Source organism: Crassostrea angulata, chromosome 1 (assembly GCF_025612915.1).
Source record: "Crassostrea angulata isolate pt1a10 chromosome 1, ASM2561291v2, whole genome shotgun sequence".
NCBI classification, from domain to species: Eukaryota; Metazoa; Mollusca; class Bivalvia; order Ostreida; family Ostreidae; genus Magallana; species Magallana angulata.
The window spans coordinates 57,017,832-57,089,920 of NC_069111.1; the positions used below are offsets into that span (position 1 = coordinate 57,017,832).

Below are 72,089 nucleotides of genomic sequence, written 5' to 3' on the forward strand. Positions count from 1 at the left end.
GGCAAAGCCAACCGTTTTTATTGGACCAAATTCCCGTAAAAGCATCGATTCCAAAACATTTTACATTCCAGTATCTTGGATAGAACAGCTTTAATTTATGATTACTGTCACTAGCAAACTAATCAACTTCAAAGGGTCCCCACAAACTGTTCATATACTCAAAAATAAGACACTCTCCAATCATTTGCATCATTTAAATTACTAATAAAATCTGCCTTCTCATTTTGAGATCTTGGTATCCATTCTATATCTAACAAAATACCATTAATCAGACAAAACTTATAAACACCCAATGCTATGTTTTGTAAATCCTCCTTCATACTTCCTTTATTTAAAATGCTAACAACATTTTTATTATCCGTAAACCACTTTACTCTCTTCCCCGCAAGTTCATGACTTAACGACAACAAAACTCTCAATACTGCAACTAACTTTTTCCAAGTTGAACTTCTACAAGACTCTTCTGAATTCCACGCTCCGTGAGCTACACCATGTTTGCTTTCAACACAATATCCTCCAAATCCATGTCCGCTAGCGTCTGAATAAACTAATTTATCACAAGAAGGCTGCATAAATAAATTTCTAACATTAATACTATTAATGTTATCAATTCAAAATTGAATTTGTTTGATACTCTCATCCGACAATCGAATATATGCATTCCAGGAGTAAGCATTCAGTATATCTATACTATTATACATCTTGTCATAAGTTGACAAAATGATCCTATAAGTGTAGATATTGATATAACTTGACATACAAAACTAGCTACCTATCTAACAGGAACTGTTTTATGTTTATTAATGACTGATATGATATCTAAACCAGTTTCCCGAACTTTCTTAAACCTCCTCGCAGGTATTGTCAAAACAAACTTAACCGCATCAATTGAATAACCTAGCCAGTCTAGACTCTGAATGGGCTTCCACAATGATTTGCTTTCATTGATAACAAAACCACTCGACCCTAAATCTGCTCGAACACTCTCAGAAATGGATCTTGCCGATTCAAAATCCTGCCCAAACCTATACCATCATCCAAGTACAAAACAATACATTTCTCCTCTCCTCTCCACTTCTTTAGCAAAGGTCTTGTAATTTTAGTCAATATATAAGGAGCCGATTTTAACCCTAACGGCAGAACTAAAAATTAAAAAATCTTCTGTTTACCATTCACAACCCATGAAAAACCCAATAACTCATGAGGATAAAACATTTCGACATGATGGTACGCAGCATGCAAGTCAAAACTAAACATGAATGAATCAGTTTTAACGTAAACTAAAGCCGTTCTAATATCCTCATACTTGACACTTTGCTTCAAAATATGCAACTTAACACATCTGAGATCTAAGATAAGTCTCTTTTTAAAGTTTGATTGAACAGAGACTGTGAGAGGATTTACAATAAATGGTATATCTACACATTCCTCAATTAGCCCGTCTTCTAACAACTCTAAAATTGCCATTTCAACTAATTCACTATGAAGTAATGCTGAATTATTATTTTTTTAAAACATCTTTAAGGCACACTGTAAGAAGGTATTTTGTATCCATTCTTAATAATTTCTAAAATGTTATCATATGCTCATATATATTTCCAAAACTGTAAATGTGCTCTTAATCTACCTTTGATTTTAACAGTACAAGAATTTTGATTTTTATTTTCATATTATTTAAACTGTTCAAGTAAATACTCATCTTTCACAAACTCTGATGCCTCGGGCTGTGTTCTGCTTTTTGTCTTGTTGTGCCCGTACGTGGAACTGGATTAGCATAATCCGAGAACGGATTTGGTGCGGTGGAGGAGGGCTTGCTTTTTTCCCTGTTCCCGCTTGTCCCTTGTTTTAGTGGACATCTTCCTCTTCTTAATTGCACGATTTTTAGCTTTGTAGATTTTACTTTCGTCCTCCGAATCACTTGCGATAGGGTTTGAAACATATTGATTTACAGTCTCCCACCCTCAGGCTTCGGGGCCACCAACGCTGAGATTTTCTCAAATCTGAGATTTCTCAGAAAATTTGAGTTTTTCTCACCAAACTGTGCCACCAAATAAATTTTTTCTCAAACTCAGACTTGTCTTTGAGTTTTTTCTCAAATTTGAGATTTTTCTCAAACGTGCGTGCCACCAATGTTTTTTCCGACTCAAATGAGAAAAAAATTTGAGATTTCTCAGAAAATCTTGAGATTGGTATATAGTAACCTCAAATAAAATCTCACGTGAATTCACTCGTCCAAAATGGCCGTCAGACGACGTCTGCAACGTCGACGTCGACGTAATCTTGGCGTTCCAAGGCGGATCCAAGACAGATCTAATCCACTGGAAGGACTCAATGTTTACCATGTAAACTTGCTTCAGAAAACCTTCAATCCACCGTATTAGCAATCTTCATCAAACATATTATTTAATATTGGCAGAGAAAATTTGAAATATATCTATGAAAACGGTAAAAAACATGTATGACAAAAGACTTAGTGAATTTAATTATAAGTTTTTGAATAATATTTTGAATTTAATTTCTTTCAATACAAATGTAAATCAAGGTCTGATGCAAAAAGTGAATTATGTCCTTGAAAAGGAAGACATTAAGCACCTCAGATTAGATTGTCTATCTGTACAAAGATTGTGGCAAAAATTGAATAGTAATTTTGAATTTCGATGTACATGTATGTTGGAAACATCAAATAATTAAATAGGCATCTATTTAAAAAAAATAAAAACTTTATTTTATAAATACAATTATATCACATATCAATTGTGATTAATAAAAATAACATGGCATGTAATATGAAAGTAAATTGTCAATCATGTAACACACTTTCGATTTTTGGGAGTTGATTTTAATTAACTCTCCAATATGTAGTTTCTCTGGCAAACCGGAAGTGAAACAGTGTTTGGACCGAAGCACAAATCATAACTGCTGACAAGACTAGTAAGTACTTGAAAATAATCGATAAATTCAATGAAAGGTATTCCGAAGTATTGTTTTTCAGGGAATATTATTTATAAATACCTTGAAAATTTTGAATGTCACGAACAATTCAGATAATTTTGTAGTCTTATGAATTCGGAATACGAGACTATATTTATATTAGTCTCAATCAAGCAGACGCTCGGCTGTATCCGTAAACCCCGACAAGTAGACGGTATCTCTGCTTCTTATGTACTTCCATCTCGAATAAAACATAACATTAACACTCCATTTTTAACCGGGTTTTCCAACGGAAAAATCCGGTTATTAAAATGGTGAAAATGGCGGGCGGGCGGGTGCCAAAAGGTACCCTCATTGTACGGATAACTCCTCCTACAGTTCTCAAGATAGGAAGTTGTTCTTTTGTAGATCAATTGTACATATATCAGAGGTGTGCATATTGCCAGGATTTTGATTTCCGATAATTTATCAAAAAAATACCAGCCTTTGAACTTAGTCATTTTTTGGCAAAATGTTGCATATAGTGTACTCCATTTCACTGGATACGGGTTGACATGGATTATGGCTACAGTTCACATAAAAGAAAACCCGGTTTGCTGTCACATTGACAGCTTTTCGCTTGTCTATAATTTTTATTATTTTGTGCATTGACGTCCGATACAAGTAGTCGCTGATTAAAAAAATCCTTCAATTTCAAAATACCAACACACATTTTCATCAATCCAAACCAAACCATTCGCAAAACTTCACGAAGTTTTGCTACCTGACAAGCACCTTGTCAGTAACACTAGAAATTGTGCATCATATATGCATCTTCGCAACTTATAACATACTCAAAATCTTTAGATTGAATATTTAATTCTTAAATAGAAATCGACTTTCTTGTTCCGTCCGGAATCGTCAGAATGAATACTACTCGAACATACTCTACCCGTAATCACCTTTTCGAACCCCGCCTACCTCATGAATATTCATCATTACCACAAAAGAACATATTTTCAATCTAAATCACTACGTTCAATCGAAAGAAAATATATTTCTTATTTACTTCCATCTCGAATAAAACATAACATTAGCACCCAATTTTTCTATAATATTTTATTATTTTGTGCATTGATGTCCGATACAGAACGAAAGAAAGACAATTATACGCAATGTTTACAATCCCAAATTTAAAGAAACCAACAATCTTGATTCTAATTTGTCTTTGATATACCCGTCCTTCGCAGTTTCAGATGCCCACCCTCCATGTCTTTTTAGCAATATATCGGGTATACCGAATTAGCACACACAGTAGCACCCCCTGCCCTTAGACTATAGAAACCATATTTTGAAATATCGGTCACAAAACATACATTCAAACGCTTCTATAAACAGTTCTCTCATTCTCGTATATGTCAAAGCTTTATTTCCATTCCGAACTTTATATCCCGATTTACTCTTACTCATGTTACGAAAAATGAAATCGGATCCATTTGATGAAAATCCACACCATTTGAAAAACATTTCTAAATATTTTACAGAACACATTTCACTCTCAGTTCTAGCAATCACCTTCCATTGCCCGTCTCTGTAAATATCAGTTTTACTTCTCTCAATAAAAATTGTTATAAGACTTTCCTCAAATATCACATCTGAACATCTTATGTTCAAAAGCTCATTCCTTTTTTAAAAAAACAGCATATGCAATTAAACAAGCGCATATAGATCTCTGATTATAAATATTTTCACTCTGAAAATATTTGTTAAACATTTTCTTTAATAAATCTGCAGTAATTGGTTCTTTTTCGTCCTTGGTATACACAGCTTATTGTGCCACATACGTTTCACATATGTTTGAACTTAACACACGTACAACATACGTTAAACATACGTTACACACATGTGAAGTCAAACCGTACGTTACACATATGTTGAGAAACGCATGGTTAACATACGTGTGATAACATACGTTCAACATTACATATGTTTAACATGCGTTAGATTTTACATATGTTAAACATATGTGAACCATATGTTTTACAAATGTAGATCTCAAACACATGTTACACATATGTTAATAAACACATGGTTAACATAAGTTCTAAAAACCATGTTACACGTGCGTTAATAATATATATGTTTTATATATGTGTAGGCATGCATTTGAATAACTTTACATTAAAATTATCTGCATGCGCTGATCTAAGGGGGCGGGGGGGGGGGGGGGTCGGAGGGATCCCAACTCCCCCCCCCCCCACGGGAAAATGAATGTTAATGAAATTTACACAGTAAAATTATCGCAAATATGCCTCGGATCCCCCCCCCCCAACCCGGGCAAACACAATTATCCTTCGGACCCCCTCCCTCCTCAGGAAATTTTTTTTCTGGACCCGCGCATGATCTGCATGTACATGTCTGATGTTGCTTTATCACTCATGTCTTTGAAATGAATGAATGTGAACATGTGTGAAGAAAAGCCTTGCTACTGTGCGTGTTTATTGGTTTAAACTATGCATAAATAAAGTTGTTTCATTAACTGAAGCCACGTGTCTTCTTGAAATTAATTCGATAACGAATCCGGAATTAATACGAAATCGGTTTTAGTTTTGTCGGTGACAAAATATACGTCACATTTTTACGTCACGGAGGCAGAAGATCGAACTGCAGCAGGATGGATTTAGCAGAGGTAATGATTGTCAAGCATTCGTTTTTATTTACTTGCATTTGAAAATTATATCGTACAATTATTCGATGTCAAAAGAGTAAACATATTGCACGGAGCTGTAACTGTGTTCTCCGGGAAAATTCGGGTTGAATTAATGACGATAAAAATGATGTTTCCCCAGAGAGCTACAACTAAGCAGCTATTTGGTTTAGTTAATATAGAAGAACCAATACTTATTAAAACCCATAAAATATATGTCGATCTTGGATAAGAAACATTTGAAAACTGAAATATTTGAAAGTAGAGAAAAACTAGAGCAAAGCCTATGTAAAGAAACGAGTAGGTCTTCCTTTGCAACTAAGTGAAATAATTATTGAATTGCCTCTATTAAGGAAGGAGTCTTCTCGTTATCAAACATATTTCTTATAATAAGAAATTCATGAAATTTTGACACAGTCAAACGGATTATATTACCAAATGATTCTATCAGTTTTATCAAATTTGACCTTTTGTTCTTGCATAAAGGTCAGGTCAAGGTCACTACCTTTTTCCTCAACGTAAAGGATGATAAAAATAAGTGTGGATCTTTGCAGTTCTGTAGACATTTGTTTAAGATTTGAATATTCTATTCTTCAATGAAATGATAGAATATCAGAATGTCTATCAGCTTATACTACTAAATCGGAATAAATATTTATACTGAAATTGATATTGCTTAGCCCGCATTTCCTCTAATTTTCTTAAATTTTGAAGAAATTTTTATTATTTTTTTATGCTTCAAATAATGAAATATTTATGATTTTTATGTAAAATGAAGACTTTATTAAAAGATATAAATTGACAGAAAAGCTAATATATTGACCGTTTTATAAGAGAGAAAAACTTATTTTAGTGATTTTTTCACAAAAATCAGTGTATAGAATGGGCGCTTTAAAAAGCCTATAAAAATGTAGTTTGATAGGCAAATCATATTTTAAAAACATATTCTGAAACCCAAGTATCATATCATTAGTTTACATTAGTGAAAAAAATCCAACATTAATGTTATTGTTTTTAAAATGCTAAATCAGACTCATTAATCTGCAGCAATTCTGAATTGCGCAACATGTGATATTTTCCTACGCCAATATTACGCCAAAAATATAGTCCCTGTTAGATTGTAAACTTTGATTACTTTTTCTATGCCAAGTTGTATGATAATAAAAAAGGAAGAAAAATATTCTATTTTAATTTCCTTTCTTCTTGATTTAATGAACAATTAATCAATTTTACGTTTGGCAATTCGAAAACCAGAAAAGACTCCTTCCTTAAGTTGTATTCTTATTGCATGGTAATTGAAATTGTTTTATAGGCATGCATTGGCTGCTTGACATATTCCTGGAAGAGGTCACCAACTAGCTAACACATTCAATGACAGATGTCTCTTTGAATTGATAAAATCATAATGTAAGTGCACATACCATTGCATTTCACAATTTAAACATTTTTTAAGGGTCATCAACACCGCTGGGAAATTTTTTCCATACAAATCAGGATCATTAATGATAATCTGTTGCATGACACCTACATGTACATTTGTATTTCTTAGTAAGTAAGTGTAAAATTTTGATATATCTATTTATGTAATGCATGTATTATATTTTGTAGCAAATGGATATAATACAGAAGTTTCAAAGATTTGTTTTGATGTAGCCTGAAGATTTTGTAATGAATGATCCAGGATCCAAAAGTTCTTCACGGAGTTCAAAGACAGTAGCAATGTGGTTGCTAATTTAGTGACAGATTAAGGTAATTCAATTTGGATAAGGATTAATACAGACATGTATCCAGTCACCCCCAACCCAATAACCCCCCTATTTTTTTTTTGTTGCAGCAAAGATTTTTCTTAAATGTTCATATAAAAAGTGAATTATCAAGGAGTTGCCCCCCCCCCCCAATGCATGCACACACACACACACACACACTTTTCTGGGGACTATGTGAAACTATGTGTAAGTGTACTTTAGAATTACAATATCATTTCACCCAAACGATTCAAGCTTATTTGCATAAAAAATATTTACCTGTATACGTTGTTTTCTGCTTACATGTATAAATTATATTTTTATCGTGTATTTAAAAACTCTAATGATTGTATGTACTTAAGTTTGTAGTAATATTTTAGAAAGAAGTTCAAACAAGCATTGTCATGGGAAAACATTAAAAAGGAAGAAGTTGGAGGTGGACAAAAATCAGGATGAATATACTAGAGGTAAAAAAAGTATTTAGTCAAATTAATACTTGTGATTGACCTTCTATTTTGCTCTCTCTCTCTCTCTCTCTCTCTCTCTCTCTCTCTCTCTCTCTCTCTGAAAGCTTGCAAAGAAAAGAAAAAATTATTAACAATTGTAAACTTTCTTCATGTTGTATTTGCAATAAAATCTAAATGGATCCTGTTATTCTTTAACAATATTGTTAAATAAAAAAGCAACCGCGGCATTTGTAAATTTTACTTTATCATAAAATGAAATTTAATGTAAAATTCTTTGCTTTTTTCCAGAAACTATTAAAGCACAGAAGAATGACAACAATATAAATCTAAATGTAATCATTCAAGGAATTAAATTCATTTTTAATCTCGAAACTGTCTTTTTTCTGTAACTCTAATTTTAGATTAACAAGTAGCTGGAAATGCAAAATGGATGTTTCCAAAGATCCACTGAAGTTACTGAGTAATTAATTGAAAGGATTCAAGCAGCAAGATGAAGTATATCAAGAATGAACTGAAAAATTAAAATATTCAAGTAATTTAATTTTAAGCAATTTACATGTGATACGTATGTAATTCATGTGAAAAACGTACGTTGGATCCACATACGTAAAACGTATGGAATGTTTCACGTATGTCTAACACACGTGTAACATACGTTTCACATATGTTCATTAACGTACGTTAAACACACGTGGTACTTAAATCACGTTAAACGTACGTGAGGTCACATACGTATCACACACGTTTAACGTATGTGAAACGTATGTGGCACATTTTGCTGTGTACACAGTTTTCTTTTTCCCGATTCAAACACATTTTTCACTAACTCCGAATCAGTTGGAGGATGTAATCCAATTACGGAATACGCCCAACGAATGCCATAAACAGCCGACGTTAACACACTTACAGAAACTCCTTCTTGAATTAAACTGGCAAAAGATGAATACTAACAATTAATGGTTTTCTTGAAGATCCTTGTTCAATCACTACAACATTCTTCTTCAACCAATCGTCCCATTTCTTGTAACTTCTATAAAAACCTTTCACTGTAGAACTTTCTCTACTTTCGGACAATAATTCCGGTATATCATGAATTTTTTCCCGCAAAATTTCTGGAAGGATGGATATATCTTCATCATATGCCTGCAAAAATATTTGTATCAACAAAATTATTTATATAATATTGTCTACTTATAACACATGCAATATTAAAACATACATCATCTTCTACAATCAATGTACAATCCCAGCAAGGGAAAATTTAAATCAGTATTTCCAAACATTGTCCCAACACTTCTTCCACTCATAAAAATTGTTTATCACTGGGTAAATAAACAACATTCTTAACACAATCACAAAATATCTCCATTTAGACAAAGAATCGGCCAAAAATTAGCCGATTTCCACATTGGAATAATTAAACACCCAAACGCTTTATCTTCCTTAATTTTAGCACTCAAGCTTATATTGGAGGGCAAAACCACCCGTTTTTATTGGACCAAATTCCTGTAAAAGCATCGATTCCAAAACATTTTACATTCCAGTATCTTGGATAGAACAGTTTTAATTTATGATTACTGTCACTAGCAAACCAATCAACTTCAAAGGGTCCCCACAAACTGTTCAAATACTAAAAAGAAAGACACTCTCCAATCATTTGCATCATTTAAATTACTAACAAAATCTGCCTTCTCATTTTGAGATCTTGGTATCCATTCTATATCTAACAAAATACCATTAATCAGACAAAACTTATAAACATCCAATGCTATGTTTTGTAAATCCTCCTTCATACTTCCTTTATTTAAAATGCTAACAACATTTTTATTATCCGTAAACCACTTTACTCTCTTCCCCGCAAGTTCATGACTTAACGACAACAAAACTCTCAATACTGCAACTAACTTTTTCCAATTTGAACTTCTACAAGACTCTTCTGAATTCCACGCTCCGTGAGCTACACCATGTTTGCTTTCAACACAATATCCTCCAAATCCATGTCCGCTAGCGTCTGAATAAACTAATTTATCACAAGAAGGCTGCATAAATAAATTTCTAACATTAATACAATTAATGTTATCAATTCAAAATTGAATTTGTTTGATACTCTCATCCGACAATCGAATATATGCATTCCAGGAGTAAGCATTCAGTATATCTATACTAATATACATCTTGTCATAAGTTGACAAAATGATCCTATAAGTGTAGACATTAATATAACTTGACCTACAAAATTAGCTACCTTTCTAACATGAACAGTTTTATGTTTATTAATGATTGATATGATATCTAAACCAGTTTCCCGAACTTTCTTAAACCTCCTCGCAGGTATTGTCAAAACAAACTTAACCGCATCAATTGAATAACCTAGCCAGTCTAGACTCTGAATGGGCTTCCACAATGATTTGCTTTCATTGATAACAAAACCACTCGACCGTAAATCTGCTCGAACACTCTCAGAAATGGATCTTGCTGGTTCAAAATCCTGCCCAAACCTATACCATCATCCAAGTACATAACAATACATTTCTCCTCTCCTCTCAACTTCTTTAGCAAAGGTCTTGTAATTTTATTCAATATATAAGGAGCCGATTTTAACCCTAACGGCAGACCATTCACAACCCATGAAAAACCCAATAACTCGTGAGGATAAAACATTTCGACATGATGGTACGCAGCATGCAAGTCAAAACTAAACATGAATGAATCAGTTTTAACGTAAACTAAAGCCGTTCTAATATCCTCATACTTGACACTTTGCTTCATAATATGCAACTTATCACATCTGAGATCTAAGATAAGTCTCTTTTTAAAGTTTGATTGAACAGAGACTGTGAGAGGATTTACAATAAATGGTATATCTACACATTCCTCAATTAGCCCGTCTTCTAACAACTCTAAATTGCCATTTCAACAAATTCACTATGAAGTAATGCTGAATTATTATTTTTCTGAAAACATCTTTTAGGCACACTGTAAAAAGGTATTTTGTATCCATTCTTAATAATTTCTAAAATGTTATCATATGCACATATATATTTCCAAAACTGTAAATGTGCTCTTAATCTACCTTTAATTTTAACAGAACAAGAATTTTGATTTTTATTTTCATATTATTCAAACTGTTCAAGTAAATACTCATCTTTCACAAACTCTGATGCCTCGGGCTGTGTTCTGCTTTTTGTCTTGTTGTGCCCCTCTTGATCTGCTCCGGACAATAAGCTGGCAACTCTCTATGGAAGTGGGTGAAGTCCCCGCACACATAACACCCACTGACACGAAGGGGCGTGGTCTCAAACTGTTGTTTCTGTAGAAAAGGCTGCTGTGGCACAATACGAGTAGAATAAGCCGTACGTGGAACTGGATTAGCATAATCCGAGATAGGATTTGGTGCGGTAGAGGAGGGCTTTCTTTTTTCCCTGTTCCCGCTTGTCCCTTGTTTTAGTGGACATCTTCCTCTTCTTAATTGCACGATTTTTAGCTTTGTAGATTTTACTTTCGTCGTCCGAATCACTTGCGATAGGGTTTGAAACATATTGATTTACAGTCTCCCACCCTCCGGAGGACAAATCTGCTATTCTTATATGTTTATTTTTGTCCTTTATTTTTACACTTGCCTCCAGTATTAATTCTCTAGCGTAATCTAGTTTCCTGTTGTCTATTGCCCAGTTAATAGAACTTAACGTCTCCTGAACCTCTGCGTTGAAACCTTTACTGGATTTTGTTCCCTTTAGACTTCCAAGATATTTCGCTTTCACCCTTGAATTTTTTCAATTCAGAACTTACAGAGATATTTGCACCTTGAATCTCCTGTCTCAAAGTAGATATTTTGTTGTTCACATACTCTTTAATGTCTCTTTTTTATACTTAAGCTTCGCCAAGACATCGGCAATGGAAGGCTGGTTCTGCATACCTAGAGCTACTTTCTCGTGCCGTCCGGAATCGTCAGAATGAATACTACTCGAACATACTCTACCCGTAATCACCTTCGAACCCCGCCTACATTGTACCTCATGAATATTCATCATTACCACAAAAGAAAATATTTTCAATCTAAATCACTACGTTCAAACGAAAGAAAAAATATATATATATTTGTCGGAGATTTACGGAGACAGCCGAGCGTCTGGTTAAACAAGGCAAGATTTCAATATTGTTTGGATCTCTACATCAAAAAGGTGTTGGAGCTTTTGTTGCATGCAGTTGTAACCAATAATAGATACAGTATTCAACAAAAATAGAACTCAAAGTACAATACTCTATAATATTTTCTAGAGAATTTTTCAAATATCAGTGTGGTTCCAGATAACCCCTTATATGTCAAAATTTAAACATTTCTGTTTTAAAATTCCAATGAAAGTGAAAAATTATAAAGTTTAGAAATGAAATTGTTACCTAGCTTTATCTATTTTAATTAATATACATTTAATTTAGTTTAATGTCAAACTTTCAATTCAAGTCTTTTACTACAAATGTTTTACATTGGGAAGTTAGGATCAATTCTTGAGATCGTACTACGTTACTTTACTTTTATATTAATCATGCATATTGATTAATTAAATATTTGTTTTGATAAAAACTAAACCAGAAATCCTTTTATTTTTTATAATCAGTTTATGTGGGATTTTTATGCCGACGTTATAAATGTATATTAGTCTGAATGAAGCTACGCGTTATAAATTATGATGTACATAAAAATTCAGTCACATTGAAATACTGTTTCTTAATTTTTGCTTTCACACGAACAGAATATATATTAATGATATAATGGTTTTGTTTATCGTATGTCTGCGCGGTTGATGTGTGTCCAAGCTCTCAAGCTCTCTCTCTCTCTCTCTCTCTCTCTCTCTCTGAGACATATTTACACACACGGCAAACCAAAGCGTGACCCTGACCTTGAATAGATTCCGTTTTATTGATAGTACGCGGTTTGTTTACATGATGACGGAGTGGAAACCCCAATTATAATGGCGGGGTATATATACAGAGGTAAGTATTAACTTTCACTTCCTTATCTTTACGATAAGATTGTATAAGAGAAAGGAAAACAACAATAAGGAGGAAAAAACCGCGATCTTTCTAGATTTTGGTAGAACCTGCAGAACTCTTAACGTAAAGAAGTGTCTCGAAATAACTAGAAATGTTAGGTAAATGTTTACTGAAGCGTATACTGTGTTTATTTGAAGGTGCATACCATAGTATGCTGTTTCAACCATGAGTGCAGAAGAATGCCAAAGAATGCCACGGACGCGCCTATGTATCAGGGCACCCTCGGTCTCACCGGTAACTTCTATGAATAGACTATGTGAAAATTACAGCTGATGCTATCTCTTGATTTTGAGTACAAATTATGAAGAAATAAATCTATAATAATCTTATTTTTTTTATAACATTGCGGTATTTCAGGAGAAGTAACCACTTTGTTTACAACAACAACAACGGTGACGACATTTACAACAACAATGTACAACATGGGGCAGAGTAAGGTTTAGTATGCAAGTCTTACATGTAACAACAGTCTGTCTCCTTCTGTATGTTTGTCAGTCTGTCTGTCTGTCTCTTTCAGTCCGTCTGTCTGTCTCCTTCTGTCTGTTTTTCAATCTGTCTGCCTCTGTCTGTCGGCCTCTCTCTTTAAGCATGCAAGGTCTTTTTATTATTAGACTGGTTTTTAATGCTATTGTCTCTCATGCTTATATAGTAAAAATATATTACATGACAGAATCCTACTTAATCAGTTTCTTTTGCCACGCATGCTCCATAACTTCACTCGGCGTTTTACTGGTTCCTTATTCAAAGTTTTAGCAGTAAAAAATAAGTACATGTAAACAACTTAATGCAAATTTAAGATAAGCTTTATAAATACTAAATTTGTCACAAAATACCTAGTATCTTAAATTCTAAAACCACCTCAATTAAATTTGTTTTTAATAAACTTTTTATTACCTGAAGATCAACTCTGCGAATGATAAATAACAGTCAGCTAATGATGTAGATATATATTGTAATAAAAGCTAGCACAGCGAAAAAAAAGCTCGTCTAAGCGTACGAAATCTCCGTGCATCGAATTCAGTATGTGTACCCATTTATACAAATTAACATGCATGCTACTCGATCGCAAAAGGGTTTTAAACTGCTTAATCCGATTTTATATCAAATTTTTATGAAACTTTAAACGATGGTTATGCTAAGTATGTGTATAATAATAAACATTGCAGTAGTTTTCCCGGTCAATTTAGCCAAATTTTAATGAAAAAAACGATTTACAATTTTTTTTTGCAAAACAAATGACATAAAAATTGTAGTGCGTTATTTCGCATCATATTAAAAACCGCACCTGATGTCGAGGCAGGAATGATTATATTATGACTTCTACATCGTTTTTAGTAGGTCTAAATATGAGTGATGCTCTGGCAAATTAAAAATAAACCTAACAGTGTGTACATTTTGTTCACTATGATTTTGAAGTTTGTTTTCTGTACAATCGATGCATAAAATGCGGGTTGAATGCACTCAAACATTTGGGGGACAAAACCAAACGGTTTCCTTTCCTAAACATTTCCTTTTTTTTTAAATATTTTGTTGGGGTTTTTTTTGTATGCCAATACAAAGTAATTTTTTTATTCACTTTTGATACTTCCAACTTTGAATCGAGACCAATTCTGCTGGTGTTAATGTGCAAATGTTTATAACTCTATTAGATAATTGGTTTGTATGGAAAGTTATTTGATAATGTAATAGACAAAAAATTCGGACTATGCGGATTTAAATGTTATAGCGTAGCACTTTGACCCATAAGATGTATATTAATTCTTGAAAACTAAACTGTTGAAAGAAGGTTTCATGGATACACAGTGTTTCAATCCATGTTTCAGACTTTTGACTCGGTATGTGACACAGTATTTCACTATAATCAAAATGTCATTTTTGAGAAACTGACTCAAGGGAATGCATTACATATTTTACATAGTATTTTGATAAGCACTGTAAAAGTTAATTTCATGCTATTGCGGTTTCTACAAATAAGCATTGAGTGTAGCATAATGCTTTGTTTAGCACTGTGGTTTTTTTTTTTGGGGGGGGGGGGGGGTTGTTTCAGATTTTGACAATATTACATTCATTATCTAGGTGTGACACAGTATTTTGTTAAGCATTGTATATGTATGTTTCTGATTGTGACAGAGTCTATTTATATTATGACAAAGTATTTTGATTAGGACTTTGTAGATATTTCTAATTAATATGTCGTTTTCTAATTGATATATTATCGATGTGTGCCAGATTGTTTTGATAAACACTATGATAAAATGTTTACTTCAGACTACAACGTTTTCTACACAATATGTTATCATTGTAACATAGTATTATGTTAAGCACTGTATGTGAATATTTCAGACTATAACGTTTCTACATATGCACGAACTGTGTGATATGGCATTTTGTTAAACACTGTATTTGTATTTCAGACTGGCAGTTTTTACATGTACAGAGTGTGTGACATAGTATTTTGTTTAGCACTGTATTTGTATTTCAGACTATGGCAGTTTTTACATGTACAGAGTGTGTGACATAGTATTTTGTTTAGCACTGTATTTGTATTTCAGACTATGGCAGTTTTTACATGTACAGAGTGTGTGACATAGTATTTTGTTTAGCACTGTATTTGTATTTCAGACTATGGCAGTTTTTACATGTACAGAGTGTGTGACATAGTATTTTGTTTAGCACTGTATTTGTATTTCAGACTATGGCAGTTTTTACATGTACAGAGTGTGTGACATAGTATTTTGTTTAGCACTGTATTTGTATTTCAGACTATGGCAGTTTTTACATGTACAGAGTGTGTGACATAGTATATTGTTTAGCAATGTATTCGTATTTCAGACTGGCAGTTTTTACATGTACAGAGTGTGTGGCATAGTATATTGTTTAGCACTGTATTTGTATTTCAGACTGGCAGTTTTTACATGTACAGAGTGTGTGACATAGTATATTGTTTAGCACTGTATTCGTATTTCAGACTGGCAGTTTTTACATGTACAGAGTGTGTGGCATAGTATATTGTTTAGCACTGTATTTGTATTTCAGACTGGCAGTTTTTACATGTACAGAGTGTGTGACATAGTATATTGTTTAGCACTGTATTCGTATTTCAGACTGGCAGTTTTTACATGTACAGAGTGTGTGGCATAGTATATTGTTTAGCACTGTATTTGTATTTCAGACTATGGCAGATTTTACATGTACAGAGTGTGTGGCATAGTATTTTGTTTAGCACTGTACATGTATTTGTATTTCAGACTGGCAGTTTTTACATGTACAGAGTGTGTGACATAGTATTTTGTTTAGCAGTGTATAATATTTCAGACTGGCAGTTTTTACATGTACAGAGTGTGTGACATAGTATATTGTTTAGCACTGTATTCGTATTTCAGACTGGCAGTTTTTACATGTACAGAGTGTGTGGCATAGTATTTTGTTAAACACTGTATTTGTATTTCAGACTATGGCAGATTTTACATGTACAGAGTGTGTGACATAGTATATTGTTTAGCACTGTATTTGTATTTCAGACTATGGCAGATTTTACATGTACAGAGTGTGTGACATAGTATATTGTTTAGCACTGTATTTGTATTTCAGACTATGGCAGATTTTACATGTACAGAGTGTGTGACATAGTATATTGTTTAGCACTGTATTTGTATTTCAGACTATGGCAGATTTTACATGTACAGAGTGTGTGACATAGTATATTGTTTAGCACTGTATTTGTATTTCAGACTATGGCAGATTTTACATGTACAGAGTGTGTGGCATAGTATTTTGTTTAGCACTGTACATGTATTTGTATTTCAGACTGGCAATTTTTACATGTACAGAGTGTGTGACATAGTATTTTGTTTAGCACTGTATTTGTATTTCAGACTGGCAGTTTTTACATGTACAGAGTGTGTGGCATAGTATATTGTTTAGCACTGTATTTGTATTTCAGACTGGCAGTTTTTACATGTACAGAGTGTGTGACATAGTATTTTGTTTAGCACTGTATTTGTATTTCAGACTGGCAGTTTTTACATGTACAGAGTGTGTGACATAGTATTTTGTTTAGCACTGTATTTGTATTTCAGAGTGGCAGTTTTTACATGTACAGAGTGTGTGACATAGTATTTTGTTTAGCACTGTACATGTATTTGTATTTCAGACTGGCAGTTTTTACATGTACAGAGTGTGTGACATAGTATTTTGTTAAACACTGTATTTGTATTTCAGATTGGCAGTTTTTACATGTACAGAGTGTGTGACATAGTATTTTGTTTAGCACTGTACATGTATTTGTATTTCAGATTGGCAGTTTTTACATATACACAGTGTGTGACATAGTATTTTGTTTTGTATGTTTCAGAATATGACGAGGGGGTGCTACATCTCGTGGCTGTCATCTCCAGTGTTGTGGTATTCGTGGGGCTAGTGCTCGCCATCAAGTCTATCGTCGGTTTCCTCAACCGACTCAACAGAAGAGAAGGGGACCTGCGTGGTATGGCATACAATTAAAGTAGTAGCCCGTATACACAAGATCCATTGTGCTGAATAAAGTAGCATACATTTACTAGTAGAAATATTCAAAGAGGTATTTTAATATTTGCTTCGGTGACAGAACAAAAAGTTCAACTCAAAGGGACTGCATATAAAGGCTAGTTTTAAATAATTGGATTTTAGTTATAGTACTGTAACAAACCTTGTAATTTGTGAATAGCATACACCTAGCTTTATTAATTAAGATTAATTTATTGAATGAATTGTATTGGGGTTTTTTTTTGGTATCAGATAACACCCGACCTGGCTCTTCGTTTCTCCAGTGGTTAAGAGACGAACCCCCGCCATATCCCGGTAAATATTCCCGGACTAACGTGAATTACCTCCCCTCGTATCTGTCCGCGATAGAGATGGAACAGGAGCGACAACGGCAGGAAACGGCGACAATGAGCCAGCCGGCGCGTGATTTACCGGAAGTGAGCAGTCAGAGTAGCGTCATAATGTTTACTGCTCCAGAAGATGGCGTCGTTTGTCTGAAAGATTCCAGAAATTCAGATTCTCAAACATTTAGTCAGAGTAGAGTGAATGAAACCAGCACAACTGTTGAAAATGTTATCAACGAGGTCTTGATAGCGAACCAAAGAGACGAGAGAGACGTACAGTTAGAGGAGAACAGGTTACGAGCACCCACCGCCATGGATATTACTCCAGCAGTTGACAGCCGTGTGACTTTGGATTGAGACAAAACAGTAGTTGTAGGAACATTTAACACAACTGTGATACAATTAGAAAAGAATCTTATTGGTACGATTGTTTCGGTTGCGTGCACAAAGGTAGTGATTGTCATGAATGTATGCAGGTTATAAAAACTGACGCCGAATGATGGTGTGTTGATATTGTGACGTCACATACGTACCTTACATTGTTTTTGCACCTATTTTCACACTCCAAGTGCCATACATTCGATTCCGAACACTGTATTTATCTGCGTATGTATTTGTTTATGTATTCATTTATCTTAGTTTTTACATATGTTTTTACATAAATTATCCAAAGTGATAAAGCCAGTGGGTAATTGTTTTATATGACCTTCTTTCTGACGCCACAGAATACATGCTAATGAAGGGGTTGTCCATTATGAGATAGTGTTTGTATATCACACCTCATGTTGCTATCGAATCCTTGTTATGTTTTGATATTGAAATTTTTTTTGGTACAATTGATGGTGTAAATATCACACCTCTTGTTGCTATCGAATCCTTGTTATGTTTTGTTATTATACAAGTTTTTGGTACAATTGATTGTGTAAATATAGCTTCTGTTTTGTGCCAGGACTCTAATATGAAGCTAATCATTGATTACAATTTTCAAAACACCATGTTTGGATTTATTTCTTATTCAAAACGTGAGAGATTTTTGTTTGGAAGACCTCGATTGGTCACTTAGTTGCAGCATTAACCTCTTTCTGAATTCTTTTACATACACAAACAACAGAACTTTCTTTCTTGGCAGAATGTGGTTTATGGTTTGAATAGTATTTTTTTCTTACCTGGGCCAGAAGTTCAAGAAAGTTTTTACAAACTTCCTCCGTTGTCTGTCATCGTCGTCGACAAAATCGTTGCCGTTGTAATCTTTTCACATTTTTGACTTTTTCAAACCAATGGGCCAATTTTAATCAAACTTAGCACATAACATCGTTAGGTGAAATAGATTCATTTTTTTAGATAAAGGGTCATGCCCTCTTATAATGTGAGATGATGAAGAATTATTAAATATTTTGAAATCATGATAGAAATAGAGAAATAAGTCTCATACCAAAGAACTGAAATTTATGTGGAAGTATCCTCAGGTAGTTTTAATTTAAGTTTGGTTTAACCATGATCTCAAGAGGAAGGGTGAGAACCAAACGGAGTGTTGATAATCTCTTCAAAAAAGGACAGAAAGACTGAAACTTGTAGTATTAGTGTAGATTCAAGTTTGTTCAAATCATGATCCCCAGGGATATGATGAGGCCCCAATGAGGGTTGAGCGGTTAGGTTTTTTTCTCCAAACACTTAAACAATTAAAGCGACTGTTTAACATTTATATAAAATAAGCGAAGAGAATTGAAAATAATTCTTACAAAATATGCTCTACTTATATAATTAAATTCATATTAAATGCATGCAGCATAAAATCAATTTGACCAGAATTATGGCTTTCGTTGCTCTTATGATTTTCAATTTTTACAATTGCAATATATTCATGCTTAATTAACTTATAATTCTATTGGTCATCCAAACGATTAACTATATTTATCAAGTCAAAAGCAAAAAACAAAGCTCAGAATTTTTGTTATGTAAACAAGAGCCGTTTTGTGGTTTTTGTTTACATCTAGGTTGGTGAATAGAAAAAAAGTGTATTAAACAAATTAAGTGCCAGCTCTAGAAACTAAAAAAACTAAGTTCATAAAAGGCTTCCAGATATAAAAAAAAATCTGACGAAAACAAAGAGTACATGTGTGTCTACAGAAACATGACTCTAGCTTCATTACTTGACAACTGGTCTAAATTTTTGCTGAACATAAGAAATTCGTAAGGGAAGCATCGTTAACATTAACAATTTAAAATACACTGTATATATATATATGTCTTGTTTTGAGGTTATAAGTACGGATTCTCTCTATAGTTTCCGGCGACTTACAACCTCCTTTTGACCTGTTTTGGTCCGAGAGGAGAGTAATCCGTACTGCATTACACTACTGTTAGATCCTCGATGGTAACAATTCACAAAATATCGCTTGGCGGTTGTATTGATATTGTTGTTAACCTAAAAAACACGGTTGTGTCAATAATTCTGTACAATTTGCCTTTCTTAACGGAAAATATATTTAAAAACCAGTAATGTTAAAAAGTTCACCAGGATATAAAATTAGGTTGGTACGTACGTGATCAAATAATCTGAGAAAAACATCCGGCTTATCGATATTTGATCACGTGAATGACCAAGTTCACATCCCGATGAACTTTTTAACATGGTGGTTATTATATACAATATATACCATTTTGTACAATTGTACAATATATACCATTTTATACAAATATACAATATATACCATTATATACAAATATACAATATATACCATTTTATACAAATATACAATATATACCATTTTATACAAATATACAATATATACCATTTTATACAAATATACAATATATACCATTTTGTATCGTTTCCTTATACATTACCTACACAAAATTATTCACAATGAAATTGATCCGTGATAGTATAGAGAGAAAAAGATTGCCTTACTAGTGGTTTTAATCGCTTGATTTAGAGAAAAAAACCACCTTATGATCAGTTAAAACCACCATCTTACATCAAAATTTAAATTTAAAGTGCATGTATTGAAATACGGTAAAATATTTAGAAGTAGACGTATAAATAGTGGGAATATCCCTTAAACAGCTTTGAGCTATATCATAGTTTACATAATGTATGAAAAAAAAATATACTACGAAACACCAGAAACACACTGAGCTACTGTCTATTCAGTGTGAACCACTTATATTATTTAAAAAACAACCTTGTTATGTTATGTAACAAACACGGAAGTTTACTATTAAGTTCATTTTTTGGATACAATGACCTTACACACCATGAGCTGACAGTTAACAGAGTAAAAAATGTACATAACAAGTATGTGTTTGGAACAAACAATCGAAGTGGAACGGCCGAATTAGACAGATAACGATAACAAAGAACGCCATTACCAACGTTTCTCTGTGCAGAGATTGATTTAGAAATGGACAATTGACTGGAGAAGTGATTTACCTGAGGTTTACGCGGGAGGAATGTCAATAAACTGCACCTATAGGTGAATGGTAAGTTTCTTGCTGAAAAACCAAGTGATTTTAAGTTTTATTAACTTATATTAATCGATAGTTTCTAAGTGTATGGTGAGCATATTAAAATATAAACTTAATGTATAGTTGTCATTGTCTCTTAACAATAAGACAGGAGATTTTGGATCTGCAAGACATTCCATGTTCTAAGGGACCATGTTCACCAATAAACCATTCATCGATTCATGAATACGTAATGTAATTTAGGGCAAGATTCATCTATGGTTTGATGTGCATTATGCATTGTCAGAAATATATATATTCCAAATGCACTAGAATCAACAAGGTGTTTCTGACTTATCTAATATGGACAGTTATGCACACACACATACATATATACGATCGTGTGTGCGACAATGAACATTGACAACATCTACTTTATTTACAGCAATGTCGACAAGTTCCCAACCATAAACAGTTTTATGTTTTTACAGGTGGTGTACCCACAGATGGCCACTAACACTACAGGTAAGGTAAATCTAGGTCAGGAAGGTAAACCTTCATACTATAATTGTGTTCTACATGTTTATGCTCTCATTAAAAACATATGAAAATTTAATGAGAAATCTCTATCACACATGTCATACAGAACTGATGGAGAGTTCATCAAAGTTCGTTTTATTTATGCAGATGAAGAAATCCATTTACCCTCACCTACAAGCGAAAAAGGTAAATGTTTAAAATCATTTAATTCAATTTTTGTTAAGAAAAGCAAAATATCTTAATTAATAACAATATCAACCGGACAAGAACGCAAAATACCTAAAGCAAACGATTAAAGAAAAGGAAGAATATGTCATCTAAAGACCTTGATGTAAAACGCAATGTACATGCATGTACAGGTATATAGATAGAGTTTTAAAAAGGTCGCACCTTTACCTACAATAGCATGATAGCTTTACAACAGTTGCAGAGTTTTGATATATACGATTAAGATCCATTATTGTGCATACAAAACCTGTCCTCAGGCACGTAGCAACAGACGGGAGGACAGTGGCCCAGATCCTCCACTCTTTAAGAATATGCTCCATTTAGTAAAAAAGTATATTTACTATAGTTAACATATAATCTTACTGTCTTCCCAATTTTGTTGGTCCCTGCACTTTGTAAAGCGATGCTCTGGGCCTGTTTTAAAGTAAACACTTTAAGTGGACGTACAGTTGAACAGTTCACTTAGTTTGTTGAGTACTGTAGTGTACTATTGATGAGATAAGATGAGATAAGATGTCCAGGGCTGCCATTTGTATATATCAGTCTTTTAGCGAAATAACCCATTCTAAATATGGGTGTGTGTCAATTTAAACAGAACAATACGAAAATGTCCGTATTCCCCTCTGGTTATCTTTTGAGTAGCATGATGACATAGAAGAATTTTTATCCTATATTTGATTAATATGTTGAAAATAGAATTTAGACAAAGAAACTGCAACTAACTACGATGGATGCTCTTCCACCAGCTTCTTATTTTTTTTCAGTATGAAAATCGAATAAATAGATGCCTATTTCATTTGATAAAGTTTCTATAAAAATACCGATCGGACGACGGTTACCGAGAAAGTCACATGTAACAGTTACTTTCAAAATTTGTTCGTAAATATATGTAACACTGTTTCATCAAATACTTTTAAAAATGAATGTTATAACATTCAAGGTTCTGATATAGTTATGGCATAAGGATTGTAAGAAGAGTATTTATTCTATATAAGAATGATACCCTTTATCATAGCAATGAAATAAGTGACTAAAGGAGATTCTTAAATAGATATAAACTTTGGACATATCTCCATTCGATTTACCGCATAAAGAGCAAAGTAATGACTGTATCGTGCACCTCTCAACCAAAGACACCTGACGTTACATATTTTCCTCATTTTAAAATAGTATACCGCTTACCGTTTATTACAAGAAAAATGTTTGTGCTCTGAACCCTCGCGGAAAGGTGAATAAACTTGACAAATTGAAAGAGAAAAATACTTATCAACTTTGGTTTTACAAGTACCGGTGTTGTAACCGTTGCCAATGGATACTGGTAATGTACCAGTTATCGGCTAAAGTTTGACGTTTTCTTTTCGTAATTCCTTATTAAGGTCTTCCGTTTCCAACAGAAGACCTTATAGTGATTGTAGTGTTTTTTTTTTCTTTCTTTCTTTCTTATTATTTTTTTTCTCCTTTTTTGTCGGCAGAATTTCTCAGAGATGTCTTGATAGATTTCCTTCAAATTTTTAGGGATGATTGCAAATGATAATATCTCAAGGCGTTTTTTTCATTTTTTCAAAATTCATTTCCGGTCGTCCGTTTCCTGTCCCGCGTCAAACAAGAGGCCCATGGGCCACATCGCTCACCTGAGGAACAATAGGTATGATAAAATCAGCTCAATGGAGTCATAATACAAACTATCTGGACAATATACAATAATTCATGTAAATCCTGTATAAATAAAATCCATTTTCCCCTGGATATTCTTATGTTTATAATCATTAGTCCCTTTTCTAACAGGATGATTTTATAGTCATATCATGTGTTGAGTATTGCAGTTCTCAAAAAGATCCCTAACAATAGTTTATATATGGGATATAAACGTACAGTAAACTCTCAACCTTCTCGTGAGGCCAAAGAATTGTCCTGGGGCCAAAGTCTTAACAATTATAAAGAATCATCTGGCTGATTAGTTTCTGAGAAGATTTTTAAAGATTTACCCTATAAATTCCTTTGTTAAACTTTGACCCCCCCCCCCCATTGTGGCCCCACCCTACCCCTGGGGATCATTATTTTCACAACTTTGAATCTACACTACCTGAGGATGCTTTCACACAAGTTCCAGCTTTCCTGGCTGATTAGTTTCTGAGAAGAAGATTTTTAAAGATGACTCTGTTTATTCCTATGTAAAACATCGACCTCCCATTGTGGCCCAAACCTACCCCCAGGGGTCATGTTTTTCACAAATTTGAATCTACACTAACTGAGGATGCTTCCACACAAGTTTTAGCTTTCCTGGCTAATTAGTTTCTGAGAAGAAGATTTTTAAAGATTTACTGTATATAATCATATGTTTAACTTCAATCCCCCATTGTGGCCCCAACCTACCCCCAGGGGTCATGATTTTCACAACTTTGAATCTTCACTACCTGAGGATGCTTCCACACAAGTTCCAGCTTTGCCTTCGAATTAGTTGCTGAGAAGAAGATTTTTAAAGATTTACTGTATATATTCCTATGTTAAACTTCGATCCCCCATTGTGGCCCAACCCTACCCCCGGGGGTCATGATTTTTACAACTTTGAATTTACACTACCTGAGAATGCATCCACACAAGTGTCAGCTTTCCTGGCTGATTAGTTTCTGAGAAGAAGATTTTTAAAGATTAACTGTGTATATTCCTATGTAAAACGTCGATCTCCCATTGTGGCCCAAACCTATCCCCGGGGGTCATAATTTTTACAAATTTGAATCTTCACTACATAAGAATGCATCCACACAAGTGTCAGCTTTCCTGGCCAATTAGTTTCTGAGAAGAAGATTTTTAAAGATTTACTTTTTATATTCATATGTTAAACTTCGACCCTCCATTGTGGCCCCACCCTATCCCCAGGGGTCATGATTTTCACATCTTTGAATCTACACTACCTGAGGATGCTTCCACACAAGTTTCAGCTTTCCTGGCCGATTAGTTTCTGAGAAGAGGATTTCTAAAGATTTACTCTATATATTCATTTGTTAAACTTCGACCCCCCATTGTGGCCCCATTCTCAGGTGAGCTAAAAAGGTTAAGTTTACAATTCAATGAGTTGGTTTCTGGAAGAACAGATTTTGAAAATTTTCGTAATAAATATTGACAATTTTTTTTACTTTTTAAAGCGCTAAGCATAGCTCAGCCCTTTATTGTCGCTAGACTTCAACTTCCGGTGCATCGAATAACCGCCCCCTATAAGCAAAAGTATACATCATTTAAACTGGTTAGGGAACCAGTTTTAGGGGTTTATGCACATAACTGCACGGGCTATTGTGAATCTAATTTACGGGTTATTGTGAAATTAATGTACGGGGCTTACATACATCATTGCAGGGACTGTCATGCAGTGATGAGGAAATATAGTGCGTATACAGAAGCTGAAATGCTATATACATATATCTGTTATATACATACAGAAGCTGGGTTAGCGCTTTTCAGTACTATCAGTACTTTGATTTAATTTTTAGCTTTTAAGATCTGTGTATAAAGATAGAATTGTTAGCAAATCTCTGTATCTTGCTTATAATTCGAAGCAAACACTCAAAAATGGTTAGTAAATAGAAATTGTTAACAATTAAACACAAGAAACATGCACTACATGTATAACAAATAAAGAACACAATTTATTTTTTCGAAATGAATCATATATATACATGTATATACCTACATATTTCCGTAAGCGATATCAAACTCTATTTAAACTGAATAAACTAGAGAAAATGCCGAGCATCTCAACAAAAACCTATTGCATTAATCTACCATTACGCAAAAAATAATGCCGAATTACCGATAGAATGAATTGTATTTCAGTACTCCTACATCAGATTTGCTTAATTTGCGCAGGTAAACAGTTAACGTAACTGTTTGATTTACCGAAGTCTCTGTTTGATTTGATACGTAAAAATCACGAAACACAGACGACAGTTTCCAGGTTACAAAGCATAAATAATGAAAACGAAACGAAAATCAGAACAAGCTAACATCAACGTCATGTGTGAAAACTGTCAACGCATTGAAATATTTAGCCTCAATTTACTTCACAAAATCGGCACCAATATATTTTTCATGTTTCAAAAATTTCCCTTCATACGCGAACTGTTGCACAACAAGCAAATTCATCATAGTCAGATCGACCCTTTTTCGTATAATGTCATGGCTGCTTTAAACAAAGAACCTCGTTTTAGAAGTATGGAATACGAGTCTTGGTAAAATGGGTAAGCAAAACCGGGCCGTGGCAAAATAAAAGCCGGGGCAGATCGGCAATTGTCAATTCCAAATACGCATTATTTTGCAGCAATAATTACAGCAAATACAAATATACTGGTCCATCAAATATCCTGAAATTTTAATGAGATTGGCAGATTAATAACTGCTTATCTTTTGTTTTGCCCAGGCCAAGTCTTGTCTACCCATTTTACCGGATGCCGAATCCGAGGCTATTAAACTGATTGAAACACGCCTTTCCTTTATTATTATTTTCGTAATAACTCAGATTTGAAACAGAATTAGACCTTAATTTTTGCAATTTATATTTTCCTTCCCATAAGGATAATTTATGCTAAACTACATTGAATTGGAATCAGTAGTTCTTGAGAAGAAGATTTTTAAAAATGCACCCCCCTTTTTCTACAGTTTCAAGGTTTTCTCCGCTTTGAATACAGATCGGACTTTTATTTCTGCAATTTATATTCGCCCTCCCATAAGGATGCTTTGTGCCAAATTTGGTTGAAATTGGATAAGCGGTTTTAGAGAAGAAGTTCAAAATGTAAAAAGTTTACAGACGGACAGACAGACGGACAGACAGACAGACGGACGGACGGACGGACGACGGACAAAACGTGATCAGAATAGCTCACTTGAGCTTTCAGCTCAGGTGAGCTAAAAACCTTGTTCCCTCGAGATCTCAGAATCGGCAAACACTTGAACATCTAAACTTTGTGGAATGATATACCTATAGTTGTAGACGTGTTTAAACTATTTTGTTTTGTTTGTCGTAACTTCCGGTCGTCACCGGAAGCACTTCAAAAATAATTATTTTTACGCATTAAATTCCTTTTCCGAATAATAGATATATAAGTATAAATCTATACATAGATTATCCATGCGATGTTATATCAACAAAATAATTTTACTTCCGGTGAGATATCTCAATTATCTCAGGTATTTTTTTTAAAACACATTTTGTTCCCAAGAGGTCTCAGAGACTATAAGTGATATAAGCACGAAACTTTCAGGGATCATAGACATTTGATTGAAAATGTGTTTAACCGGTTTCATTAAATCTTCCGTCACTTCCGGTCCACACAGGAAGAGTTCGAACAAATCGAGCTGTTTATCAGTTTAACTTTATTCCTTTGATATTTGTAGTGTGCTCGATGAACATTAATTTACAAAAGGCAAGTATACAAGATATATTGAATACAATTTACATTGAGCACTTCCGTTTGTCCGTTTCCTGTCCCGAGACAAAAACCTTATTTCGACGAGATCTCAAAAACGGTAACGACTTGAACAACCAAACTTTGTAGAATGATACACCTATGTATGTACATGTGTTAACACTATATTGTTATGTCCGGCGTAACTTCTGGTCGTCACAGGAAGTACACTTTATTTTGATTTTTTTAATAATAATTTGCTTATTTAGCATGGAAGTAACATTTAATCATTAGAATTACAAAAGGTCATCTACACAGAATCATCTATCCGATGATTAATAAACAAAAAACTACTTCCGGTGAGATATCTCCAATATCTCAGGTAGTCTTTTTAAAACGAATATTGTAACAGCGAGATCTCAAAAACTATAAGCGATCAAAGCACGAAACTTTCATGGATGATAGACATTTAATTGAAGATGTGTTTAACCAGTTTCATTTTGTTTTCCGACACTTCCGGTCCACACAGGAAGAGTTCAAACAAATCGAGCTGTTGATCAGCTTCACTGTTTTTCTTTGATATTTGTAGTTACAGCGATGAACAATAGTGTACAAAAGGCAACTATACAAGAAATATTGAATACAATTTACATTTAGCACTTCCGTTTGTCCGTTTCCTGTCCCGAGACAAACAACTTTAATCCAACGATATCTCAAAAACGGTAAAGATTTGAACAATCAAACTTTGTGAGATAATAGACCTATGTATGTACATGTGTTAACACTATTTTGTTTTATCCGACGTAACTTCCGGTCGTCACAGGAAGTAAACCGAATTTTCATATTTTACAAATATTTTGGTTATTTAGCATGGAAATAATTATTTAGCAATAGAAATATAAAATGTCATTTACACATGGTAAAAAAAACAAAAAAGTTTTACTTCCGGTGAGACATTTCAAATACCTTAGGTAGCCTTTTATAAAAAACAAAGTACTTGCAAGATCTCAGAAACTGTGAGAGATCAAGCCATAAAACTTATATGGATGATGGACATTTGATTGAACATGTGTTTAACGGGTTTCATATGGCCATACGTCACTTCCGTTTCTCAATCGAAGCGTTCAAGCAATAGAATTTCTTTTTTAACTTTAGATTTTTTTAAAATAACATTTTAGTCAGTGTGATGAACAGTCACGTACCGTAGGTTAATGTAAGGATATTAAAACTAAGAAAAACGTGAACATCCAAACTTTGAGGAAAGACAAAACAATGTATGAATATATCGTTTGCTATGTTCTAAATGATTCGTCGTAACTTCCGGTCGTCAAAGAAAGTACTCAAAAATTGACATTCAGTCTTTTTTGTTTTGTTTAACTTAGAAAAAATCTATTGGGTATTCCTTTACAGTATATATTGTATCCATTTTCTTTTAAAAGAGAAATTGAATTTTTGTACCGATTAAGACATGAGGAACGGAAGACCTTTTTGTTGCTATAGCAACAAGAGTCTAGTTTCTTGATATTTTTGAATAGAACTTGACATAGTTTTAATGGTGAACACCTTATTTATCCATCTGTTAAATTATATCATTATTTAGAACTCAAAACATCTTGTTTTTGTTTTTTTTATCACGTCCGAATTTGCCGAGTTTTTACGATCTACTTTACCAGTTTTCAGCTTCGTGACAATAACATAGTAAAATCCCCTGGACATGTCGATTTTGTACTTTGCAAAATGTAATTTGAATTATGCAAAATATCTCAAAACACAAGAATTATAATTTTTTTAACCACTCTTATTTGTCTCCCAGTGACCACCAGACCCAGCTCGGCGCTGATGGAGGACCCAGTCTTTTTGGCCATCACAGGTGTGATTCTCTGTTTTGGGATTATCTTTCTTCTGAGAACGGTTGTTAATCAAATCAAAAACCGACGGTCTCGACACCACCGTCACAGAAGTCCAGGTAAATCAACAAATGGCCACGGTTAAGTTTTTTTATGTAGAAGAAAATAAGTAAATTCAACACGAATACATTTACACAAATTTACATTTATGACACTTCATGTATACATACTATACTATAAGTAATAATATTATTGTGATAATAACTAATACGCACCTTTGTCTCTGTGTTTTATAGATCCGCAAAGAATCTCCCGAAATGTCCCCTCCAGGACCTCATTTATAGACGATCCCCCACCCTACCCCGGGAAATATTCTAAAACCAACATCAATTACCTCCCCTCCTATGACTCGGCCATAAAAATGGCACCCGAGTTGCTCATGTGCAATATTGATGAGATGAATCAGTCTATAAATTTTCCCGTGCTGCATGAAAACACAGAGGACAATAGTGGGAATATCAGTGACCATGAAATCAGAGGAGACGGGGAGTTGTGCAACATGGACCAGTTTGTCCCTGTGTCGTTAGACCCCGGGAATGTAAGAGGAAACAGAAGCTCGGAACACTTCGATACCTCTCTCGATGATGAGCTGGACTATTCAGCAACAAATGTTAACGATTCTAGAGAAGAAGCAGTTACAAATGTCTGTCAGCAATTAGATGCTGAGGGAGACACGAGGGGTGATACCTTAAATGTGGCTTCTTCTGTAAATATAGAAAACAGTGGATAATTATGTCTTAATTTATTTAATTGGTATTTTAATATTGATCTCTGGTCGATAAAAAGTCGTGATTTCATTAGAAAAAATTGTTTGTTTTGAGAATTTCATCATGTAACTACATCAGTGGAGTTTATGTTGTTCTGGTTTGAAATATTAAGATTGAATGAGGAATCAGAAAGACGATAACCAAAAGCTTTTTGTTGACAAACTGAAAATGTTTAACGTTGCTAACATTAAATAAACATCCTCAGTCATGTTGAGTATACTGTTTATATGTATCATCAAATTGTTACAAATAAAATGCATGAACATGTATTTTAGTAACAAAATTGACAATTATGGACATTTTTATTTTATATATGTACATTACTTATTGACAGAATACTCCGTAAACAAACAGCTTCATATCTCAAAGACACGTTAAACCTTGTTGCCACACAGATAATTGTGTTTTTTTTCTAACACCGTAATAAATTGATGGAGCCGTTTTCAGTTTCTTTAATATCAAGTTTATTTTATGCCAAACAGGTGTTAGTAACTTTAAAGTATTAAGTAAGTAGGTGATTGTTGACTGTTTATATTCAAAATTCTGCGATTGAATAACTGTTTTGAATCAGATCAAAAACTTAGAATTATTCTTTAAAATATATTTTAATCGTCAATTTTGTTATTAAAATATATGTCGAAAAGTTATTATTTTCAGCCGACACCTTGGAGCTATAAGTTCATTTATACAATTGTTGTTTTTTTTTTAATGTATGCATAATTCAAATTTAAATTATACTATAAGTTAATTTCTGGACATTGCTGCATTACATTTTTTATGTACAATACTTGAACACATTTACTTTTGAATACTTGTAAGTGTTATCACGCTGTACTGTTCTGTTCTGTTCTGTCGATGTACAAGATACTTACTCACCCCTGCGAATGTGTTCGGAAAGTTTTCTTTATCGTTGCAAGTATGTAATAAATCCAGTGGTGCTCGAATGAAAGTTCACGGGACTTCCCCGAGATTTGTTCTGTTTCTTAAAATACGTAAATACTGGTCGTTTTTCATATCCTATCCTACTTTGATTTATGTTAAAACATGAAAATCGTTTAAGATGTATGTCTTATCTCACCATCTAGCGGTTATTTATATCAAACGATGATATTCAGTACAGAGTTATCGTTCGTGTTCAACCACGTGTATATTGGTTGAAAATATAAGCATTGGGTTGCTTAATAAAATCATAGCCATGTTTGATACTTGTGGTGTGCAATATTAGTTTTTAAAAACAATAATGGGTGTCTGTTTCGCATAAAATCTTAGTATATCAAGCCATTTTCAAGGAACATACTGTATAAAATAGTATAGTCTGTTTCACTATTGATGATATTACTAGTTCAGACGCGGATCGAAAACTAATTCTCAGGGGGATCTCTACATAGCATGTTAATTGTTGCAACAGCAGACAAAAACTATTTTTTTTATTGTCACATTTAATTCTAGAACACATTTTATCCATCAATTAATGAAGATAAAGTTTAAAATCAAGAAACCTCTAGATTTTATATTTGACTACAAGTACCAAGATTCTATGAAATAGACTATAAACACGAGGCACGATTTTTACTGCGAAACTGAAAGGGTCAAATAAAACCACGTGGTCTAAAATTTAAATGACAATAACATTCGCAGGGGTGTTACTATTCAAGCATATTTCACGTTATTTGAGGAGAATTAAAATATCTGCAGTTATATATTTGCGTGTATTTCTACAAGGTTTGCAACCGTTAGTTATTTTATATGATTTTTTTTAACTACATTTGTACAATCGTGTTTAACATGATTTTGAAAAAAAAAAATGTTTTATTTGCTTATTCATGCTGGCATGGTGGTAGCCAACAATGCAGAAAATACATAGTCTACATATAAAAATCCGCATGAGTGCTTCTCAATTTGTTTGATTATAGGTTTGTTTGTTTGTTTGAAAAGTACACGGTTGGCTTAACACAGAAGCGTCTGATCTGATACTGTCGCAGCACTTAGTTATTACTTATGTAACAAATGATCGGGTTTGGGGTTCAGATAATTTTTATATCATACGGGTGTTATCTTTGATGCTAATGGTAATATGCGAGGATCGTCCGGATGATACTAGTATATATAAGACCACACTCGAGAGAAGGTGTTCGGCTGTCAATGGAGTAGGTATGTTAATACGACTGCACAGTGTTCGTATTGGGGTTAATCTTTAAATAAAGCGATAATATTTCATCATATTTTATTAACTGCGTGTACCTGGCTGCAGCTTGTGTCGGCTGCAGGGATACAGCCCTGTACATATAATAAGGGCATAGAGCCTTATCAGGACTGATCTTACAGGTCTCGAGGCTGAGACCTGTGCCTCGGATAGAGCCCCGGGTTATAACCCACAGATCATCAAGCCCCATCCTTTTTTTAATGATTTGTGAATTATTTGTTTTGTATGCTTAAGAATAGGCCATCATTGCAACTATATCTGTATATATTGACTCGTAATTTTTATGATAATTTCATGCGGTATTCATGTATGATTATTAAATAGACACTTTCCCCAGACTGGTCTTAATCACCGAACCCAAAACACGTTACACTGTGTTTAATATATGTCATCGTGAATTGTTCAGAACATTTATTCTGTGTAGTCAGGGAAAGAAAATATTTACAAATTTTTTTTTTGCATTTTTTTTTTACGTCTACACTATCTCAGATAAGGCGTGAATTGCGTTATCTGTCCTGCATTTAGCAGGTTATTTGCATAGTTTTAGCTAGTTCAGTCATCGGTGCGGAACGACGTCAACAACTTCAAACAGCGAGTGAAACCAGGTGTTTAACACGGGTGATTTACTAAGAAACTATTCTTCTGTGGACCTATGGACTTTTCAGGTAGCGACCATTTCGTAAAATTTTGGTTTTTTATGTTAGTGATTCATTTAAATCATTTGTATACACTGTCAGGTAAGTTAGTTTCGATTTCTATTTTGGGACATATTTATATGAATAATTCCCAAGGAAATTCAAATGACTTCAAAGACAACAACAATGCATTCCAACAACATTAAAAGCGGAGATAGCAACAATAATAAGGAAAACCAATAAAAGAAAACAACAACAACAGGAAAGACAACATTGGTACAAGCACAAAACACGAACGAAACATTACGAGAATTTCGACATTTTCCATAGAAGGGCAATGGCAAAGATGATTTGAATGTAATAAAAATCAAATTATAAGTTAGATACTTAAACACATTTTTGCGACTAGTGAATTTATAACCTATGTTAATAAAAGAAGTTGATGCAAAAAAGTATTTATACATTTGCATAATTAACAAAAAAAATGCAAATGGGATCACTTATAATTGCAGCAGTGCGGATCCTGACAAAAGCATATTGATGATGCCTTAATTATGCGTCCGTTTGTTGAATAATACACAATGGTGAACAACATTTCAGACGTAGGTATGATGATTTTGATTATCAAATGACAAGTTTTAAATCCAGTAGATTATTATTGGTACAGATCTTTTGGTCATCTACTCCTGGAGGCTGGAGAAGTGATGCCAGTGTTTCTCATTACGTTTTCAGATCATCTCCTGTCACACTTTCATTCCGAGGTCATTTACCCTAATGACACTAGCCGAGAACGAAACCAGCGACCCGTGACCAGTAAGTATGTTTTATGTTAAAATTGTTTAGGATGTTTAAAAAAAATCAAAACTATCAAAAAAAATAAAACCTCAGATCTACTCAATCGCAAATCGCCGTAGAAAAATCGATTTCTCCGGATGTGAAGAAGAAATTTTTTTTTCATTATGTTACATTAAAAGTTTAAAATCAAAGATTTCTAAACTTATCTATAACAATCTGGTTATCAATTTAAAATTTACAAGCTGCTATGAGAACTTAAGTTTAATTTTTTTTCTCTCAAATTAACTACGCAATTTAGGCCTAGTTTGTAACAAAAAGGAAATAACCAAACATACAAACGGAGATGCTTTCATTTGACAAAAATGTTAATCCTCTTGACACTAGTCTTTGATATCTTCTTTACTTAATCTCCAGGCAAATTAAATAATTGTTGGACAATAGAAGTGTGAAATTATCGTAACAGCTAGATGTGTGAATGTTTATTTTTCTGGCATGTCATTACCATCTCTTTGTCATCGAAAAAAAAAAGCAATGCCTGTCAAAAAAAAAATGTGAAAAAGAGAGAATGGTTTAAGATCTGGAAGAGAACGGTTGAGCTAGCTGTGCTGGAACCCCGCACGTTAGCATAAAGTGATATGTTGGGCTAACTGTGCTGGAACCCCGCACGTTAGTGGAGTGTGTGTGATATCGGGCTAGCTGTGCTGGATTTCCGCACGTTAGTGTCGATTTTGTACAAAGAATTATATCGGACTGTCCGTGCTGGAATCTCCGCACGTTATCAGGTTGTTATCTCGGAACTCCGAGAATCGGTTTTCATTGGAATACCATGTACCGTTATTTCATCAACTTGAATACAACTTGTTGAACTTTTGTTTCGTTTTGGTATTTTTATTCAGCGTAAACTTGAGCGAGTGTAACGAATTGAGCTTTCCCCTGAATTCACCATATGGATTTTAAGAACTTTTATATTACAATTTACAGTCTAGAATACAAATCAAATACAAGATACGTTCGTAAAAGTTGGGTAGTATTTTTAGTAGAAAGCCGATTGGCATGCTACCGGGCTAACCGCAACTTCACGGAAAATTCGCGATAGGAACTTTACATTTAAAATTCATTGGTGAAAATTGGTGTGAGAATCGAATTGTTCCCCGTCTCTCAACAGAGCGAGTGATAGAAACTCTAACGTCATGATGAACCAACAAGTGCGACCGTCCATCAGCAAGAAGTCCGAAAAACAGAAACTACGGGACAGGAATCGTATGCAGCAGTTTTTGGATAAGAAATTCCAGGGATCTCCGAACTCTGTGTCTCCGCCCGCTACTAACGTTACCATCATAACGACGCATTCGGAAGGAAATCCAACGCAAGCTTCCCATGCAGATTCGGAATTGACCACCACCACTCCGTGTCCAGGTGATGTAGTGGAAACCCGTGCAAACACCGTGGACGAAATAATTAAAGAAAATTCAAAACTGAGAGAACTTACAAAATCTTATGAGAGAAATATTAAAGACCTGAATGGACAGTTAATTATATTACAGACCCTTTTAAAAAACAATCGAACTGTGGTGCCTTACAGAGCAATTTAATAGACGCTAAATGGCTTTGAATTAACTTGTATTGTGAATTTTTGTCAAATATGTATGTTTGCATTGTTTTTAAAGGTTACATTTTGTTTCAAAGTAGAACTCTGGGACAGAGTTTATTAAGGCTGTGAGAGAGATTGTTATAGATAAGTTTAGAAATCTTTGATTTTAAACTTTTAATGTAACAGGTTATCAATTTAAAATTTACAAGCTGCTATGAGAACTTAAGTTTAATTTTTTTTCTCTCAAATTAACTACGCAATTTAGGCCTAGTTTGTAACAAAAAGGAAATAACCAAACATACAAACGGAGATGCTTTCATTTGACAAAAATGTTAATCCTCTTGACACTAGTCTTTGATATCTTCTTTACTTAATCTCCAGGCAAATTAAATAATTGTTGGACAATAGAAGTGTGAAATTATCGTAACAGCTAGATGTGTGAATGTTTATTTTTCTGGCATGTCATTACCATCTCTTTGTCATCGAAAAAAAAAGCAATGCCTGTCAAAAAAAAAATGTGAAAAAGAGAGAATGGTTTAAGATCTGGAAGAGAACGGTTGAGCTAGCTGTGCTGGAACCCCGCACGTTAGCATAAAGTGATATGTTGGGCTAACTGTGCTGGAACCCCGCACGTTAGTGGAGTGTGTGTGATATCGGGCTAGCTGTGCTGGATTTCCGCACGTTAGTGTCGATTTTGTACAAAGAATTATATCGGACTGTCCGTGCTGGAATCTCCGCACGTTATCAGGTTGTTATCTCGGAACTCCGAGAATCGGTTTTCATTGGAATACCATGTACCGTTATTTCATCAACTTGAATACAACTTGTTGAACTTTTGTTTCGTTTTGGTATTTTTATTCAGCGTAAACTTGAGCGAGTGTAACGAATTGAGCTTTCCCCTGAATTCACCATATGGATTTTAAGAACTTTTATATTACAATTTACAGTCTAGAATACAAATCAAATACAAGATACGTTCGTAAAAGTTGGGTAGTATTTTTAGTAGAAAGCCGATTGGCATGCTACCGGGCTAACCGCAACTTCACGGAAAATTCGCGATAGGAACTTTACATTTAAAATTCATTGGTGAAAATTACATCGAAAGTACTTCACTGATGTTATAACTAATGTATCTAAAATTTGTCAAAGGTGACAAAAACGAGAACACTGGTCAGTACAGCCAGTCAGGTGTTTGCTTCATGCGCGGATCTAGAGGGGGGGTCGGGGGGGGGGGTCCCGACCCCCCCTGGAAAATGAAAATTTATTAAATTTACATAGTAAAATTATCGCGAAAATATGCCTCGGACCCCCCCTGGCAAACACAATTATCCTTCGGACCCCCCCTGGAAAAATTTTCTGGATCCGCGCATGTGCTTATTCTAAATCTAACAAACAAATCACAAACAGGACCCGATTTACATTCAAATTCAGATTTTAGAATGTTATTCGGGGAAAATATTCGGAATTTTACTTTGAAAAAACCCAACAAACTTAATGTACTTAATACAAGCATAGACTAACTAAATGTGTGTGAAACGTTTTATTTGAGCAGACTCCCATTGGTACCGAGGGTACGTGATGGAAGACCCAGTGGTTCTAGCCATCCTCGGGGTAATAGCTGTCATCATTATGGCCACTATTTTAAGGACGATCGTCAACAAAATCCTCGCTCGCCGACAGAATATACGTAAGTCTGTTCGATTACTTTACTTTAAGAAGTTTCTTATTACAAAATTTAGTATATTGTTTTGTTGGGACAACAAAAACTGTTTTTTTCATATATCATGTAATCATCACTGACATATAACTTCACGCACCGGTAACGAACACACAAAAAAAGAAACAGCCGGTAAAAGCAAGCTGTCCCCAGAGATTGACTGATGCTGATTGATATCAGGGGTTTTCTTTATTCTCTAGCGGAGCGGTCCGTGTCGACGTGTTCCTATCAACTCAGGGATCCGCCCCCTCCTTACCCCGGGAAAAACCCCGAGGCCGTCTCTGATTACCTCCCTTCTTACGAATCAGCTGTTGCGATGGAACGGCGGCGACAAGAGGCCCGGGAGGGGGAGAGCCTGACAGAGCGCGCCAGCCGTGTGTCCGTGGATTTCTCCATTTCTAGTTACCATTTTGATGTTTTAATGAATGATAGCGGTGAACAAATGAGTCGCGAGTCCACTAGTGCTGATGGAAATAGACCGGGTACTGTGGTTTCAGAGTGGACAATCAGTCCGCACAGTAGTAGGACAGAGAACACGGAGTGTGCACACGTGCAGAATGAAGAGTTGACCAGCGCGTGCATGTCACAAACCAACGGGACAGAAATTAGTGGGTTATAACATCCAATTGGTTATCGTTGCATGACTTATGTACCTTTAAATTGATTTGTATAATTATTATTTAAGGAGACAAGAAATGGGAATTTAATCATATCCACATACATTCTGTTTTACTCATTTATATTTTGCTTTTCTTTTCTACAGCAAATAAGTCATGATAATAGTGAAACAAACATAACATCCCTAACCAAAAAAAACAAACAAACAAAGAAACAATCCAACAAACAAACGAAAAAAGGACAAAACCCAAAACCCTAAAAACAAAATCCCAAAACACATTAACATAATTAAGAACCAAAATCGATCTAGTGGATTAAATCAAAGGGACGAAGTGGCAATTTTTATTCATTTGGTTTTGATAGTACCTACCAGAATACTTATTTGTATTTTCTTTTATGTTGGAGTCAAGAGTGTGGGAATAAAAGTATGGTAGAAACCACACGCCTCTGTATATGAAGTGTTCATTTCTATAAATGGACATACAGCTGATACCTGTGGGCAAATCTGGTCACTGTGGGTGTCCGTCAGCTGGACGTTTGTTTACTGATGATAACAAGTCTTTGAATGGTTGCTTCTCCCCGTCAAGATGGACGAATGCAACCTGATTCTATCATACACTTATCACTTCCGGATAACGCGCACCTGCTGAAGGTTTTCGTTTGATACAATATTAATGTGAATGGTGTGTGAGTAAGGAAAGACTAAATGAAAATAACAACATGGGAATGCTTCACCGCTCGGTGCTTTCAAAATGAATTTTCGGAAATATAACAATCGAGAATGACAATTAAAATCGAAAATGAAATGGATCACTTTGATATGTGTTATCAATTGCCTTCAATATTTAGGTAGGTTTTACCTCAATGATAGTTTTACAAACAAGAAGTTATCGCGTAATTTTACATTATTACTTTGTTGATTCATTTTTAAAAAGATCTATATGCAACAAAAAATCTATTTCCGAGAATTCATCGAAACTTGCAAATTGTTTTAATTATGTGGTGTCTTAATCGTGTCTTTATTTCAATTATATTTTTAAAAGAATGTGTAACTATTAAGCTTATATACAGTAGAAGACTATAAATATATTTATAATTCATATTAATTACGAATGCTGATCTTCATTGTTTGTTTAATTAAAATATCAATTCTCATAACCAATAGTGGTAATAAATTTGCCAACATGAAAAAACAGATTGTAAAATTAAATAAGATAACTTTTTTCTTATAGTATTTATGTGTTTGATACCAAAAATACAAATTGTAATGCAAGAAAAAATGTGTGTGTAATTCAGTCGCATTATAGCGAATATTCAGTCATTTTATAATAAAAAGTCAATCATCTTTTACCAAAAATAAGACATATTGTACTGAACATTCAGTCATGTAGACACAATTTTCGCCGACTGAGATTTAATCTCGTGTGTTATACCTTCATTATCCCTCCAACAGCCGGCTCCCCTCCATCAGCCCCTGGTGGTGTCCGCGTGGTGTACAGGGAAGCCTCCTTCATTGTGACATGGGACGTACCCCGCCGGACGTACGGGACGGTCACTAATTACGTGGTTCCGGTCACCATCCTCCCCGAGGCTAACCAAACAGTGTACAGGTCACAGATACCCATGCTCGTCCTTGGTATGTGGTCCCCCTACTATATTTTTATTCATATTAACTGAAAAATAATGTTTTTTATTTTATATAAAATAAACGTGATAGAATCATGAGAGATACAATAATAGGAAAACGAGAAAATGGTGGTATAAGTTAAGTAGATATAGAGCTTAAACTAAAGGCCCATACGGCATCATGGGTTAAACGATTGACTGATGAATCAAATGTCATTAACAACATGGTAAACAGCTATTTGAATGTTATGCAAATAGATTTAAATTACATACTCACACCGTCTGAGGTAAAAACCGAAAAATTTACTGAAATAATATTAAATCTGCTTTTTACTTTAGCTAATATCGGCTTATGGATCTAATTGATATTTTTTATATTAATATAGATGCAGGATCCGAAATAGGGAAGATGTTCTATCTCACTGTTTCCGCTGAAAATAAAGACGGCCTCAGCAAGCCGTCACGGCCATTCTACATCCGGTCACGTAATGATAACCATTTATCTTCTAAATACGAATAACATCGTGCAGTCATATTTCTGGTAAGAAGTAATATTTGGAGATATTGTAAGTTTCTCTCTCTGCCTTTTTCAGCGTGTGGGGAGGCACTCACCATGACACCTGGATCGACGATAACGTTGACCTCGCCCGGCTACCCGGACCCAGTCGACAGAGGGGTCATCTGTCAGTGGGGTCTCAACACAACCGACACCTATCTCATTCAGTACCGCTTTGTCCTCATTGACTTCAATGGGGACTCCAAGACAGGGGGACAGTCGTGTGACGACGCCTTCCTTTCTCTGTCAGACGATCAGAGACCGACCGTCAAAATCTGCGGGAACAGATCAGAGCACGATATCCAACGGGGTCCGGTCAATAAGTTTTCATTCTCCAGTGGAATCCGAAGCAGAATTAGAAAATTCAAAGTAATGATTTCAGCAAAAGGTAAGATGACTTATCATTATTTCCCTGAAATAGAATTGATTAAATTAAAGTGTTTTTAAAGTTGGTGTAACTTGTATTTTAAGATATATTTCATGCTGCAAAGCTAAATTCTGTCCAAATCTGGTCCATTCAATGCTATGGCGACATTTGTCTTATTTCAGTGAAACCTCCTGGCCCACCAACGGATATCAAAATGACGTCAACTAGAACTAGTATATCAATGACGTGGTCCCCTCCGATTGGACGTTACGAACCTTTGACCTCCTATACTCTACGTTATAGATTGTCAAACTACAAAAGGGAAATTGTGCTCTCTCCTCGCACTCCTTGGTTCAGCATTAATACTCTAAATTTCAAAGGACAGCTTCTGGTTTTTAATATTTACGGAAATATCAGTGATACAAAGGGGCAAGAGAGCAAAGAACAATACTTCAGAGCTCGTGAGTATATATTTTACTATGTTCTATATATAGCCCATACGTAGTCAGACAACAATATTGGCAGCCGTGTTGGTTTTTCAAGTCTTTGGGTATAATTGCAATTTCGTTTCTTTTTAAAGCATGTGGTGAACATTTACGTTTACCTGGGTCGAGAGAGCTACAGATAAGTTCTCCTGGATACCCACGTCCCTACACCCCCGGGATAAGCTGTACTTGGGTAGTGGACAACCCCCAACAGGACAACCTGACAGTTACAGTGGTACACATGGATATAGAAAGCAGTTTGTCCTGTAGTAGTGACTATTTATCTATATCCATCGGAGGGAGTTCCAGAAGATGTGGAAAAATACTGAGACCCATAAGTTTAACAACTGTAGAAAAATCTGTGAAAATTTCGTTTCTCTCGGATTATAAAAATCAGGGAAATGGATTTTTGATTGAAGTAAAAACGGCAGGTAAGTTCATGTATTAAACCAACTTTAGTTTTGTTGAATATATTTTGATGGAAACTACCATATTTTTGAAACAAGTCCCAATCAATTCGTTCGTGCTTAACTTATTCATCGGTTGTAATAGGTGAAGAGAGAACTTCATCGCCACAGACTCATCTAACGCAGTGGACGGGCGTCACCTCAGCGGCTCCCCTTGGCGGTACAGACACAAAGAGTGTATCTTCTGGAATTGACCGACTCACGATTAAAACGACAGCCAATGAGCGACTGACGACTGAAACCAATGAGCGACCGACGACTGACAATGTTCAATCGTTTATACATGCTTCTACGACTGAATCTCGTCCATCAGTGGCCACTACAATACAATCTACTCAGATTACCGGTGAACCCTTACATTCATTAGATGCTTCCGAGATGACGACCACATTTACTCAGCAGTCACAAAATCATACCCCATTAAAAGGCAGCAGCTCAAATATTTATTCACAATCTTTGCCCTCTCAAGCTCACGTTTCAGTTTTGTCATCAACCTCAACAACATTAGAACCATTTTGGAAATCATCAGCATCATACATTCCTAAAGCAACTGTAGCAAAATCACTGCCTTTATCATCATCACTATCGTCCTTGTCAACAACATCAACATCATCATCATCATCATCATCAATGTCACTGTCAAAATCAACCATTTCAGGGCAATTATCACACACATCAAGAACCCCGTCCAACACACATACACAACTTTCAACAGCGTTATCTGCTACTTTAAATTCTTCTATTGTTTTGTCATCAATATCTTCATTAACATCCTCCTCATTGTCATCAACATCATCCTCACTGTCATCTATTTATTCTTTTGAACAAACTCAACCAGTGCCAACAACAGAGGCGCCCTGGTCACTGTCTTATCCTGAGATTATTGGAAGTAGTATAGGTAAGCTCATCCAACATCCGGAATAATTTGAATCAAAACGGCAAAAAAAAATTGTTGATTGCGATTGGTTGATATTTAAAACAGAAAATTGTAAAAAAAAAAAATTGTTTGAAATATGTAAAAGAATAAGATTTTGCTAGAACAAAATTATTATTAGTAAATATATTGGGCATTTTTTGTTATTTCAGAAGATCTCGCCACGCTGTTTGCTACACGTGTACATCAAAAGAGCTTTACAGATTGTATATATTTTTAATGTTATTTTTTCTGCTTTTTCTTTAGAACACGCTGTGCATAATGTTTCTATTCATCTTGAGTTTATTAAAAGAAGGCGATATCGCAAGAAATCGATATCAAATAATATCAACATTATATCAACACTACACGACAAGGTGAGGTTTGTTAAGGAACGCAACTCGTGTTCACTTATTACAATTATCTACATTAGATCATTATCTTAACATTTAGAAATATGTTCTATTTTCTATTAGTCAAGTTTAACGTAACTATATGAAGCTAATTTACAGAACATCATAAAGGAGTTATTCCGGATCCCTGTTCAAAATGTGTCAAGCATTGTAATTTTCATTTCCATTAAAAGAAACATCAATTCATGTTACTAAACTATTCTTGCAATGAAATCACAATAATTTACAAATAACGCAATGAAAACTGAGACCACATATTTTCAGTTGTATACTGTCTTCAAACATCCCTCGGGTATACTTCAGGATTTAGCACTACGAATCATAGAAGCGTATGTATTGTTCACTATTATACCAAAAACAACTACCGGTCTATAGTTTAGTTTCTTCTAGTAGACCAGCTTACATGTACTATTCAATATTAACAGGGACCCGCTGTTTGTGTCACTCGTTCTGATATACAGTGTACCGAAGCTGTTGATACAAATGAAAACCGACGACGATTTTCGACTCATCAAATTTATCAACGACACCGCCATCAATGAACTGTCGAAAGACACTCTAACTTTTGGTGAATGGACACTGAATTGCAATAAATTATCCCAATTTCGAACTATGAAAGCGTTTTGTAAGTCATTCAGAAAAACCACATTATTAGCAATACAGCAATATTGAAAATTTTATTTGGGTTGTTTTTTTACTCGAAAATCTATTTCTAACCGAAAAATGAACAAAACCTGTTTAAAGGCAGCTATGTTATAGAGCTTTGTTACTGAACAACAACGTCTTGAATTAAATCATTATCAATTTTAGATGCTCAAGAAATTACCTCCCCTTGTACGCTAGTTGTCGGAGTTTGCGGCAAAAATTCTTCTTGTGCCACAGATACAACCACGAAATTTGGCATTACGTGTGTCAAATCAAACTCCACCGACACAGCCTCAGTGCAGTCAACGGTCAAATCAAACTCCACCGACACAGCCTCAGTGCAGTCAACAGTCAAATCAAACTCCACCGACACAGCCTCAGTGCAGTCAACGGTCAAATCAAACTCCACCGACACAGCCTCAGTGCAGTCAACAGTCAAATCAAACTCCACCGACACAGCCTCAGTGCAGTCAACGGTCAAATCAAACTCCACCGACACAGCCTCAGTGCAGTCAACAGTCAAATCAAACTCCACCGACACAGCCTCAGTGCAGTCAACGGTCAAATCAAACTCCACCGACACAGCCTCAGTGCAGTCAACAGGCAGGTGAGTGATTAATATCACAACACAATATTTCTCCTTAAAAATTGACTTGAGTTAATTCTCGCAATCTCTCCTAAGAAAAGGTATTCATAAGATACAAATCAAAGTACTGAAGAACTGACGGGAGTTGATTTTGTCGATGTTTATTTATTTTAAAATCAATGATATGTTATTTTGCATGACAAGTACATGTATTTTCTAATTTGAATTACGCACATTTTTATAATATGAATTTTTGGACTTTTTCGACAAGAATGTCGAGAAACCCCCATATGAATAATGTTAAATAATATTTAAAGATAAAATTTATTCAATCAAACTATGTATCAGTGATAGAAATATTTCAAAAATTGTATGGATCCAAGAAATATTGAACTCAAGTCTCGTTCAACCAAACGCTCGGCTGACACCGTAAATCAACGACAAGGAGACAGCCGAGCGTCGCGTTGAACGAGACTATATTAAACTCTGGCGTAGGAATACATACGACTACAAAAAATATTTAAATTGTTCGTACCATTTAAAATCTGACTATTTTCAAGGTATTTAGAAATAAGTTTCCTTGAAAAACAATGCTTAAGCATTATGATATACATTATACGAATTTTTCAATTATTTTCAAGAACTAAGTCTTGTCAGCAGCAATGATTTGTGCTGAGGTCCAAACACTGTTTCACTTTCGGTTTGTCTGAGTAAGTGCATAGGAGAGTTGATTAAAATCAACTCCCAAAAATAAACATTCTTTGAGTATTATGTTGAGATCAAATACGGTCGGGGTTGATCAATTCGAATAAAGCCCCTAGCTAGGACTTTATGATAGATTTGATCAGACCCGACCGTATGTATTTTATCTCCTCATAAAATCTAAAGAATAATTCTTAAAAACTTATACACGTATTTATATAATTTTAAGCAATTGTATGGTCAAATATTTAAACAACCATTGATTACATGTAACGGTATTGAATTATACATTACAAAATCGATGCGTAGTGACATCACAAACACACTGGATAACGTCAATATATTTATATGATTTTTCCCCCAGGACAGACGGCCTGACTCCGGTGATAGTTGGAGGCTCTGCTTCAGCTGTTGTTCTCCTCCTGATGATCGTCGTCCTTGTCATCTGCCGTGGGTGTCCAAGACGATCTCTCCCTGTGACTGTGAGCAGATGACCTATCGATTCTATGATAGCAATCATTATTAAAGTGATCAAATGGAAAAGATTTAGATGATTTATTTCAATAAAAAGTTCATAGATAAAGAGACCGTTTGCAATAAGTGCCTGTTGCTCGTCGTTTAGATTAAAGCTGACAATGAAATAATCATTTACAATGAAAGGAAAACAGAGTCGAATTATTAATGATAGATGAAAGAAGAGTAAATTGTTTTGTCACTGCAGCAACATCGGCCGTTCAATGACATTCTGCTACAGAGTCGGTACATCGGTGACAAGAACGTACAGTTCACGGCTTTCTCGTCCAGAGATGTGAAAACCAACAGGAAGCGGAAGAAGGCCATAAGCGTGTCACTTCCGACGAAATCAATCAAGTCCCCGTATTTGGTAAGATGAATGATAAAATCTACAGAATTATAGATATCATGAATGAAATTGACATGTGATTTTTTTACCTAAATCATGTTAAATCATGTTGTAGAATGGATTAATAGTAGAAAAATTGCAGCAGTTGGATTTCATTGAAGACAAGAAAACATTAAAACAGAGACTCCGGATCAAGTATCGGTCACGACGTAGTAACTCTCTGTAAACGTAGAGACATGGCGACATTTCAACAGTGTGTCGGCAACTGGACGGAACAACCAACATAAGCATAGAGACGGGGCAAAATCCTGCTAGCGTGGACACAGTACATGTAGCAACAAGGTATCATCTCGTGGAAACAACAGCCAGCAAGCATTGACAGAAACTGTTGAATACATTTCTCTGAAATGAATATCTTACCGGGATTAAGAGCCTCTGATCATCTTGCCGGGGCAACAACCCATAAACATATCATTTATTAAGTTAAAACATTCCAGAGCAACATGCAACCTCTGGAATCTCGCCTGCATTACAGCTTGTGAACACACCGGAGCAACCGCGTTTAAATTACGATACAGACAAATTGCACGTGAACATCTTACAAAAGCAACAGTCCGTCACTTTGAACAGTGAGAAAAACTAACAGTTTGTTAACATTAAGGCAGAACTACGTTATCTCTACCTCTTTTGAGTCAATATGGTATTTTTACAACATTGGTTATTAATTAAATACAAAAAATAAAAGACATTTGGAAAATATTGCTAAAAATGTGTCGTTATTATGTTATCTCACCTGAATCTAAGGTACAAGTAAGCTTTTCTGATCACTTGTTGTCCGTCGTCTGTATGTCCGTCCGTCTGTCTGTAAACTTTTCACATTTTTTGACTTCTTCCCTAGAACTAATAAGCCAACATTAATCAAACTTTTTTTAAAATAAGGGGATATTTGCAAAATTGTAAAAATAGGGCATGTTTCTTAAAAAACATCTTCTCAAAAACCACTGCACCATATATGCAAATATTTTCACGAAAACTTGTCTACATAGTTAACGTTATAAAATGTTAAAACCGTGAACCCCAGACTAATACTGGGGCCTCTAAAGTAATACCGTGACCCCCAGACTAATATTGTGACCCCCAGACTAATACTTTGACCCCAGACTAATACTGGGGCCCCAGGAGAGTTCGAAATTTTACATAAAATATATATAGGTAAAAAGTTTAAAAACCTGCTCCTCAAGAACAACAAAGCTACACTTTCTTAGATAACTATGCAAGCATCCGCAGATAGTGCGGATTCTAAATTGCTAAAAGCGTGACCCCCGGACTTATATTGGGACCCAAGAGGGGTTCAAAGTTAATCATAGATATATATTTGGGAAAATGTTTTAAAATTTTCTTGAGAAATTCAATGCTACAATTTGTGATATTGACAGTGTTAATTCTAAATTGTTAAAACCGTGACCCGCGGACCAATACTGAGTCAGAAAATAAGGTGCCGAGTTTAACATAGAGGTATATACTAGGAAAAATATTTTAAAATATTCTCCTCATTAAATGTTTAGTTATTTTATTATGTTTTAGAATCTTCATATCTTAATCTCCTCACAGCATGGTCTCTTTTTACAATTAAGAATAGTTCATTTTACATTTGTTGTTTTATTTAATACGTCGAGGCCTAGGATAACAAGACTGGTCAGTTACTGCATCTTAGATCTTAGTATCGGATGTTTAAAAAAGGCTTCTTTTTATGTGTTGTTTATTGTATTGTTAAATTTTTTGTGAGAGTTTAACAATACTTTTTAAGAGTTCATATTTAAAAATTTCGAAATAGAATGATATGGGAACTGCTGTTCAGGTGAGCGGCGCAGCCCATGGGCCAATTGTTAGAACTGTTTAATCTTTCAAGTCAGACAAAAAACTAATTTATGAAAAGAATTTATCAAAAAACAAAAAAATTACGATTCGTTTATCTGTTTTGTAATGACGCCGAGATCATAATTTATAAGAATGAAGTAATCCAAATAGTTCAAATGATGTTCTTATATAGTTTAAAGAAAGATACTACTGAGTCTGCGTCAGGTGTTTCATATTTGGATATTTTACTGGAAATGGACATTGATGGTAACCTAACAACAAAACTTTATGATAAACGCGATGACTTCAATTTTTCTATAATAAACTTTCCTTAGTTATGTAGCAATATACCTTCATCGCCTGGATATGGTGTTTTTGTCTCTCAGTTAACTCGATACACAAGGGCATGCTCTTCGTATGAACAGTTTCTAAGGCGAGACAAGCTGATAAAACAGGACTATCTACAGTCTCGTTTGAAGTCATCTTTCATAAAATCTTTGGTCTATACAACGACCTTGTCAGCAAATACAGTCTTCCACTGGGTCGCATGCTGAAATACGTTTTTCATACTAATTGTTAGACCAAAATTAATCACCGAATTGTCTACGGACTTTTCCGTTTTTTCCCGATTACGACAAAGAGCACACGGCCGGTGTGACCAGTCAGCAGAGGATGCTCACTCCTCTATCTTTTTATAGGTCCGTATTGCTCTGCTTTGAATTTGTATTTCGTTTTATGGATTTTTGAGATGGTTGACAGTTTGTTTTTGTCATATTTTCATAAGCATTATCGTTCTTTCATTCAAATTCACAAGTCATTTTCACAGGTGCTTGAGGACATGATCGACCCCCCCCCCCCCCCCTTACCCACCTCACCCCCCCCCCCCCCCCCCAAAGATTATAGACCCCCGGGACTTTATTATTATTTTTTTAATTAAATTATCCTTTTATGACATATTTCTAATCTAATTTGATATACATTCATTGCCCCAAATTACCTAAAACAAATATTTTAAAAAAAATCCGATCCTCTACATATATAATGTACAGAGGGTCTGATTTTTTTTTCAAAAATGTTTGTTTTATGTAATTTTGGGCAATGGATGAATAAATTAGATTAGAAATATGTCATAAAAGGATAATTTAATAAAAAAAAATAAAGTCCCGGGGGTCTATATATTGGGGAGGGGGGGGGGAGGGGGACGATCCTGTCCTCGAGCACCTGTGGTCATTTTAATATTCTATTAACAGGACCAGGTATATCTTTTAAATAAATCCATATTTACTAAAATCTGCATGTAACAATCTGAATAAAAGCCTAGAGATGGTAGTTGAATTTATAAAACAAAATAAGTTGGAAAATTTGAGTTCCCACGAATAAACAGAGCACAACTTAAGTAATATATAAGAAGGAATTTGAAGCAAAAATTATAACTTTTTTGTATCTGCTGTCCTAAATGTTCGCAAATATTCAAATTTCTTTAAAAATTAACTGCAGGATTTTGCGCGAAAAGCGTTGTACAAATATCATAAAAGTTATGACAATATTATGCACTACGTAAGGGATTATTTGACATTTTAAAATACAAAATTGATAAAAAAAAAATATCTGTCGTGTTCCATCGAATCAAAATTCAAAGCATACTTTACTGTAAAGGAGGAGACCTCTACCTGTTAAACAAACAATTGGTAAACGCCAGTTAAACACTGAATCTCAGTGAAAATAGGGACAGTTGTTGCGATCCAAAAATGTGCGTCTTCTAACTCGAATAGGACATTATCTCTCCAAGGAGCTCTATGACAATCCTAATCTACAGAAGGGGGCTTAAACAATGTAAGAGTGTAAACACTGATTGTTTTATGATTAAAATCTGTACCAGTCAAATCCAGAAGAGGATATCCTATTGATATCATTGTTAAATCGAGGCTCACGCTCTGGACGTATATAGGGTTATAGGTCATAAGTAAGCAGGCCAAAATTCCCCTCTAATCACCTAAAGGTATCAATTATCCCATTCTAATTGATCGGACAAAGGGAGCTGATTTTAGAGAAATCCCTCTTCTATAATTAAACTTTGTTCAAGATGTCGCCCACTTACCGCCAGCAATAAACTGATAACGGAATTCGGAAGTGGGTGTGTGCGCCCTGGTAACCTCCACTCTCTAGCGTACACGGGGGGTTTTACGTGTGCAATTTACGTCACCCGATTTCTGGGTGTGATAAAAAGCGCATGTTGCTGGAATATTGAAGAGTTTTGTGACAAGAATTACACCTCAAATAATCAAAAATACAAAATTGATAAAACATGGAAAGATCTCTCATCATCTATGTCGTTTTCTTCATTGGATTTTCTTACGCTGCTGTTCTACCCAACCAGAAAGGTAAAGATAAAACAAGCTTGTTAATTCATCAAGTAATATTAGAAAAAAAACCCAAATATATTGTGTAATGACTTGTTCTAAGACACCCCTCTGTTTTAATTTTGATCCATTCTGGATATTTACGATGTGGTCATTTTCTCACTTCAGATGACAGTGACCTTGATACAAAGGTAAATACAAAGCTAAAATATACACCACGATTACATACATGTACTAGTAGGAGTTATTACAGACATAAAATATAATAAAATATTTGTAAATAATGTGAAATACCTTACTATTGCTACTTAAAACAAATTCGAAGCGTATTTCTGCTCAGGTTTTCTGACAGATGATGTTAATATTTGGATGTAAATCAAACAAGCAACTGTATAAGACTATTTGTTCTCTTTTGCATGCAGATTAAGAACCTTGATTCAAAGGTACATGTAGATATTCTACTTTGGTATAGTTAAACTCAACTTGAATGATTATTTAGACAAAAATTCTAAAAACTATATCTAGATCTTATTACAACATACTAGTACTTGTTAAGTATATAAACTTTTGTATTTGAATTTTGCAGATATCTCAGCTCCGGGATCTTGTAAGTATATATATAAGTATATATATCTATATATTGTGACTAAATCAACACGAAAAGCCTATTTCGGTAAAAGTTCGCTACTCGAACGATGGTGAATTTTTAAGTTGTTCACTAGGTGAATGAAATCAAGAACGCAAATGAAAAGGGATCCTCCCAACATGCCTCGAGTGGTTCTAGCGCCAAGGAAAGCGACATGGCAGCCACTAGTTCGTCTGTGAAAGCACACACACGTGGAGACTCGGCGTTATCACCCGAGGAAATAACCCTCCTAAAGGTATCTGACTCAGTCCCATAAAGGTGGTCCACAAACAGGTTAAATATCGGGTTTCCTCCCATAAACCGACCTTTGCTATAAATAAAACAAAATTACGCAATAATCTCCTGTTTGTTTGCAGCTTAGAGGTGCAGATTTATGGGTAAAAATCTAGGTTATTTATCCCTGAAATTACGTCAGTAAAAAGCTACGAAACCAATGTAAAATTCTTAAATTAAGATTATAAAAAGGTTTTTATGACTTGCTCACCTTCCAAAAGAAAAACAATTATTTACCAAATCATGCATTCCTATTAGCAAATCACAAATATTTTGAATACATTTTAATCAAAAGAACTAAAGTTGTGTCACTTAACAGTTTTATTATATAAATAGTGCCTGTTTGGGAGGGTAACAGTTGAAATTGACACCCCGAGAAAACCATTGTCAACCGACGCGAAGCGGAGGTTGACAATGGTTTTCGAGGGGTGTCAATTTCAACTGTTATCCTCCCAAACAGGCACTATTTATTTTGTTATACTGAATGTCTTTTTTAAAATTTTAAAGAAAATTTTACTGCTTTTATATAGGAATAACGTGAATTCTACAGCGAACCGTACGCGCATAATTTTCGCGCATGTAACATTTTTTAATGTTACCCGTTGCCAAGTGCGTTGCTAACGCTGAGGGTAATAGTAAATATTATTAACTGCGTCTTAACCAATCAGATTTCAGTATTTAACATGAAAGTATAACAATCAAATCTGTTACATCCTTTAAATGAGAAAAGGGATAGCGCTGAATCTTCAAGAAATATCTTTACTTATCTATAGAAACTGAAGGACACGCTGGAGGAGGAAACCGCCGAGGAAAAGGACGGTCTGAAGATCTTCCAGGAGTCGGTCAAACACGAGAGAAGTAAAAAGAGTTTATAGAAATAATGTAAACAATTCATTTGTTTTCTATGTGCCAACCTTAACACCCAGATTTAGGTTAATGTTTACTATAGTGCCCCCAGTCTGCCTGCCTTTGAAAATAATCCCTCATGTGTAATGTTTTTAAAATATCTACATGATCTTTAGCTTGTTAGCTTCAATTTACTTAACAAAATTTTAAATGCTATTTTTTCATTATTATAAAGGACCGGAGCATGTCGGGACATTCCTTGACCGACCAATTCCGGAACAGGAAGTACCAGACACGAGCCGCGTGAAGCAGCTGGCGGCCCTTATGTCCCAGAGGTCTCAGTCCACACCGGAAGGTATCAACTTAAACACAAAACCAAATAGTTCTCTTACCGTCTTCAATTTGTAACATTTCCTAGTAGAAATTCTAGTTCAGTAAATGACATGTACATACTGCATAGCTTCTGAACGATGTTTCAGGTATGCAATAATGTTCTGTTACCTTTTTTTAAGAAATCGAGGGTAATGGATTTGGAAAATTCCATGAAACAGGTAATTTTTTTTTCTCTCTTTACACGTGTCATTTATAATGCTTATGATCACAAGAAATTATTTGTAAACTGTGTAGAACTAATTTGATGTCCAACAACATACATGCACAACAGTCAAACTACATGTACTACGACCAATTACAGCTGGCGCGGATTCTCTAACCTTTCTCTTGTTGGGGCGGGGAGCTGTAGCAGTGTCTTATTTTTCTTAACTATGAAATATATTATAATCAATCAATCCGGCATTTCAAAAGGGGTCCAACCACAACCCCCTAACCCCCCCCCCCCCACCCCACCCCGTAACATTTAAATTGGCACATATGTTGTGAAAGCAGAATACGTGCTCAATAATAAATTCCACTGTTCAAATGCTCCGTTGGACGAACTCAGAATAAGTAATCAATCACTTTTAGCGTACAATTAGCAACATATTTTAGTACTTTACTAATTTGAAGGTATCAATTTCAACAAAAGGCAATTCAGACAAGGGGTTAAGAATACTTACATTGTATGTTAAAACACCTAATGAAAGTATTTTAAAAAAGTTATGCGCTTGATCCTCAGTAATTTTTTTTATTGGAATGAGCTACGCCGCTAGCATACCTATTTCTACTTTAAAACATTAAAAAACAATGTGTAATATGTCGTATTGCCCGCATACACAGCTAATTTACTTTTACTTGCTAGATAATCCTGCTGCTGGTCATAAGAATACATTTAGGGAGAACCGTACGTATTTTTGTAATTTTCCAATTTTCCCTAATCTATCATCTAAATGTTTCCAGTCTCGATTTTGGTGTTATTTGTTTCTTTTTAATCAACCATTCCATGGCAAGACTGCGTAGAGATTACACCGTTGATCTATATGTGGAACTATGTTTGGTATACTATATCCAAAACACATAACTAATGGTCATATATTCAACAATGAAATGAGAATGTCTGCACATAATAATACGCTCGTATTGAATTTGCATGCACATTCTAAAATATTAAGGATAGAAAGTCTAACTAAATCTTCTAGGGATTGAGTCCTTTGAATTCTTTTTTCTCCAGTTCTTAATGTTCTAGTGGACAGGCTTTTGGAGGACACAGATCTTTTGCTGCGGAAAGGATTTTCATTGGATGATGTGCTGAAAAACTTATCAGGAAAAGGTAAGAGAAATAGAACCAAAACTTCGGATGGAATGAACTTCATGAAAAATGTATTTAATGGTTGAATGATTTTAAAATGTGTAATTATATTTATTGGCAGCCAGGGTTATTATAAAAACGTTTGCATACATCGTATCAAAATTTCAATCAAATAGTACTACGTTCCGACTTTATTTACTTAGACACTAAACATATTGGTTTCTTTTTTATTGCAGCTCAAATGGAGAGAGAAAGAACTTCATTAGAACAAGCGTTAGAAAAACTACTGGATGAAAAGCACATATAAATTAAAAGAGAGGCATTGAAGGGACATTTATTTTCATACGCATTCCTTTTGAATTCGAACTTGAATCTCATATATTCTGTGAGAGAGAGAGAGAGAGAGAGAGAGAGAGAGAGCGAGAGAGAGAGAACAGACAGACAGGCAGACAAATATTATTTTTATCTACTTTTTGTACCATGTTCAATTTTTTAACAACGACAACTCTGTTTAATATTAAACTCAATATATTTTGAAATAAACGGTAGACAGATCTAGATTGTTTGTCGTTGTTTTTCTGCTTAAGCAGTTTTTTATCAACACTTACTGAGAGAAAGTATGAGAGGAAAAAGCTCAAATTTACGAGTCTTGTCACAACTGCTCTTTTCCCGATTAATATTGAGAGAAAATCGTTCTTTACTAGATTTTATTTGGTTATTTGAAGCAAAAAAATTAGGAAAACGTATGTGAAACAATTATATTATTATTTACGCCTAAAATTTAGACTTGATTTGTCTTGATAAAGAAGATAAAAGTGAAAATTTTAAAGCGGTCTTTTATTAGTGTTTTACTAGAACATCATAAAAGAAATGTGTGTATGTAGAAAATTTCATATTACCGGCGTTTCTATGTTAAAATGGGATACTCAAATATTCAGTTCAATATCCTATCCCACACAATCACTGGTTAAAAATCAATCAATTAGTCAGTCAATATACAATTCAAGTTACGAGGTTTAAAAAAAAAAGAAAAAAAAGTTACGATGTTGTCAAACACATGCTTAGGTTATGTTAAGTCTTGCACTTTTACTTTTTTTAGGTTTAAGGACAGAAAGAAATAATTATTTTCATTTATCTATAATTTGAGTTAAATACGTTGCCGGGGATTTCTTTCGCACTTACTCTAATACAAAAATTCAATGGAGTTATACCCCCTCCCTCCCCAAAAGAATTGAGCTATTGCAAGCAACGAGAGGTCCTTCGTTTAATACACCATTAACAAGGCTATCGGGATAATTGTTCTTTTCTATAATTTCTTAACACTTTATCAAATTTTGTTTTAACCTTTGTACAGAATTCAATAGGCATATCATTAAACTAATCAATTTAAAAAGGCGCTATTATAGTGATTTTTGATAAAAAAAAAAATTCTGAAATTAGTAAAATCTATCATTTTAAAAATAAAATCATTCATCGTAACATTAATAGTTTTTTTTCTAAAAGTCGGCCTTTAATGGCTGAGGTACATGTACGCAGACTCTTGCTTCACTAGTACTACTTTAAAGCCCAAAATCTCAAGACTGCGTGGATCAATTTATCAAAAATCAAACAAATTTATGTTCATATTATGTATTTTTAGGAGCATATCTTTCGAAAAATGACAATTGTTCAAATATCTCAAATAAAAAAGGTGAAAAATAAAGGTATTTCGGTTCCTTCAGGTGACTACTGAAAGTGACGGCGGACGTTCGGACATGCAAAAGGCATCATGGCTGAACACTATCTACCATCACTGAAAATGTGAAAGTTTAAGGTGGCTCTATACACCCACAGTTTATTCCAATTTTCAATAGAAGACCATAAAACATATACTTATCAAATATTAAAATGACGATAAGGATACTATAGGTATTTTTAAAGAATTTTTTAATGTTTTTTCGTGTTTTTGTAAAATATTTGATAAAAAGACAGCTATAAACAAATTGAGAGAAATTATTTTGTCATATGATGGATATTTCCTTCGGACACATAAAAAAAAATATAACACTTCTTAACATTCAAAAATGTTATTATTGCAATTTTTTTTAGTAATTCCCCAAAACATAATTTTTCATATTTTCTTACTCTGTTGACAAATCATCTGAAAAAGTTGCTTGATGTTATAAGAAATTGTATTTTAATAAATGTGACATAAAAAATTGAATGAAAACCATTGCAAATAAACACAAAAAATATTTTAAATTTTATTTGGTATGAAAGTTCCTCATGTAAGGGTTATCGTTCCTAAGTCCCAAGGCCCAAACACCTTGGGGACTTTTAATTTCTGAGTTGAAGAAAATTTCCTAAATATAATGTTGGAATGATAAATACATATATATTTCATTATAGACTTTTTTAATAGCACTGTATAAGTGAATATATTCGCTTTAATGTAAAACTAAGTAAAATAAATAAAGGGGAACATTGACTAGGCTAAAACGATTTATGTATCCCAACTGGCTGAAAGTAATTCAAAGAAACCCTCTCATCCCCGTTAGGTGTCGATATTAATGTGCATTAAAGTATATTAAAATTGAAATATTTTCACCTGTTTAGAATTTTCTTACACAGTATTCAACCAAAAAATGTGTTATAGAAATTTTTGGAAAGTCAAAAAATATATTGTTCTCAACGGATTCGAACTCATAACCTACTGGTTTGTAGTGAACCCACAAACCCACTGCGCTACGGTGTAACATATCGATGATGCTAAAGAAACTCTTTAAAAACTTATATTTGATTTTATTGTTTATTTCGATAAATAATGCCACACAACGTGAAGGTGTCACATACCACATTACTTGTAAGTAATGAATTTTCCAATTATTAAATTAAATCTATTCATTAAACAAATTTTTCAAAAGAGCGGTTCCCATACAATTCGCCTCAGTTTAAATCAGCCAGTACCGGAAATGCATGTTTCCAGATTTACTTTTTTGCGTACTGCGTCATCAAAAAGTGGTGTATAGAGCCACCTTAATATTTGATGCTTTTGGAGAAAAAATGTGAACAAGCAAAACCATAAATCTTAAATATCTCAGAACCGGTAGTGGCAAAAAACTGATTTTTGACGAATTTTGTCATGAGTTAGATGTGAAAGTTTCAATAAAATAAGTCGAAGCGTTTTTGAGAAAACGTGACTGAAAAAATAGCTATATAGACGCGTTCTCGTTGCGAGCAACAAGAGATCTTCCGTCGGAATGCACCATAAAATACGCTATCGGGATAGTTTTTTTTGTTTTTTTTTATATCTTTTTTAAATTTTCAATCAAATTCAATTCAACCCTCTATATGGATTTCAACACTCAAATAAATGTACTAAACAAAGCGCTATTATTGTAATTTTATAAAATGTATCGGGAATTAGTAAAATTTCACAGATAAAGGATAAACTGAAACACAATCAAGGAAGAAAAATGCCCAACACTCGAGGATTGAACCTGGGTCGCCTGACAGAAGACTACGACTCTAACAAATGAGCTATGACGACCTTCGATTCAAAACTTTTTAAAGCCAAAAATCAAGAAAAAGAGTGGATTGTTTACAAAACAAAAAAGGTATTCAGCATTCATTAAAGCGTTTTGTCAACCTTGAAAAACTAACAAATAATGTGGAAAAAAATAAAAAGAAGATGAAAAAATTCAGAAGTTTTTGTTTCAATCCAATGACGACCGGTAGTGACGACAGACGTACGGATATGCGTCGGGCACTGCGGATATGGACTCTTTATAATCGCTGAAAACTTATAAGTTTTACCTTCGATAATTTTTAAAAGAAAAATCGTAAACAAGCAAAAATATAAAATCTTCAGTATCTCAAAAATGATCATATATTCTTTTTATAAATTATATTTAGTGTAAGTCAATTGACATTGAACTGAAAGAGTTGACGTTCGTTTGAAACTATAATGAATCACTGCGTATGAGACGTTTACATAAATAATGTGTTAAAGTTTAAGATCATATTAATTTAGCTATTTCATAATGTGAGCCGATGTTTGAACAAAAATGATTCCAACATAAAAAGTATGGCAACACTTTCAAAAATAAAAAAAGAAGCAAATAAGGGATTTCAAATTCTAAACCATTGACGCATTTCACATATTGATATGCATTGTTTATAATATTTAAATATAACACGTCTTGTCAATAAAAAGGTATGGAAAACCTTTTCTGAAAATACACTTCATTATGAGGTTAATTGCAAGCAAGTCACAAAGATTTCCGCTTTATCTATATTAGAATTTACATAATAATTTATCTTATTGTGGTGGATGAACCAAATTAGGTATTTTATTTTGAAAACTTTAATCATTGAGGCTTCCGTCAAAGATGAATTAATGAGATGATTTTATGAATAAATCATTAAATTTTCGATCCAATATGATTGTTTATATGCACTTACTGGATAAACCCAGAGATGCATTTAAATCTATTTCGTGTTGTGAATTTCAATGTTGATTTCAAAACCTATTATTGATGATAGATCTGAATAAATTTTGTGGAAATTCCATATAATTTAGATATATATAATTTTCAAATTCTGATAGACAAGAATACTGACAATAGTTTTCAACATGAGGGCTGCTGTTTTCTCACTGGCTTTGGTCTTCCTGACAATCATGGTTGCCGCGCAAGGTATGTTAATATATGAAAAATAATAAACTTATCATAAAATAATGAATATTGTACTATACAATTGTGATAAAAAGGTCATAGTTATACTTTGTTTATCGAGTGGATGTTTTGATTATAGTGTATTTACCTTGTGGAGCAGTAATTAATTTATTACTTTTTTTTGCATTATAGAATGTCCGTATGGCGTAACAAGAGTTTACTGTTTTATAAACCCGTGTCGCCTTACGGATCAACTACAGAACTGCGCTAACATCCCGTTTGCTCGCTGCGTGTAAGTGTCAGAGATAAGAAATAACACAGAAGCTTTGTAGAACACTACATGCATTATTATACATTTTTCTGAGAAAAACTTGTCGCGTAACTTATTTCGTTTCTATTTCACCCAGCCTTGAACAGGATCGATTAATTATCTGTATGGAAATTAAAATTAAATCTTCTTAGCCTGTTTATATTTCCACACACTATAATTTTACTCAACTCCACACCATCACATTGTGAAACTGATTTTAAAGAATACATGTTTATGCAATATTTATTATTCAATTTTAAAAAGAAAGATTTAATCTTTTCATTGACACCTTTGTCGGGTCAAATTTTTTCACAACTGCCGGAAGTTTCAGTACAAAAATTAAACATTAACATCCAACGTTTTGTTTTTCAAATAAACAAATTAGCACACTTGTTTGACAATTAAATCACGAAAAAGTTACGATAAACTAGTTGTAATTGTCAGTTTAGGACGCACATGAACCATTAAACACGGCGATCGATTTGGAATATAAGTTACAAAATAATTTTTGTGCACACATGATTCATATATTTTAACACTTAATTTTCGTGCTTTGGATTACAATACTTTTAATTTAGTCTTGAATAATTTTAGACGTACCTTAAAATAAAATGTTTCAAAATAAAATAAAGTTAAAATGATCTATGTCTTAAAATATTTGTTTTATTTCCCTATATGTTTGATAATACGTGGGGATTTGTCATGTAACTGCAGCCTAATATCATGAGTTGTCTTTCTTTTCTTTGCAGTCCTGATTATTGCGGTGGTTGCTACAGACGCTGGTACGCTGGGTGGCATGACGTCACAAGTCAGTGTTATCCTGGTGAAAGGCGGAGATATTAAGAATGTAATGTTATAATTGTTTTAAAAATAAATGATTGAACATTTCTTATTGAGTATATTTATGAAGAAACGGGATAATGAACAAAGTCTATTAAAAAGTGTGATGATATGATTAGGGGCTTGTCTTCTATCTTGGAAGAAATCGCTGATATTATTAACGCCACGGTAATTTGTTTAAAGAATAAATCAGTGATTTCTTGTGTTGATTATATGAATAAGTAGAAAGGTAAATAGGTAAAATGAAATATAAATTTTATTTGATGAATAACAAATTTGCTATGATGAAATTGAAAATGCTTTCAAATCAAAGTTTAGAAAGAAACCATCATTATTATCGAAGAATGAAGAATGATGATAACATTTTTAATAAAATGGTTCACGTAAATTGACTAATCTTGCCATCGGTCATTTTCAAAACTATTTTGTTAGACAACAATACGGCACACACTCACTCCAAAGAGAGGATATTAAAAAAATGCTTGAGTTTTTGATAGACAACATCTATGTAGTTTTTGGAAATCAAGTCTTCCAAAAATCTGTTGGAATTCCCATGGGTACCAATTGCGCCTCATTGTTAGCAGTCATTTTTTGTATTTATACTAAGCAAAATTTATTAACAAACTTGTACATGAAAAAAAACCTCGTCGTGGCCTTTACCTCAACATTCAGGCATATCGACGACGTATTATCGATAAACAATTGTGATTTCCATACTTACCTTGACTTATCATAATCAAGTGAACAGTCTCGATTGAAGTCATTTTTTCGTAAGTTCTATGGTCGATACTACGACCTTGTCAGCAAATGCAAAATTCCACTGAATCATATATCATACTTATTGTTACCATATTAATTAATTACCTAATTCTCTACGTTTTTTCCTGATTACGACAAAGAGCTCTGGTTTGACCGGTCAGCAGAGGATGCTCCTCCTCCATTGTACATGATCCAATCTCTATGTTTTAGAGGTCCGTGTTTGCTGTGCTCCAGTTTCGTATTTTACCTTTGGATGTTTAATTTTAACTATTCGTTATCACTACATGTCATTTTTTGTGTAAAATTTTTGAATGTCGAATACGACAACTCGTTTCTTTTAAAGTCCCTATATTTTGAAATAAATAGTGAGCAAATTGTGTGCCATTGTTTTTCGTTTTTGTTTTGTGTTTATCAATCTACGTTTACTGAGGGAATTCACAAGAATAAAAAGTAAAAGTTACGCGACTTGTCACAGCTGCTTTTGTCCTGACGCGGTTCTTTTCGAATAGAATGGGACCTTGATGTCCACACAAGAATGTTGAGAGGAAGTCTTTCTTTACTGGATATTTTGTTGGTTATTGGAAGCCAACACTTTAGAAAAACGTATTTGAAACTATTAATGCATTATTTACCCCTGGGATTTTTTAATCATTTTATCTTTGTAAAAAGATATAAGTGCTCATAAGCGGTACTCATTTTTTTGGGTTCACTAAACATGATTAATGGAAGATCCTTTCCTGAAAAAATCAAATAGAGTAAAGTCAATAAACATATTCCCAATATTGCCAAACAGACAAACCTTTAAAATTTTTTGGCTTCTGCGTGTTTCACAATTACTTAGATTTTGAGTTTCAGGCAAGAAATATAAAATTAATGTTAGTATCATTTATTTATTGTTTGAAATAAATTCGTTGTTGAAGTGAATCATTTGCGGACTTACACTATTACAGAATCCAGTGCAGTAATACACCCTTCCATTTTCTTCCCCACTAAAACTGCCTTAAGGGTTGAAGCTAAATCATTACCTGGTCCGATATTTTAACAACAGAGATTTCAACATAAAAGGGTGGCAGCAGTCTTCCAGAAATCAAAGAAGCTGATACGAAATTTTGAATTCTAAACCATTGACGCATTTGACATATTGAAATGCACTATACATCATTTTCAAAAAAAATCTGCTCTTTTCAATAAAACCCCATGGAAAACCTCAATTTAAGGTCAATTGCAATCAAGTCATGTACATTTCTTCTTTGTTTTATTAAATAAAAACATCTACATAATCTGGGCAATCGGTTTTTAGAACGCAGTTCGCAGTTCGCAGTTCGCAATTGAATAGTGAACTGCGTTCTATAGAACGCAGTTCGCAATTCAAAATTTAGAATTCATACTTGGGGCCCGCTTGCCTTATATGCAATTGAATAGTGAACTGCGTTCTATAGAACGCAGTTCGCAATTCAAAATTTAGAATTCATATTTGGGGCCCGCTTGCCTTATATGCAATTGAATAGTGAACTGCGTTCAATAGAACGCAGTTCGCAATTCAAAATTTAGAATTCATACTTGGGGCCCTCTTGCCTTATATGCAATTGAATAGTGAACTGCGTTCTATAGAACGCAGTTCGCAATTCAAAATTTAGAATTCATACTTAGGGCCCGCTTGCCTTATATGCAATTGAATAGTGAACTGCGTTCTATAGAACGCAGTTCGCAATTCAAAATTTAGAATTCATATTTGGGACCCGCTTGCCTTATATGCAATTGAATAGTGAACTGCGTTCTATAGAACGCAGTTCGCAATTCAAAATTCAGAATTCATACTTGGGGCCCGCTTGCCTTATATGCAATTGAATAGTGAACTGCGTTCTATAGAACGCAGTTCGCAATTCAAAATTTAGAATTCATATTTGGGGCCCGCTTGCCTTATATGCAATTGAATAGTGAACTGCGTTCAATAGAACGCAGTTCGCAATTCAAAATTTAGAATTCATACTTGGGGCCCTCTTGCCTTATATGCAATTGAATAGTGAACTGCGTTCTATAGAACGCAGTTCGCAATTCAAAATTTAGAATTCATACTTAGGGCCCGCTTGCCTTATATGCAATTGAATAGTGAACTGCGTTCTATAGAACGCAGTTCGCAATTCAAAATTTAGAATTCATATTTGGGACCCGCTTGCCTTATATGCAATTGAATAGTGAACTGCGTTCTATAGAACGCAGTTCGCAATTCAAAATTTAGAATTCATATTTGGGACCCGCTTGCCTTATATGCAATTGAATAGTGAACTGCGTTCTATAGAACGCAGTTCGCAATTCAAAATTTAGAATTCATATTTGGGGCCCGCTTGCCTTATATGCAATTGAATAGTGAACTGCGTTCTATAGAACGCAGTTCGCAATTCAAAATTTAGAATTCATATTTGGGGCCCGCTTGCCTTATATGCAATTGAATAGTGAACTTGATATTGTGATTTTCACTTTATCCACGAAAATTGATGCCCTTGAATATCAATGAAACTACAGTATTCAATTGCATATAAGCCCGATTCTCAGAAACTATAGATAACTGCATCACCATATTTTCACAGTGGTAGTGTAATACCACTAGTAGATGCCCCTGAAAAATTCAGGTCCCGAATATGAATTCTAAATTTTGATTTGCGAATTGCGTTCTATAGAACGCAGTTCACTATTCAATTGCATATAAGCCCGATTCTTAAACATAGGTAATAACAGATTACAAAGCTCACCGAGACGAGGGATCACCTTTTTGAGGAATCACCTTTATGAGACCACCTTTATCATATTATTTGAAAATCATAGTTAATGATCTTGGATATACATGGATACTGTTTTGACAAAATATCGTATAGCAATATCATATAATAAAAATTGTATAATAATCATATGTTCATTTCATAGGGTATTATATGATACAATGTTTATCAATACGATAATATAAAATACTATATTGCATCCTATGATACCAGTACAATATATATCATATATTACAATAAAATACTGTTATAAATAATGATGAAATATGTTATTGTAACATATGATATGACATTGTATCTTGTTATACATTATTGTATTTGATCACATAATACAATATCATAATATATTATGATATTGATATGATATGATACATTATAATAATATATGATACAATATCATATCACATAATGCATCACAATATTATACTGTATAATATTATAGCATGATATTGCATTGTATGATATTGTATCATATTTAATACAATGTAGGATATTGTATCATATGATACAAGAAAATTAGCTACAACATTGCATCATATCAATTGATACAATATCATGTGATATAGTACTATATTATATCATACAATATCATAGTATACTTTATTGTATTATATGATACAATATCACATTATACAATATCATATAATACATTTTCATATATTGATATAATAATATATTATATAAACCAATCTCATTTTATACAATATCGTATCATATGATATGATATATATTATACAATATCATATCATATGATACTTTATTATGTTGCAATATCATATGAAATAGCATGTGATAAAATATAATATATGTGATATTATACAATATCATATTATACAATATTGTATCATAATAAACAATACTATACATAACAATATCACAATACAATATCATATCATAATGTACAAAAAAAATTGATACAATATCATATCGTATCATATAACTTTTTACAATATAATATATGATATAATATTGTATCATATAAAACAATAGTGTATCATATCATACAATACTATATCATAGGAATCATATTATATCATTTAACAACGAACACATCTATCAAGCAGGTTTTAGATAGGATAATTTTTTTTAGCAACTTTGATAATGGAGATCTGCATCTGAAGCTACCTCTGCAGTTCATTAATATTATAGTTAAATCAACTATGCAAGCTATTATCTATAAAATTTGTGACCTGTTCCAAAAAAACAAATCTCATCCAGCATCCGAAACATACGCCTCAGATTCAGCATTCAAGCCTGCCAGGTGCATCAGTATCATAAGACGTATCATCCATGCAAGTTTTATGAAGTTAGGACCAGTAATAACTAAGATATAATCATCAGAGGGCACCTGCTCCAAAAACTTTAACAAACTCTTAAAACCTTAACCTCCTTCAGCATCCGAAACCTATGGCTCAGATTCAGCATTCATGCCTGTCAGGTGCATCAGTATTATAAGACGCACCATCCATATAAGTTTGGTGAAGTTAAGACCAGTGATAACTAAGTTATAATCATCAAAGGGCACCTGCTCCAAAACTTTAACCAGCTCTAAAAACCTTAACCTCATCCAGCATCCGAAACTTATGGCTCAGATTCGGCATTCCTTCCTGTCAGAGGCATCAGTATCATACGACACACCATCTATGCAAGTTTGGTGAAGTGAGGACCAGTAATAAATAAGATATAATCATCAAAGGGCACCTGCTCCAAAAACTTTAACCAGCTCTTAAAACCTTAACCTCATCCAGCATCTGAAACCTATGGCTCAGATTCAGCATTCAAGCCTGCCAGGTATATCAGTATCATAAGACGCACCATCTATGCAAATTTAGTGAAGTTAGGACCAGTAATAACTAAGATATAATCATCAAAGGGCACCTGCTCCAAAAACGTTAACCAGCTCTAAAAACCTTAACCTCATCCAGCATCTGAAACCTATGGCTCAGATTCAGCATTCAAGCCTGCCAGGTATATCAGTATCATAAGACGCACCATCTATGCAAATTTAGTGAAGTTAGGACCAGTAATAACTAAGATATAATCATCAAAGGGCACCTGCTCCAAAAACGTTAACCAGCTCTAAAAACCTTAACCTCATCCAGCATCTGAAACCTAAGGCTCAGATTCAGCATTAAAGCATGTCTGATGCATCAGTATCACAAGATGCACCATCCATGCAAGTTTGGTAAAGTTAGGACCAGTAGTAACCTATAAATTGCTATCAAAGGGCACCTGCACCAAAAACTCTAACTTGCTCCAAAAACCTTAACCTCCTCCAGCATCTGAAACTCATGGCCCTGATTCAGCATTCAGGTCTTTCAAGTCCATGAGTAGGTCAAGATGCATCATCCATGCAAGTTTGGTGAAGATAGGACAAGTAATAACTTAGATACAGGACCTGCAACAAAAACTTTAACCAGGTTCGGACGCCGACGCCGAGGGTATAGCATAAGCTCCCCGCGACTTCGTTTCGGTGAGCTAAAAACTTCCCAAATATGAATTCTAAATTTGAATTGCAAACTGCGTTCTAGATAGAACGCAGTTCACTATTCAATTGCATATAAGGCAAGCGGGCCTCAAATATGAATTCTAAATTTTGAATTGCGAACTGCGTTCTAGATAGAACGCAGTTCACTATTCAATTGCATATAAGGCAAGCGAGTCCCAAATATGAATTCTAAATTTTGAATTGCGAACTGCGTTCTATAGAACGCAGTTCACTATTCAATTGCATATAAGGCAAGCGGGCCCCAAATATGAATTCTAAATTTTGAATTGCGAACTGCGTTCTATAGAACGCAGTTCACTATTCAATTGCATATAAGGCAAGCGGGCCCCAAATATGAATTCTAAATTTTGAATTGCGAACTGCGTTCTATAGAACGCAGTTCACTATTCAATTGCATATAAGGCAAGCGGGCCCTAAATATGAATTCTAAATATTGAATTGCGAACTGCGTTCTATAGAACGCAGTTCACTATTCAATTGCATATAAGGCAAGCGGGTCCCAAATATGAATTCTAAATTTTGAATTGCGAACTGCGTTCTATAGAACGCAGTTCATTATTCAATTGCATATAAGGCAAGCGGGCCCCAAATATGAATTCTAAATTTTGAATTGCGAACTGCGTTCTATAGAACGCAGTTCACTATTCAATTGCATATAAGGCAAGCGGGCCCCAAGTATGAATTCTAAATTTTGAATTGCGAACTGCGTTCTATAGAACGCAGTTCACTATTCAATCGCACTAAATTTTGAATTGCGAACTGCGTTCTATAGAACGCAGTTCACTATTCAATTGCGAACTGCGAACTGCGTTCTAAAAACCGATTGCCCATAATCTGTTAACCCAATTCCAAAAGTTTCTACCGGATATCGATTGACACAATGAAAATTTTTATTTTGGAAAATTTAATCCAAGAGACGTCGTTCAAAAATGAATCGGTAGGATGATTTTTATAAATGATTCAATAAACTGTTGATCAAATATGATTAAATACAAAGACGGTCGTGCCGTGACATGCATGTCTATATGTTTGTGAACTTTTCGGATAAACCCATAGATGATTTTAAATTTTTTTCGTGTTTTGAATTTTGATTCCGATCATCCGAACTTATTTATGATGATAAATCTGACTACATGTTGGTGGAAAACCCATATCAAGAGGATATATATAGTTGGCTTATTTCTATAAACATGAACACTGACTATCGTTTTTCAACATGAGGACTTTTGTTTTCTCACTAGCTTTGCTATTCCTAACTTTCATGGTTACTGCGCAAGGTATGTTGTATGAAAAAACTGAAAACTTAAATAAAATTTTAATACTCGTTTAATACCATTGCGATACATTTGCAAACATTTTACTTAAACTTTATAGAGTAAACGTTTTAGTAATAGTGCTTGTTCGCTGAAAAGTGTTATATCAACATTTTTTTCTTTAGCCTATTCAGAATGTCCATACGGAAAACCAAGGGTGCATTGTTATGTTAACCCGTGTGAGGATTGGAGGGAACAGTGGAATTGCGCTAACATCCCGAATGCTCGCTGCGTGTAAGTGATTAGAAATAAAACAGAAATTTTGTTGAACACTATGCGCGTTTTTCTATATTTTTTTAAGAAAAACTTCTTATCTTGTAACTAACCCTTTCTCGGGTTTATTTTATATCACATTAAAATTGAGATCAATCATTTGCATGGAAATTATACATCATTGTTTAAATCTTGTTATAACATTTAATTTACTGTTAATTATTCTACACCTTATTCTTTTACTCGATTGCACTCCTTTAAATATTGTACAGATCGTGAAATTGATTTACATGTATATGCGATATCCTATTATTAAACTACAAGATAGATATGAACAATTTTTGTTTACAATTACTGAAGTTTCAGAACAAAAATAAAAAAATTAATTGTTTTGTTTTTCAAATAAGCGAATTTATTAACCACATTTCTAGTTTGACAAATCAGTTTTGCGTAAAAAAAAATATACCGGTTAATTGTCAGTATAGGTCGCACGTGAACTATTTAAAAAGTCGATCGATTTTGAATATTATTTACAGAAATATTTGTGCACACATGACTGATTCCTATTAACATTTAATTTATGTGCTGTAGTTTACAATACTTTAAATTAAGTCTTGATAAATTTGGACGTACCTTATCATAATAAAACGTTTCAGAATAAGATAAAGCTAAAACGATATATGTGTTTTCCAATAATTGTTTTATTTCCTATAAATTTGATAATAGGTAGGAACATTGTCATGTAACTGCAGCTTAAGATCAATAGTTGTCTTTCTTTTCCTTACAGTCCTGACTACTGCGGCGGTTGCTACAGACGCTGGTATGTGGGGCGGTATGATGTGACACGTTATTGTAGGCCTGGTGAAAGCCGCAGATATTAAGAATATCATGTCATAATTGTTCAAAGAATAAATAATTGAACTTTTTTATTGAGTATTCTTATGATGAAACGAGGTAATGAAATATCAATTTAAAAAAGTGCTGATTTTATTGATGCCACGGTAAATTTTTTTAAGAATAATTAAGTGAATTTTTTTGCTGATTACCTGAATAAGTACAAAGGTGAATGATTAAAATCAAATAGAAGATTTTATTTTCATGCATCTATTTTCATATATTAAAAATGTATTGATGTATTTACAAAAGTTTGCCAGACTAAGTAGTGAAGGGAACTATCGATATTGTCGTAGAAGTTTAAAATAATTACATTTACTCCATTAAATTTGAACAAGTTGTTCTCTTTGACAGTACATTGAAAAAGTACTTTTTATACATATCTATAAAATATAAAAGGGAAAAAAAGTCTTTTCTATTCTCTACTTCGACACCCTAACACCCTTTTAAAGGGCTATATGTACCTAAATGCATAACAACGAAATAACAGGAAACAAACGGTAACCGATATCAATTTATCATACAATTTCTGATCTAGTTTTAAAGTTAGTATAAATAAAACAAATATACCATTGGTATTGAATAAATCAAACCGGATCATATCAGCTGGAAGGTTGATGACATGTTTCAAAAATGGCAGAAAACAAACATTAATCAACATCGCTTAATCAGAAAATTCTTAACAAGTGTTAAAAGTACAAGCATATCAATCAAACAATACTATTGACTTTTGGAAAGGTCTTAACTCAATCATTTTCATAGGCAAAACGCGTCCAATTATGCAAGTTAAGCTTGTGATATACATTTATGACAAATGACGGTCTCTTCAAGATAACAAACCGGTATTTCATTTTAAGATGATCGCGCGTCTTACGAGAATATTCATTATCAATCAATTAAATTGTATTAAGTTTCACGTTCAGAATACATTTCATTTGCTGCTTTTTAATATCCATTCACTAGTATGCTGGAACAAAAAAGTCATACAATGAATCAGATGTTTTTATTTTTTGTAATTTGATGTTCTTTACAAAAGACAAAAACAAGATTTTACTTTTCTCCTTTTCATCTATTTTTATTAGTTTCATATTAATGTTTCACTTAAAAAAAACTAGCGACACGTTGAATTTCAGTACAATAGAAATTGAATTAAACATAATATTTACAGTACTAAAAAACTCCCCAATATCATAACAAATAATATGTCTTATTTGACAAAACATTTATCATATACCGATTTATTAGAAAATCTATAATAATCTTTACCTGAAAATAGAACAAAACATGTAGATTACAAGACGTGCCATTGGCAAAAAAAACAAAGAAAAAACTAAAACAAAACACAAAACTCGTAAGACCATAAAATATATACGTGTTTAAATAGTGTAAAAATAAAAAATTGTGTACATACAGATATTCTGAGTGTAGATTTCGTTGTTTTCTCTTAAATTTTTAAGTAAAAGTAAAATAATATCTTATTGATAATTATTTCCCTAATACATTTTTAAACAATAGTGCTTAAAAAATTACAATCTTATAAAGAAAGAACAAGCGACACTTAACACAATTTTTCTCTCGGACAACAAATGAAGACCTTATCAACAATTCTACATAAGAATGTTGTTACGATAATTTAAGCTTTTATCGCAGTGTTTTGCACATAAATATATAAAAAATTTAAGAATTATACTTTTTCCTATTATATGCAAGTCAAAAAAAAAATTAAAACTTTCTGCGCATAAATAAATGTTTGATTACTTATCTTTTCAAAAAGATTTGCATATGATGTGGTCACATGCATTTTACATTATATGCCAAAAATTGCATTACACTGGATGTGTGTTTTATTACGCTTATATGAAGTCAATTTAAACATCTCATCAAAGAATTATTTTCTATTTAAAGCATGCATGTGTTTGAGGGAATGGGGTGAGGGGGGTTAATTTTTTTCATCATATATGTATCATGACAAAAAGATATAAGTTTATCAAAAACATATATATGAAATGTATTATTCTAAAAATGTGTTATTTACTTAGTCATTTCCGCACACTTGGGAAAAAAAAATCAGACATACTAAAGCCATCGATATTCAATAAGCAGCTATTGTTTTGCCTGTTTCGGATTCATTAACATTATCAAAGATCTTTTTTTTATTTTGGTTATTTATGCTCTTAAGAATGCAAAGACATTCAACATTAGATAAAAACTTCACTTAATTCCCTTAAAAAATATACGTTTATTACTTTATCATGCATAGGGCCGATAGAATCATAAGCATAGAACCAATAGAATCATAAGCATAGAACCAATATAGAATCATAAGCATAGAACCAATGGAATCATAAACATAGAACCTATAGAACCATAAGCATTGAACCAACGGAATCATAAGCATAGAACCTATAGAATCATAAGCATAGAACCAATAGAATCATAAGCATAGAACCAATATAGAATCATAAGCATAGAACCAACGGAATCATAAGCATAGAACCTATAGAATCATAAGCATTGAACCAACGGAATCATAAGCAAAGAACCAATAGAATCATAAGCATAGAACATATAGAATTTTAAGCAAAGAATTGATGGATCATTAAGCATAAAACCAATAAAATCATAGGCATAGAACCAATAGAACCATAAACATAGAACCTATATAACCATAAACATAGAACCAATAGAACTCATAAGCATAGAACCAATGGAATCATAAACATAGAACCTATAGAATCATAAGCATAGAACCTATAGAATCATAAGCATAGAACCAATAGAATCATAAGCATAGAACCATTGGAATCATAAGCAAAGAATTGATGGATCTTTAAGCATAGAACCAATAGAATCATAGGCATAGAACCAACGGAATCATAAGCATAGAACCCAAATAACCATACACATAGAACAGATAGAACCATACGCATAAAACCAAAAAAACCCATAAGCATAGAACCAAAGGAATCATAAACATAGAACCTATAGAACCATAAGCATAGAACCAATAGAATCATAAGCAAAGAACCAAAGGAATCATAACCAAAGAACCAATAGAATCATAAGCAAAGAACCTATAGAATCATAAGCATAGAACCAATAGAATCATAAGCAAAGAACCAAAGGAATCATAACCAAAGAACCAATAGAATCATAAGCAAAAAACCAATAGAATCATAAGGATAGAACCTATAGAACCATAAACATAGAACATATAGAATCATAAGCATACAACCTATAGAATCATAACAATAGAAGCGAATTATATTTGATATAGTGCACACCCACAAAATAGACGTTTAAGAACTATATTAAAGCTAAACACCGCTCGTAAATAGGCACTGTCTGCCATATTTCTCTCTTACTACTGTTATCTCTACAACCCCTGTTTAAGCTGGAGACCTCTTAGCAGTTTAAAGTATTTTGCTGTAAAGGTCTCGCCTGTGTGGACGTACATCTTGCCTCGCCGTGTTAATCGGTCGGGATGACATTATTAAGTTTTACGCACTTTTTTCAAGGCATGAGAATACTAACATCAATTTAACTGGTAAAAATATAATTTACAAACAGAATATGCACATAAAATAAGAATAAAATGCATAAATTCCAAAGACCACGAAAGGAATACTACACGTCGGCCACGAGTTTCAGGCTTGCAATAGGGTGTAACGAAATCGAAGGGTTTATATACCAGGTACCTGTGTGACGGTGCCTCTTTACTAGTGGTGTTCAGCTTTAAGACTTTAGGATCAGAATAAAAAAAATGTGTTTCCGGACGAATGTTTGATAAAAAAAAAAGGAGAAATACAAAACAACCCCAAAACTATGAAAGACGTGTGGTCTACGTATTTTTAAACGATTGTGTAACCCACAAAAAGGTTCATCATTTGAAGAGAAAATTATATGACTCAAATCATAAAGATCACTAAGAACGCCGTATGGTAATCCCAACGTACAAATCAAAAGCTGATCTGGCTCCGATTTCACAAAAAAACCTTAAGTTTTTACCTAAGTTTAATCTCAAATCCTGAGAATTTACTCAGCTGAGATTTTTCTCAAATTGCATTTCACAAATCAAACTTAGACATTTCTCAGCTAAGTCGAATTTTCAACAGAGGAAATTTGGATTAAATTAACAAGAGTCATAAAATGTTAATCAGTCATGAAATGTACACTATGTTATGCTAAATATAGATTACTTATCTACATGATCTTATATATCATATAGAAAACAAAAACATGTTAATTTCTTTATGATTATCTTAAAATCATTGGAAAGTATAATCACAACACACTTCTTTCATTTAACACAAACAAATGAATTAGTTCCCTTTGTTTACATTTTTGTCAAGGGAGATAACGTGCGAGTACCCATTATTGCCGAAAAATACACAATTTTTCTCTATTACTCTCTTCATGTAAGCTGTCATGGAAAACTTAATAGGCAAATCTCTGGGACTAACCATTTATTTAATTTGAGGAATAATTTTTATTTTAATTTCATCAAAATCGACTTACTTCTGGCTAAAATTAAACCCTGTCCACGACCTTCGATTTACCGGAAGTTCGAGTACCCATTATTGCCGCTCATATCTTTTCGTTATTTTACAGTAATCGGTAAAATGGTCAAACTTTTAAAAGAATCTATCAATTTAAGATAAAATGTAAGAATATAACATAAAAAATTATATCATAGACGCAATTCAATCATATTATAAGCAACATTCTTTTCAATGTCCCTGCGGCCACATGCACACAAACGGGGGAACATAATTTATGCTTCACATGTCTGGGGACAAATGATTAAAAATTAAAGAAATGCATTGTTTATTTATTAAAAGCTTTTTAAATATAAGTTTTAGTATTTCCAGTAATAATGTGTGTGAAAGTTAATAGCAACGCCTCTGATTTACACCGCAGGTGCGTGTGGATAAATCT

General features: G+C 33.8%; 5 protein-coding genes and 2 long non-coding RNA genes across 18 annotated transcripts; all 7 read left to right on the forward strand.

Moving 5' to 3' along the window:
- Positions 1–6,937: 6,937 nt before the first annotated feature.
- On the forward strand, positions 6,938–9,156 carry LOC128168708 (uncharacterized). The gene is made up of 4 exons (XR_008241433.1): positions 6,938–7,024; positions 7,226–7,366; positions 7,743–7,829; positions 8,118–9,156. It is a non-coding gene; the product is annotated as an uncharacterized LOC128168708 (long non-coding RNA).
- A 3,529-nt stretch (positions 9,157–12,685) lies between these two features.
- Positions 12,686–18,447, forward strand: LOC128165612 (uncharacterized). The gene is made up of 5 exons (XM_052830324.1): positions 12,686–12,821; positions 13,019–13,115; positions 13,239–13,313; positions 17,236–17,367; positions 17,658–18,447. Exons 2-5 carry the CDS (start codon positions 13,061–13,063, stop codon positions 18,104–18,106), a joined length of 711 nt encoding a protein of 236 aa, XP_052686284.1. The 5' UTR covers positions 12,686–12,821; positions 13,019–13,060; the 3' UTR covers positions 18,107–18,447.
- A 2,239-nt stretch (positions 18,448–20,686) lies between these two features.
- On the forward strand, positions 20,687–31,734 carry LOC128182876 (uncharacterized). Of its 7 annotated transcripts, none has more exons than XM_052851659.1 (5): positions 20,687–21,232; positions 21,642–21,721; positions 21,884–21,922; positions 29,174–29,326; positions 29,504–31,734. In XM_052851659.1, exons 2-5 carry the CDS (start codon positions 21,676–21,678, stop codon positions 29,995–29,997), a joined length of 732 nt encoding a protein of 243 aa, XP_052707619.1. In that variant the 5' UTR covers positions 20,687–21,232; positions 21,642–21,675; the 3' UTR covers positions 29,998–31,734. The 7 variants fall into 7 exon arrangements, with proteins under 7 accessions (XP_052707619.1, XP_052707626.1, XP_052707605.1 ...); XM_052851666.1 differs by having other exon boundaries at positions 21,688–21,721; XM_052851645.1 differs by having other exon boundaries at positions 20,687–21,225.
- Positions 31,735–31,944: 210 nt separating this feature from the next.
- Positions 31,945–37,610, forward strand: LOC128182920 (uncharacterized). Of its 4 annotated transcripts, XM_052851708.1 has the most exons (7): positions 31,945–32,185; positions 32,779–32,902; positions 33,029–33,229; positions 33,385–33,478; positions 33,605–33,685; positions 36,811–36,945; positions 37,176–37,610. In XM_052851708.1, the coding sequence occupies exons 4-7, from the start codon at positions 33,454–33,456 to the stop codon at positions 37,592–37,594; spliced, it is 660 nt and encodes a 219-aa protein (XP_052707668.1). In that variant the 5' UTR covers positions 31,945–32,185; positions 32,779–32,902; positions 33,029–33,229; positions 33,385–33,453; the 3' UTR covers positions 37,595–37,610. The 4 variants fall into 4 exon arrangements, with proteins under 4 accessions (XP_052707668.1, XP_052707680.1, XP_052707661.1 ...); XM_052851720.1 differs by lacking the exons at positions 32,779–32,902; positions 33,029–33,229; XM_052851701.1 differs by lacking the exons at positions 31,945–32,185; positions 33,029–33,229 and having other exon boundaries at positions 32,202–32,902.
- A 10-nt stretch (positions 37,611–37,620) lies between these two features.
- Positions 37,621–46,003, forward strand: LOC128182862 (serine-rich adhesin for platelets-like). Of its 2 annotated transcripts, XM_052851634.1 has the most exons (15): positions 37,621–38,442; positions 39,047–39,229; positions 39,606–39,704; positions 39,813–40,163; positions 40,325–40,603; positions 40,723–41,058; positions 41,180–41,254; positions 41,933–41,992; positions 42,275–42,384; positions 42,685–42,749; positions 42,846–43,045; positions 43,231–43,672; positions 44,718–44,835; positions 45,075–45,236; positions 45,331–46,003. In XM_052851634.1, exons 1-15 carry the CDS (start codon positions 38,394–38,396, stop codon positions 45,439–45,441), a joined length of 2,640 nt encoding a protein of 879 aa, XP_052707594.1. In that variant the 5' UTR covers positions 37,621–38,393; the 3' UTR covers positions 45,442–46,003. The 2 variants fall into 2 exon arrangements, with proteins under 2 accessions (XP_052707594.1, XP_052707585.1); XM_052851625.1 differs by having other exon boundaries at positions 41,180–41,992.
- Positions 46,004–48,834: 2,831 nt separating this feature from the next.
- LOC128186482 (uncharacterized) lies at positions 48,835–53,436 on the forward strand. Of its 2 annotated transcripts, XM_052856264.1 has the most exons (10): positions 48,848–49,453; positions 49,601–49,623; positions 50,019–50,039; positions 50,155–50,313; positions 51,125–51,209; positions 51,433–51,552; positions 51,710–51,748; positions 52,435–52,476; positions 52,804–52,902; positions 53,118–53,436. In XM_052856264.1, the coding sequence occupies exons 1-10, from the start codon at positions 49,378–49,380 to the stop codon at positions 53,186–53,188; spliced, it is 735 nt and encodes a 244-aa protein (XP_052712224.1). In that variant the 5' UTR covers positions 48,848–49,377; the 3' UTR covers positions 53,189–53,436. The 2 variants fall into 2 exon arrangements, with proteins under 2 accessions (XP_052712234.1, XP_052712224.1); XM_052856274.1 differs by lacking the exon at positions 52,435–52,476 and having other exon boundaries at positions 48,835–49,453.
- Positions 53,437–65,836: 12,400 nt separating this feature from the next.
- On the forward strand, positions 65,837–67,179 carry LOC128169591 (uncharacterized). Its single transcript, XR_008241559.1, has 3 exons — positions 65,837–66,008; positions 66,170–66,278; positions 67,045–67,179. It is a non-coding gene; the product is annotated as an uncharacterized LOC128169591 (long non-coding RNA).
- The last annotated feature ends 4,910 nt before the right edge of the window (positions 67,180–72,089 follow it).

What these genes read in the sequence shown, in the direction of transcription:
- LOC128165612 (XM_052830324.1), top strand. Translation starts at nt 13,061, where the DNA reads ATGCCAAAGAATGCCACGGACGCGCCTATGTATCAGGGCACCCTCGGT. An exon ending in GGGCACCCTCGGTCTCACCG is followed by an intron (nt 13,116 to 13,238) that starts GTAACTTCTATG and finishes GCGGTATTTCAG; the next exon opens with GAGAAGTAACCACTTTGTTT. An exon ending in AATGTACAACATGGGGCAGA is followed by an intron (nt 13,314 to 17,235) that starts GTAAGGTTTAGT and finishes TGTATGTTTCAG; the next exon opens with AATATGACGAGGGGGTGCTA.
- LOC128182876 (XM_052851645.1), top strand. Translation starts at nt 21,203, where the DNA reads ATGTCAATAAACTGCACCTATAG. An exon ending in GATGGCCACTAACACTACAG is followed by an intron (nt 21,722 to 21,883) that starts GTAAGGTAAATC and finishes TTATTTATGCAG; the next exon opens with ATGAAGAAATCCATTTACCC. An exon ending in CCACCGTCACAGAAGTCCAG is followed by an intron (nt 29,327 to 29,503) that starts GTAAATCAACAA and finishes TGTGTTTTATAG; the next exon opens with ATCCGCAAAGAATCTCCCGA.
- LOC128182920 (XM_052851708.1), top strand. Translation starts at nt 33,454, where the DNA reads ATGGTGAACAACATTTCAGACGTAG. An exon ending in GAACAACATTTCAGACGTAG is followed by an intron (nt 33,479 to 33,604) that starts GTATGATGATTT and finishes TTACGTTTTCAG; the next exon opens with ATCATCTCCTGTCACACTTT. An exon ending in AAACCAGCGACCCGTGACCA is followed by an intron (nt 33,686 to 36,810) that starts GTAAGTATGTTT and finishes TTATTTGAGCAG; the next exon opens with ACTCCCATTGGTACCGAGGG.
- LOC128182862 (XM_052851625.1), top strand. Translation starts at nt 38,394, where the DNA reads ATGAAATGGATCACTTTGATATGTGTTATCAATTGCCTTCAATATTTA. An exon ending in CAATTGCCTTCAATATTTAG is followed by an intron (nt 38,443 to 39,046) that starts GTAGGTTTTACC and finishes TCCCTCCAACAG; the next exon opens with CCGGCTCCCCTCCATCAGCC. An exon ending in GCCATTCTACATCCGGTCAC is followed by an intron (nt 39,705 to 39,812) that starts GTAATGATAACC and finishes TGCCTTTTTCAG; the next exon opens with CGTGTGGGGAGGCACTCACC.
- LOC128186482 (XM_052856264.1), top strand. Translation starts at nt 49,378, where the DNA reads ATGGAAAGATCTCTCATCATCTATGTCGTTTTCTTCATTGGATTTTCT. An exon ending in TGTTCTACCCAACCAGAAAG is followed by an intron (nt 49,454 to 49,600) that starts GTAAAGATAAAA and finishes TTCTCACTTCAG; the next exon opens with ATGACAGTGACCTTGATACA. An exon ending in GAAAAACTTATCAGGAAAAG is followed by an intron (nt 52,903 to 53,117) that starts GTAAGAGAAATA and finishes TTTTTATTGCAG; the next exon opens with CTCAAATGGAGAGAGAAAGA.